The 70,726-nt window shown below is 41.1% G+C and overlaps 4 protein-coding genes across 10 annotated transcripts; 2 read left to right on the forward strand and 2 right to left on the reverse strand.

The window, feature by feature from the left end:
* Nucleotides 1–212: 212 nt before the first annotated feature.
* LOC113012169 (sodium/bile acid cotransporter-like) lies at nt 213–5,347 on the forward strand. Its single transcript, XM_026152206.1, has 6 exons — nt 213–436; nt 1,742–2,172; nt 2,281–2,485; nt 2,792–2,970; nt 4,769–4,968; nt 5,110–5,347. The coding sequence occupies exons 2-6, from the start codon at nt 1,787–1,789 to the stop codon at nt 5,169–5,171; spliced, it is 1,032 nt and encodes a 343-aa protein (XP_026007991.1). The 5' UTR covers nt 213–436; nt 1,742–1,786; the 3' UTR covers nt 5,172–5,347.
* A 77-nt stretch (nt 5,348–5,424) lies between these two features.
* On the reverse strand, nt 5,425–12,727 carry LOC113012167 (sushi domain-containing protein 6-like). Of its 4 annotated transcripts, none has more exons than XM_026152199.1 (11): nt 12,670–12,727; nt 11,443–11,584; nt 9,708–9,899; nt 9,252–9,443; nt 8,754–8,945; nt 8,389–8,583; nt 8,007–8,198; nt 7,540–7,734; nt 7,326–7,458; nt 6,829–7,223; nt 5,425–6,739 (listed from the first exon to the last, which is right to left on the reverse strand). In XM_026152199.1, exons 2-11 carry the CDS (start codon nt 11,558–11,560, stop codon nt 6,714–6,716), a joined length of 1,830 nt encoding a protein of 609 aa, XP_026007984.1. In that variant the 5' UTR covers nt 11,561–11,584; nt 12,670–12,727; the 3' UTR covers nt 5,425–6,713. The 4 variants fall into 4 exon arrangements, with proteins under 4 accessions (XP_026007984.1, XP_026007983.1, XP_026007986.1 ...); XM_026152198.1 differs by lacking the exon at nt 12,670–12,727 and adding an exon at nt 12,186–12,388; XM_026152201.1 differs by lacking the exons at nt 8,389–8,583; nt 12,670–12,727 and adding an exon at nt 12,186–12,389.
* On the forward strand, nt 12,520–42,834 carry fsip1 (fibrous sheath interacting protein 1). 4 transcript variants are annotated; one of them, XM_026152202.1, is made up of 10 exons: nt 12,520–12,743; nt 12,825–12,882; nt 12,959–13,128; nt 13,373–13,454; nt 13,545–13,634; nt 14,238–14,377; nt 14,616–14,735; nt 18,880–19,041; nt 32,675–32,827; nt 41,181–42,834. In XM_026152202.1, the coding sequence occupies exons 1-10, from the start codon at nt 12,582–12,584 to the stop codon at nt 41,283–41,285; spliced, it is 1,242 nt and encodes a 413-aa protein (XP_026007987.1). In that variant the 5' UTR covers nt 12,520–12,581; the 3' UTR covers nt 41,286–42,834. The 4 variants fall into 4 exon arrangements, with proteins under 4 accessions (XP_026007987.1, XP_026007988.1, XP_026007989.1 ...); XM_026152203.1 differs by having other exon boundaries at nt 14,655–14,735; XM_026152204.1 differs by lacking the exon at nt 41,181–42,834 and adding an exon at nt 34,393–34,496.
* Nucleotides 42,835–43,740: 906 nt separating this feature from the next.
* On the reverse strand, nt 43,741–52,206 carry thbs1a (thrombospondin 1a). Its single transcript, XM_026152261.1, has 22 exons — nt 52,038–52,206; nt 51,853–51,936; nt 51,028–51,587; nt 50,842–50,920; nt 50,668–50,757; nt 50,474–50,583; nt 50,021–50,140; nt 49,529–49,625; nt 49,246–49,419; nt 48,980–49,156; nt 48,725–48,898; nt 48,357–48,637; nt 48,040–48,258; nt 47,824–47,931; nt 47,255–47,414; nt 47,043–47,161; nt 46,511–46,745; nt 46,173–46,400; nt 45,814–46,085; nt 45,621–45,718; nt 45,380–45,519; nt 43,741–45,291 (listed from the first exon to the last, which is right to left on the reverse strand). The coding sequence occupies exons 2-22, from the start codon at nt 51,914–51,916 to the stop codon at nt 45,284–45,286; spliced, it is 3,513 nt and encodes a 1,170-aa protein (XP_026008046.1). The 5' UTR covers nt 51,917–51,936; nt 52,038–52,206; the 3' UTR covers nt 43,741–45,283.
* Between the last annotated feature and the right edge of the window lie 18,520 nt (nt 52,207–70,726).

The following is a 70,726-nucleotide window of genomic DNA, read 5'->3' on the forward strand; positions in this document are numbered from 1 at the left end:
TGACAACATTTGTGTTCTGTCTAAAAAGCACACTGATAACATGTGCTGACACAAAGACCGTTAACTTTGCCAAGTAACCTCAGTGTTCTGCCTCGTTGCACAATTTTAATTGCACGTCTGTTTAAATGAAAGCAAGGATGAATGAATAAAAGTGCCCCTTTGCCTTTATAAACAGATCGTTGCATTCCTTTCACATCATTGTGCCCCACAAAAGAGGATAACTTCACATAAAAGCCTGACTGAGGGGAAATCTTTGCATGAATCACAGATTTCTGGATTGCAGTGTCAGCCACCTACCATCATGTTTTTCCTGAGATCATGTGATAAATAAGGGAGGACAAGGTTGGGGACTGAGAAAAGCACTTGGACCACACAAGGCTAGCTGGACACAAGTGTGTGAGTGAGTAAACGCTGCTGCCAGTGGCCTGAAATTAAGGTAAGAAGGTGTTGTTTTTATTCACCTGTCATTTATTTGAAAAGGGAAAGACTGGCACCGATTCCAGTGTTTTAGTGTTGGACTGTGTTGTGTTGTGTATAAGACTTGTAAAAGTTTACTCTGCTTGGAACTGGAGTTTGTTTCGAATGAGAGCAACGTACACTGCTAAAAATCTTGAATTTTGCAGAACCTTCAATAAATAAAAAGGGATAAAGAGGCTTTCTTATCGTGTTATGCACATTCTGGCAACTCCAGTTAAAAAATTTAAGGAGTGCACTAAAAACACAATGCAAACAAATAAAAACAGGATCTAGAGTAAAGCTACCACTGCAACATGTGCTTTCTTTTTTCACAGAACTGAAAACTTCTAGTTTAACACCACACACTGTCCACATTTTTAAAAAAAATGGCTTGTTTTTCTCCCTGCAGAGAGCATGCCATGAATATTAAGTATCAGTTACTACTAGATACTAGACAACATAAGATACTTCACATGGCAGATGACAACAAAGAGGTTCCCCCAAAAGATCCTCTTTGTGCACACCAAGCAAACCTTTGGAGAGAAGCTCTAGTCTCAAGGATTTATCTTTGACAGTGCTTTAACCACTAAAGTTGTTAATGTTCGTAATCTAGCTGGAACTTGGAACTTGCAACCATGCACTTCAAACGGATTAGCACATTTCGACAGATTGGTGCAGAGAGCAGGCTTTTGTTATTTGCCCTAATAAAACCAATTTTTGATATACATCACCTAATTCTGAGTATAATACTTTTTCAAAATCTATGTGGGTGTAGATATACACGCATAGCATTGTTTACTACAATTCATCAAATGGTTACTAATCAGTATCAAGTGATAAAAGTTAGTTTTCCAAAAAATAAAAAAGAAGAAGAAGAAACAAAGTTTCAAACAGTTTTATGTAGCACTTTGACCTTCAGATCAATCTATTGACCTTGAAGGAGAGGTCAGAGATCAAATGTGACATGATACTTTAAATCTTTATATGGTACTTTCCATATGCTGACGATACACAGTTCACTTGTAAGAATCAAAATTTTTAAGTTATAAGACCTGCTGTCAATTTTTAACCAGTAAATCGTTCAGTTGACCTTGAAGACCTTGGTGGATGTAAGCCAAATTTTAATGCGTCCCTAACATGACCCCACTCTGCACCCCTACAAAGTTTTATCAGAATTCATTTAAAACTTCTTGAGCTATTGTGCTTACAGACATATTGTTGACCTTTAATTCTGAAATGTTAATGTCTTTAACTTGTTTGCATTTCCTCTTCTTTCATGTGACAGGTGAAAGCCAAATCTCAGTAAAATCGCAACACTGGTGCAAGTGCTATGATGAACCTGACAGAAGTTCATGGCGGGAGCCTTTTTAATGAAGCAAATGCATCTGACAATGTCACCCTGGCCACCCTGAACATACAGGGACCAATAAACAAGACCGTCAATATACTGACTGTCCTCAACCTTTTTATCACCATGATATCCCTGGGCTGCACGATGGAGATTTTCAAAATTAAGGCCTATCTCTTCAAGCCAAAAGGAGTAGCCATTGCCCTGCTGTCCCAGTTCTGCATCATGCCCATTACCGCTTTCAGTCTTGCCAAAATCCTGCAGATGGAGCCCATAAAGGCAGTGACTGTGCTTATCTGTGGGTGCTGTCCCGGGGGAACCTTATCAAACATTTTTTCTCTTGTTGTGAAAGGCGACATGAACCTCAGGTAAGCTGATGCTCCTGTTTGCAGTAATTGCACTGCTTTTAAAGTAAATAATGCAGTGAGATACTTACAGTGCGATGATTTTCCTTCTTCACTTTATTGCCCTCCCAGCATTGTGATGACCACTTGCTCCAACATTGCAGCCCTGGGTCTGATGCCTTTGCTGCTGTATATCTTCTCTCAAGGCTTCACTGGATTGGAAAATGCCGTGCCGTACGCCGGCATCCTCACCGCTCTTGCTTTCACCCTGGTGCCTTGTGCTTTTGGCATCGCTATTAATCACTTCAAACCAAACACCGCAGTGACGGTCAAAAAAGTGAGACTCCCACACTCAGACACATGCCATCGCATGACTAGATTTAAGCAGGTTTCACAGCAGATGTTCAGATTTATAAGAGCAGTTGTTCTTATAAATTGCTAAAAAATCGTTCACCTGTGGTTTTTACACTGTGGCATGAAATATCTTCAAGTTGTGTTTACCAGAACTGATTTATTGCACGCAGTTTGGGTAATTTGCGGCTTACGTTACCGGCAGAGTTTGTAAAACAAGAAGGCTTTAGTGTTTCACTCCTAATCAAAACCAGTTCTTGACTACTGTAATCTGTTTTCTCTTTTTCAACAGGTTGGTCTCAGTATTTTGATCATCTCCAGCATCATTATTTGCATCCTGTCCTTCTATATTGTCAGCAATGTAATATGGATGATCCTCATGCCCGATGCTCTTATTGCAGCTTCACTGATGCCCCTGATTGGCTTTACACTGGGATATGTCATGTCTGTCTTATGCAGACTCAGTCCACAGTAAGTGAATACACACTAAGTGTTCTCCTTGACTCTGAAACAAGCAGGTTGTGCCTAAACTTTATGCTTCATGTTAAATCTAAACAGAGGCTCTCTGCAGTATATTCTGTTTCTCATACTGCACTGCTCTTGAACAATAGTCAGTGTTCTTGCACTGTTTATGCAAGAGGAAATAAGGCAGTTGATGTGTAAACTCTTACTGGAACTACTGCTGTGATGCAGTTTCAAAGAGAAAGCAGAACGTTTTTTTAAATATTGTCTTTCATGAATTGCTACTGTAAGCAGGTTTTATTTTTGCAATTTAAAATAATATTTTTGGTGGGGAAATGGCACCACAAGTGTACGCCTGCTACTAAACTGAAAGGTTCTCATGATGTTTCGTCCTGCTTGATAGCAGCCAGCAAAAGATGGATACACAGTGGCCATAAATGGATGGACATGGCCAGCACCAATGCTTAGGAAGGCTGTGGCATTTAAATGATGCTCAGTTGACACCATGAGGCCCAAAGAGTGCCAAGAAAATGTCACTCACACCATTACACCATCACGAGCAGTCTGAAACATTGATACAAGGCAGGATGGAATTGTGATACTGCCATCCCACTGCCACAGCAGAAGTCAAGACTTATCAGACCAGGTGTTGCTTTACCAATCTTATATTGTTCAGTTCATGCACCTGTGCAAAATGTAGTCTCAGTGTCCTGTTCGTAGCAGGCTGGAGAAGCATCTGTTGTAGTTTTTTGTTGCTGTAGCCCATCTGCTTCAAGCTTCAATGTGTTGTGGGGCCGGAGGGTCACTGTTGTCTTCCTATCGGCTTGGAGCATCAACGAAGGCATTTTACTGCCTGGATATTTTCTCTGTTAGACCATTCTCTGTAAACCCTGCAGATGGGTGTATTGAAACCAGTAGATCAGCAGTTTTAGAAATACTCAGACCAGCCTAACTGGCACCAGCAACCACACCACATTTAATGCTCAGCTTGATCTTCAGCAGGTTCTTATGACCATGTCGACATTCAATGTCATTTGCATTGAACATGCGTACCTAATAATATGGCCTCCATGTATTAATAAAAGTATGTTATGTTTCTATTCTACACACGCACACACACGCACACATTACAATACATTTCCCAGATACACTACCTAATTTAACCATCCCCTTCTGTGAAAATAGTGCTGCTATGTGTCTTGAGTTTGTTTTAGAACTTAGATTTTATGCTATTTATTTATCCATAACTATTGTTGCAATTCATTGCTGCCTTTTTACTGCTCTATTTAAACAGATTCTTTTTAAACCATGTTGCTTATTGCACTGTAGAGGCTGGTGAGAAACAGTATTTCGTTTCAGGCTGGGTAACACCATACGAAATGACAATAAACTTGTTGAGTCTTCTTGAGTCTATTCAAAAGAAAAATGTGTATAGATGCAAAAAATGACTGTTTAGGGAATATTTAATTATATTTTTAGAAATCTTTAACTAACCAACAGCACATAGATAAATTAACATTAGCTTCACCTCATCTAAACATATCAATAAAAAACTACTTCACACAACTGCAAAAAACAATCATAACCACATTTTTTACACTTTGCCAAAACTACTTGTGTTCTAATTACTAACCAATTTCTGCCCAGATTTGTGTTCACTCACATAAATAATTAACATATAAACAATTTACATATGAATGAGATGTTCAGTAGAACATATATTTTACAGCAGAGGAGGATTCAGCTCTCAAATTTAAAATATGTAGTCTCAAAAGTTAATAAAGAAAACTGCTTCACCTATTTTTAGATGCAGCAGGACCATCTCCATGGAGACTGGATGTCAAAACATCCAGCTGTGCGTTACAATCCTAAAGGTGGCCTTTCCTCTTGAGGTTATTGGGGCCATGTTTCTCTTCCCTCTGTTATACATCACATTCCAGTGCGCTGAGGTCTTTCTCTTCGCTCTGGGCTTCAGATGTTATCAAAGAGTCAAGCCACCAGCTGACGGTAAGTGTGACAGCTGCCTGCATGTTTTTCTGCAGCAAAGCTCCAAGGGGTCAGAGCAGATGCACTCACTCCACACTGTGATGTTCTGATCTGTTGAAAATGAGGTCAAACTAAATATTGTGTTACCCCTTTAATACACAGATACAGAAAAAGAGGAAGACCAGGTTGTTGATCCTCAAGACAAAGAGGCGAAGCGACCATGAGAGCATCACTGATGATATTCCAGCGCTGGCGAAGGGTACAAGGAACAGATTCGTACATCAGAGAATAAAGCCACCCAATGCCCTTACTTTATAAATGTCATCTGCCCGTTCAAAGATCAGGGCTGCGACACTGAAGGACTCTGTGTGTGTGTGTGTGTGGTGGTGGTGGGGGGGTCTCTTCATTATTATATCTATCTATCTATCTATCTCTCTCTCAGATGCGACAATGAAAAAACTGTCCAACAGCCAACTGTAACACCTTAAATTATATTTAATTAAAATGACTGTGGGATATATACAGAGGAAACTTAAATCTTTTGGTTTTTACATATATTAAAATACCATTTTCACAAAAAAAATAAAATCCATTCATCAATCCCAAGGTAAACTCAATGGACCATCAAACAAAGTGAACACTTAACATTACACAATCTGTACACTTATTTTTTTGTGTTGATCTTCCCAACCACATTTACAGTGTCACATATAACGTGCCTGCAGTAGATTTCAAAGTGAAGCTGCAAAGTGAAAATACCTACTTTTTAAGGTTTCCATGAGCCGCAGAGGAAAAAAAACAACAAAAAAGCAAAAGAAGCCATGGCTGATCAACAGCATTTTGGGCACAAATAAATTAAAATACACCTTTTAACTTCCCATTTAGAACGAAAACAGGAATTCCCAAGCAGCCTGAATAAATTAATAACAAAATATTTACCTGTGTACAAGTAATGTGTCTGGCAAAGCCACATATAATGTCACTAAGCAGTGGAGGCATTTTACTGACATTCATTTTTTAAATTTCACAAATTATAGATACCTGTGCATAGAAGTGGAAAGCTAAGGCATTGGGGGGAGGGGTATGAGTATTAAGAGGAGAATATATTTGGAGGAATGAAGTATGTTGAATGTACACCCTGAATTCAGCAGTGTGAACTCTTGGGGAAGGAGGGGGGACAAAGAATTTTATAATATACAGTGAGACTCGAAAAATGTAAGTTATGATTAATCAGAAAATCTTTCAAGATGATGCTGTGAGCTTACATAACATGGACAGCAATTTATTTGACTAGCCTTTGTGTATCATTGCGACCATGTTTCATGACTGGTGTGACGAGTGGTTAAAGAAAAGAAAAGCAAATAAGACTAATTACTTTATAGCTCCTAAGATGAGTTTGCGGCTTTGCCCAGTCAACTGAAACACAATAGACAATTTACCCCAACAGAACTGAATATAAACTCCCTCAGAAGTGCCTGCTCCTTTCTGCTTTGTTCAACATTTTCAAACTGAGTTTTAGATATTAGACATACATACATAGTGTGTGAAATGTCATGAAACTGTAAGCATGTATGTACATGTGAATCCTTTCTGTCTTCTCCTTTGCAATGGCCAGATGAACTCTTCTGACTGACCCACAGCTTCCCTCGGGGCCTCTGTAGTTGAGTTTATCTATGTTGACAGCTGTGGTGAGAAACTCCTGCTCATCATTACAGGTTAGTCGCAAAGCTGGTTGTTTTGGGTAAGTCCAAAGGCTGCAGCATGTTTCAAGCCTCCTTCAGCAATGGAATATCTGTGAAGGAAAGACAAAAGTTTGATTATTACAAAATTTAAGAAGTGTTTTAAATAAATACAAAGACATCTAAATAAATTTAGCTTCACCATCAGAGTAATCCATCTCAGAGTCCAGAGACAGGCTATGGTGGTCGCTTCCTCTAGACGGCCTTCTTTGTGATGAAGAGGTGCCTGCTGCAGCACCTGCGTGCTCCAAAGCCCAGGTAGAGGAAGAAGGAGATGAAGAGGATGAAGACGGTGGGACGGGATGGACCACAGCCATCTCAGACTGCTGCTGCTGCTGCTTGAGGGAAGAAGGCCTAGAGGGGCCAGCCTCTGGCGCTGTAGCATGCTGACCCTCCGACAGCACTATCTGAACTCGAGATTCTGAACTGAGAGCAGAAGCTCCACTGCTGCTCACGGCTTCCTCATATGAAGGTAGAGTCACCTGTACTCCCTCCACCATGATTGACACAGGCTGTCCTGACACACCCTGATCGCGTCTAGGTGTAGAGGACAAGAACACAGTCACATTTTTATCTAGTTTCCATACTCTGCACCCTTTGTTCGTGGTCAAATTCAGGGGAATCTTTGGGCAGACTTACCGATGGAGAGACTTAAGTTTTGGCTGAAGAAGCACAAACAGCACAACCAGAAGCAGGATAAAAGCCACCGAACAAGCTGTGGATGCCACTATGGATAAAGTTGGCATCCCCAGTGGCAAAGTCGGACTGTGGTCTGTGGGACAGACAAGCAGTTATATGGTTATCTGTGCAGATTTTTTTAATTATTAGCTGAAATCCATTTTCTTATCGTCACCTTGCTTCATAATGCAGCTTAGCTTCATTTGGCTGTCCCACTCCCCATACTGACAGGTAAGATATTTATAGTCTCCCTTGAGAATGTATCCTTCATTGCAGAAATACTCAATCACAGTGCCATGAGAAAGTCTTTGGCATGGGAAGGGGTGGCAGGTGAAGCCTCCGTTCTCTGGCTGATATGGACGCTGGCATACTGTTAAGGGTAGAAATAATAAATGAGTGATAGGATGACAGAACAGCAAAATCAAACGGAATTCTGAAATAACTGTTATACTGAGATAAAATGGGCAAACCATCACTATAAACACTGAAAAGAGTTAAGACCTAGCAGGACAGAGAAACTTTATTCCCATTATTCATAAATGCCTTGTTGTTGAAGGTGGTGAACAAATGATCTTGACAACAATTCTTACCTTACACCTAGCATTAACATGTCACTGGTGTTGTATGTAACAAGAAAATTACCATCACTGTGTATGCAGCGAGGAGACTCAGAGGACCAGTGTCCCAGTGTGGTGCAGGTGACAGTTCTGGGTCCATCCAGGAGGTAACCGGGATTGCAGGTATACTGTAGTGCTGTGCCAACTGGGAAGAAGCTCCTACTGGTGTCTGTCAGATTGGCTGAGCCATGCTGCACCATCGAGGGTCTTCTACAACCTTAAAAAGGAGATGATAAGGAAAATATAGTTGATAGCTGTAAACAGCTCAACTCCAGCAATAACTACAGGCTTTGTTCATAAAACATTTTCTAAGCTATAAAAATAGATGAAAGAATAAAATAGTTATAACAGATAAGAAAAGCCTTTGGATACAGTATGAACTGATGTATCAGCGAATCCCATTTTACCTTGCTCAATGACGCAGCTGACTGGCATTACAGTGTCCCATTTCCCATACTGACAAGTGATGAATTTATAGTCTCCCTTCAGAATATAGCCATCATCACAGAAATACTGAATCACAGTGCCATGAGAAAATCTTTTGCATGGAGAGGGGTGGCACGTGTAGCTACCATTTTTTGGCTGATATGGAGGCTGGCATACTGTCCATGAAAAAGAAAGAAATACGATAAATGTATAGAAACAGTAAGATGTGTTATGTCTTATCTTATTTTATCTGGAATAATAAAAATAAAAAAAATCATTTTCTTTTAAGGATACAATGCACCTAAGAATTAGGCAAATTAAGAATTGCTAGGAGGTTTGTCTTTACCATCACTGCGTATGCAGCGAGGAGGTTCAGAGGACCAGTCTCCCAGTTTGGTGCAGGTGAGGCTGGTGGGTCCAGCTGGCAGGTAACCAGGATCACAGCCATAATGTAGTACTGTGCCCACAGGGAACAAGCTCCTGTTGCTGTCTGTCAGATTAGCTGAGCCATGCTGCACCATGGAAGGTCTTATACACCCTAAAGAAGGTGGTGGCGGCAGGGGTAATTTATGTTATTCATTACATTTTTATTATTAAATACAAACACAAAATGCTTTACAAGAAATTGTAACAGATAAAGAGAAAATAAATATATTTGAATAAACACAATTAATTTGAAATTATGTCTTTCGAAGACTTTTTTTAATTGCAGGGCAAAATGTGCATATGATAACCAGAACATCTCCACAAATCCAAATCTCCCTGGCATTAATTTGCTGCACGCTCATGTTTAGCCGATGTGTTAAACTTTGAAGAGATGGGATCAATCTAAGGACTGACCAACCTTGGCTTACACAGCTGATTTCCATGGGGCCGTCCCATTCTCCATCTTGACATGTCAGGTAGTTATAGTCTCCGCTGAGCATGAAGCCCTCATTACAGAAGAACTCAATCACAGTGCCATGGGCGAACAGTCGACAAGGGGATGGGTGGCAGGTGTAGCCCCCGTTATCCGGTTTAGAGAGGGGGAGGCATGCTAAAGAGAGGAGAAAAAAAAGAAGAACAAAACAACTTATCTTTAAAAGTACTTGTGCAGAAAAGTACTTGTGTAAAAAAATCTGGCTGAAAAAAATATTAGACAGCAAAGTGCAACATACATAAAACTTGAAAAGAACTGATGGTTTTTAAAAAAAGGGTTTAAATCATGAGATAAAGATGTTAGGTAAACTGCTCAAAACACATTAGCCACTCACTATTTTACAGATCATAAAGAAAGACAACAGTGGAGAGAATATCTTACCACCACTGCGTATACAGCGTGGAGGTTCAGAGGACCATCGTCCCACTGCGGTGCAGGTGAGGATGTTGGGTCCATCAGGGAGGTACCCGGGGTCACAGCTGTACTGCAATACTGTGCCCACAGGGAATGAGCCCCTGTTGGTTTCTGTGAGATTTACCCAGCTGTTCTGAACCATGTACGGCCTCACACATCCTGGGAAGAGAGGAAGAACTCAGAAGAATTTCTTTAAAACTGCTTTTTCAAGGCAACAAAGAGTTCAGATTGTTATTTCAGCTAATCTGAGGCGATCGTGACTCAAGTGTTGGCAGTTTGTCTTGTAATCGGAAGGTTGCCGGTTTGAGCCCCGGCTCGGACTGTCTCGGTCGTTGTGTCCTTGGGCAAGATACTTCACCTACCACCTACTGGTGATGGCCAGAGGGGCCGATGGCGCGATATGGCAGCCTGGCTTCTGTCAGTCTGCTCCAGGGCAGCTGTGGCTACAACTGTAGCTGCCTCCACCAGTGTGTGAATGTGAGAGTGAATGAATAGTGGAATTGTAAAGCACTTTGGGTGCCTTGAAAAGTGCTATATAAATGCAATCCATTATTATTATTATTATTATTATTATTATTATTATTATAATCTCAAATCTAAAAGTAAACTACTGTATGAGGTAAGGCCGCTTCCAGACACACTTTTTCACACCTTTTTGCAATCTTACAAATCTAATTCAAGATGATCACATGAAAACTATTTTCTCTGGATTAACAAAAGAAACAGCTGGACATATTACAAAAGAGGGAGCCAAATGTTACAAAACAAACTGAATTATTCCTGCATGACTCACTGGTAATCCTGAACACTATTAAAAAGTACCTCATAATGATAAAGACTTTTTAACAAATATAAAGGACCTTATAAATGTAGAGCAGAAAGGCTTTTGTTCCAAGAGACTGACTAATCTCAGCTTTCCAGAAAATCAACGTGTCATTACAATCACTCTACTATGGAAGATACCACAACAACAGAGGCAAATTAGGAAAGGTCAGTGGATCACCAAAATCTGTTTAAGCTTTTCAAGACATTCACAATTTAATTAACATATTTATTAATTAACAAGTATCAATATATGATATATGATAACATCAGTCTATACGATCCATTTTTATTTATAAACCTCACCATGAAACTGAAAGGTATAGAGACGTCATGGCTGCCTTTTAATTAGCCATGTACGGGCAGACGTTAGAGGTAATTAATTGATTGCATCCCTGGTGTTATCCAGGTGAAACTTGTGGTGATCCTCTTCAGTGTTGATACATATGAAACCAAATTATTATTTTATTTATTGCCATCATGGCTTGATAACACTTTCATCTGAGGTATAATTGATTTTCTCCTCTTTTTTTAAAAAGACAACAAAAAAAAACAACAACAAAAACACAGCTTTGTATCTTTTCCCTCCCGGTCTCAGACATGGCTGAACGGTAGCCATAGCCTCTTTGATTTAAGAAGCGTATACAGAGCCATTTAAGTATAATAATTATGTAGTTGAGCTATAAAGTTAATAGGTATGCTACACAGAGCTGCTTTATTAGGGCTACAACATAATACATCTGATGACATCTACTGTGTAGTAGATGGAGTAGGGCTACTGACTTCTAATATTCACCCATTCAATCTGTGTCTTGATAAACCTAATTTAATAAGTCTATTGTGAGAAAAAGATGTCAACATAGCAAATTCTGTCCCATACCTGACCCCTGCCCAGTGGACACTACAATCAGAAACAGCAGCAACAGGAAGGACCGTTTAGTGGCTGAGGTGTGGGCCCAAAAGGCTTTTGATATTGACTCTATCATTCCATTGCACATCTTCCCCTTCAGAGTCAATTCAACCTGGCAGAATCAGAAAATAACATTATTACAAAACTGTCGATACACAATGCTTTAAAGGTTATCCTCCACAGCCTCTATATACTGACACCTGCTTGGTGCAGGTACACTGCAGAGCTTGGGCAGCTGCCAGCGAAATGGGTGTGATTATGGGGAAGTGCTACAATGACAGCACTGTAAAGATATTGGTATTAGCATCTGGCAGAAGAGCATTAAACAGAGAGCAAAACCAAACACTCGCTTTCATGCGTTAAATATACACTATTTAAGAAGCAATTGCTTTATCTAAATACATACGACAGATAAAATATAACTACGGTGGTTCCGTCTCAGCGATTACACACCCATTTTCACTGTTTCGTTTTTAGCATTCGCAGCTCCCTTTAATAACGTTACAGGACACAAGGCCCGGACAAAAGATGTCATTTTTACACAAATAGTATAAAATGTTGATAAGTGGGTACCGCTTGTGCTATAGCCAATGAAAAAGTATTATCCGACAAAGTATATCATCTGATTTCATTGTTACTGTAGTTCAACATTTACCGTTTTAGCTTGCTAATGCTAAATAGACAGAAACTGCTCACTTTTAAACGTTACTCACCACTAAAACACGGCCTCGAAACCTCCAACGTCGCACCCTCACAGAGCAGACATGAATAAGCAATATTCCAGCTACGCCGAAAGAATTTAATTCTACAACAGAAACAACAAAATATATGATTTAACGCGCCGAGCGTTACCGCCCCAGCTAAGCGCCAGCTAGCTCCAAGCTTGACCCGCTACGCTAGCTAGCCGCATTGATTGAAGCGTCAGCTGAGCCGCCTAGATTTCGTTCAGTAGCCATAGTAACAAATGTCCATAGCTACCCCATCAGAGGTGATTGCGTCCTTAGTTACCAAACATTTAGCGGAAAAGTCTTTGACTGTAGTTAGTTATTTAATGGTTACAAATACATCCTTGTAACTTTAGCATTGAAGCGCTGCTAAAAACACACATTATGGAAATCACCAGAGGCACTTTAGATGACATTTCCCGACCTGCGTCGAGCGAGCAAAAAGCTAGCCGCGTGTCCAGCGTATCATTACCTCAAAGTGACAGAATTTGTCCTACAGCTCCATTTTCCCTTGTTGTTTTGCCCAGCGATGCTCCTGATGCTCAGGTAATTAACTAAACACGACATATTAGCATTGTATATGTCATTGGTGTGCATCTCGTAACTTTAGACTACAATTTCCTGTAGATTCCGAACAGCTCTGAAGAGTCTACAGGCCACTCATCAGTCACATGTCCTGGCAAAGGTAATAATTCCACACAGTGTGCTGTGTCGTTGACTTTTATTGACGGTCACTCACTTACAAAAATATTGGACTGCAGATCAGTCTCACGCTGATGCTTCCGAGGGACAGAATGAACATTTTAAACTGCAGAGAGCTATTGAAGAAATTAAAAGACTCGATGAGATACTGTCTGCAAAAATCTTCAAACTAAAAGAAGTCCGGCGACAAAGAAAGGAGTTTCAAGCAAAACTCTGGCAAGAGTTCAAGGTAGACACACCTTTGTATCCAATCTCCTTCCTTGATCAGTTTATTAGACTGTTTTAAAACTAAAATATTTTCATTCTTATCACCTCAAAGTCAGAAGTCGAAGTCAGCTTGATTTTTAAAAACAGCTCATACGCAGGAATTTGAAATTGCAATACTCCCACGGCCCTGAGTGTTAAATTAAAACAATCTAAAAGATAAAAAAAAATCACCTATATGTGATGTTATACTGTGTGTTGATCTGCAGCAGAATAAACCTGGAGGTCACTCTGGATGTGCTCAGGAAGCTTTGAACACAAGGTTGTTTTTGGCTTTGGAAGTACCCGAAGGTAATATTCAGAACAGCAACAAGTGTGTGGGGAACATGCAGTTCATATCATCACTGAGTCACTGATGAAGACTTTCTTATCGCCCTCTAGGAACAGATGAGGACAACAACGTTATACCTGTGTTCGACACTCAGATTCCTGAACATGAGCAGAATGGAAACAACCAGCACTCGGAGCCAAGTGAGCTTGTGGAAAGACTGCAACAGAAAATACGTTCTTGTTTGTGCTTCCAAAATTGTGCACACGATGGCGCCACAGGGTCAGGGAACTTTAGCATTTGATTCTTGCATCACTTCAGCCTGCTGCAGGCATTAATGTGCTAAAGGAAATATTTCCAAGAAATGAATGTATAGCAACTGGCCCTGTGTGACTCATAAACGTTTTTCTCTTCAGGATCATCTGCCTTTTTTATGATATTGATTCCCTAAGAAATAAATCTCTTCCCAAAACAGCAGTCAATTCAATGCTAATTGCTCCATTCAAAGATTCTTAGGCAGATTAGCTGCTTGTTATCATAGAGGCCTAAGATGTAGTTAGTAGATTGTCCTCCTGCCTGCTATGCCACCTTGTAAGAATATTTTTAGTCTACTTCTTTACAAACTACTTATATTTGTATATTTTACTCTGATCACTCTGATTTGAGCAGCTGCAAACTCATCATGTCAATAGGATCACAGAACCACATTTGTAAAATAACATTATCAGATTTAACTGGTTATTAGAGTCTTGACTTACTATTTCAATATTTATCTTCATAAATGCATTGCATACTTTCCTTGACAGGTAACCAGAGGCCAGACAGCTTGATCAGATCATTTGAAGAAGATTATGAAGACACTAGGGAAGACCAATTTGAACGCAGCCACTCTGGAGATTCCAAAGGCATGAATAAACAGAAGGACTTTGTCAAGAAAAACATTGAGGTATGTCAAAGTTCAGACTGGGCCAAATGGAGTACTTGGATATATCGCATGACTTAAAGTGAGTCTCTCCACTGTTGGTTTTTCCACTGAGGAAAATATTTGGTCTCTTGTTAAAAAAAACAACAACCCCCCCCCCCCCCCAATAATTTATACATAATAGGACACCACTAAAAAGAAAAGAAATGCCGGGCAAATAATGATTTTTAGTTTCTATCACAAATGTTGTGTTATGCAATAGCTTGTAAATGGCGGAGGAGATGAAGTGCTTTTGACCCAGGCAGAGAAAAGGCGTCTGGCTGAGCTCCTCCGAGAAATAGATGAAGAGGAAGACGACCCTGCCAGAGGCGCAGACAGCAAGGTAGGCTGACAAGAAGCCCTAACAGGCAACATATGCTGTAGAATGAGTCTCTCTTTTTCAAGTTTCTTTGTACTTACCCTTTGTGTCTCAGAGGCCTTGTGCAATAGCACAGTCGGAGGAGATGATCTCATCAGCTGCCTCCTCTACCAACACGTTGATCCTTTCTGCTTTCTACATATAATAAAACTTATAATTCTTATAATGACCTTTTAATACAATCCCTTCATTTTTTCAATAAATAGTTTCTTTTGTGATATTATACAGTCCTGTAAAAAGGAGCTTTCACAGGACTGTATGCAGCCCTGTACATACAGTACTATAATCCATGAGTTTGGAGAATCGTCTTTACCCATATGGAAAAGAAATAGTAAAAACTTATATGATTTACTCATGAAAGTGGCCACTTTCTCATTACTTTTATATATTGTTTTAGTAAGTATCCAAAACATACAAGTTTCATTATATAATTTTCCAAGGGATCTTATATCTGTTTTCACTCTTGTATGCTTTTCATACAAGTTTCACACAAGACAGATACAAACTTTATAAGATTTATATATATCTTTTCCACATGGGTAGCAGCAAGAATTTGAAGTATTTTTTTCTGTGTGACACTATCAGTCTGTCACATCATTGTGGAGGAATTTTGTTCCACTTTTCTTTAAACTGTTGCTTCAGTTCATTAAAGTTTCCATGCAGTTGTTTATTCTCAGCTCTTTTACAGCATTTTAGTTGGCTTGAGGTTCTGACTTTGACCGGGCCTTTGCAACACCTTGAATCTTTTTCTTTTTCAGCCATGCTGTTGTAGATTTGCTGCTGTGTTTGGGGTCATTGTCCTGTTGCATGATCCAGTTTGGGCCTAGTTTAATCTGTCGGACAGATGGCCTCATATTTGACTCTGTGGTTGACTCAATAACACCAAGGTGCCCATGTCCACAAAACAAGCCGAAATCAGCACTCCTCCACCACCATGCTTGACAGTGGGTATGAGGAGGTTTGCGCTGTTATGCTGTTTTTGGTTTGTGGCACCGTGCATTGAGGACAGACATTGCTCCAGAACTACTGGGGACTGTTCAGATGCAGTTTTGCAAACCTAAGCCGTGCTGTCATGTTTTTTTTTTTAGCGAACAGAGGCTTTCCTCGCAACCCTGGCAAACAACTCATGCTTTTTCTCAGAGTACTGGCGCAACCTTTAATGTTTCACATGCTAACTGAGTCCTGTAGAGTCTGAGATGTAGCTTTGGGGGTGGGGTGGGTTTGCTGTAATGTCCACTATAAAGATTGTGGCACTATGATAACACACACATGAATACTACCGACCAGCAAACAGTAAAAACCTCATTTTTTATAGAGGTACTCAGATTTGGTGATGATCAGTTAAGTGAATTTGATTAGCAGCACCTGGCTGTTACTTAGCCCTTAATTCCTATGAAAGCAGTAGTGGTGTACTGAGTTTGAAACATTCTTTTTCACATAACTGTAGGTGGAAATATATTATCGTTGTTAAAATTGTTAAATAACTCAGCCACACTTTGCCTCTCAGAAGAGCATATGGGTCAGATATCCATGTTTTAAAGACTGCTTGGCAGCCGACGGGCAGAAGATTCTGACTTCTGAAAGCGCTTCACATTATGAGCCAGATGTCAAGTGCCACATGTGGTTCACACGGAATGCTCCATGTTATCCATTAGTTTTATAATTATGTTTTCAAAACTATTCCCTCTGCCGTGTTTCAGCACAATTCAGAAGCCAGGATCCCTACAGCTGCACACACTGTGCTGATAGAGCTTAAAGCTAAGAGAATGGACCTTTTGTTTTCCTTTGAGGATTTATCTGAGACCCTGCCACCTGGATTTCTCTGTGAACCCACCCACTCCATTCTAACTTCAAATGATTTTGTTTTCACTTTTAATTTGCCTTAATAACTCTTTTGGCAGCTGTGCGACCAGTTTGAAGTCCGATGAGATGAAACCCTCTGGAATGCAAGAAAAAACACCCTGCTTACCTTTAACATGCGGTTCCATTTAGTTCAACACTGACAGCTCTGCATCCATGGCACAGCTTGCCAAGGTTTTGTAATGTCTCGGTGCTCTATTCGTGATGCTTCTCTTGACTTTTAAAACAGTACTGAAATCATTTTGGTGGCAGATACCAAACTGGGGGAAGCACAGATGCTCTGAGTCTTTTCATTGGCCGCAAGAAGACTTCCTGTTATTGCAAGACATGCTATTATGAATAGCAATAACGTAGCAAGCATATTATTTATGTCACCATGACTCTGGCAGCGAAGTGTTCTTAGTTCTGAGGACTTCACCAAGTTCTTGGTAGAGTCCTTTGGGACACATCAACCAAAATCTGCTGCTTACTGTTTGCCTCACACATTGATTTGGATGTTACTGACTCCTGTTCTCACAAGTTCTACAGTTTTGTGTAACCCGATAAATCAGGAGCAGTCAGTAATCGCTGAACGCGTTTATCCCTTAGGAAAGGCCTTGTGCGAGATCCTTTCACTATATAAGATAAGATAGAACTTTATTAATCCCTCGGGTGGGTTCCTCTGGGAAATTCTATATCTGGCTATAGGAAGCACCAAAGCTCTGTCAACACGCAGATTAACTCGGTCTTTATTTATCCATTTTCAGGTCTCTGTTCACATTCCTACACAGAAACTGGTCCAAACTGGAAGCTTCAGAGAGTTCAGTTTGCCCACCTTTACTTGGCAGAGGAAAAAGACGAAAAGCTCTCCATTGTGCCTCTTTTAGGCTCCTTCCATCTTGTATCGCAAATTTGACAGAACACATTAAAATATCTGTCATGATGTGAGTTTTACTCTGGTATTTTTTATTTTGTTAGAAACATCAGTGCTGTTTGTTGGCCACGGCTGGCTGTTTGTACGAATTTTTCCTTGACTTTGATAAATACCTACAGTATCACAATGCAGCTGAAATGGTAACTACTTTCACATGCGCATTTATGCACGTGGCGGGTCAATGAGGAAATCATTAACGAAGAATACATGGGGTAATAATGTCGCGTATTCTTGCACACATCCAACACAGGAAATTTTTGAGTTTTTGAGTGCTTTAATTGTTGAAACTGGTGAGCTTTGAGTTGCTTGGATGGATTTGGGCTTTTCCATACTGCTCCCTTTAAAGGCTTTGTAGATTCCCTCCTCCAGCATTATCTCTTTTTTTTTTGTGACCACAGATGAAGATTTATTTAATATCAATTAGAGGCTTCATGATCAGACAGAGCTGTGCCCACTGGTCTGGGTTCAGACCTTTAAATCTGACCTCTCTATCAAGTTATTAATGTGAGTTATATATCTGTCAGTGTTATATCTGTATATCAGTGCTGCTCAGTTTAGGGTAAAAGTAAAATTCTGGTCCAAGAGCTTGTTTTTCTTCTTTATCTGTGAATTCCTCTCTTCCATGGTGAGCAGCAGCAGGATTAAATCACTCTATGCTTGATGTTTTTATGCGATGTCTGTCAAAACCTCGCATTCTGTCATGCAATGGAACAAAATGCATGCATGTGAACCAAAAGGACATACGGACCCTGTCTGAAGTCTGGCAGCGAGATATTCTGCCATATCCAAGGAAATAATTGCAGCGACTGAAACAATAGAATGGATCGACATATGAAGCACTAATTTGTGTCATAAAAAAATTACGGGTCTCAGCTTTTACATTTTTGCGTTGTGATGTGTTCCACCTACTTAATAGACCCCAATGTTTGCTGTTTTCTTTTGCCAGTTTTCCTCCGAACCTAGTGTTCAGAGGTTACAGCTGCGTTCTTTGGAGAGTTACGATCCTCTTTGGCATGATAGTCTTATTGCGAGATCTTATCTCACCGCCGCACTGTGATGAGCTCATCATCCACACATTGTTTCCCACGTGAGCCCCACTGGGATAGACAGTTACTCTGAGGAAGATGCATTTGTCAGAGTTTGGCAATCGAGCCATCCAGACAAAAATACCAGGACCTAAAGTTGTATCGCTCTCATGTTTTTCCTTTTTTTTTGTACTTTAATATTACAAAGTTGCTAAATAACTAAGTTGGCAGATAATGTTCATCAGTCTCTCATTTAGGTTGCCACATAATAAAGCAGGCTAACACGCATTGGACCTTGTGTTTCTTTCAGGAGACCATGTGGGCCGTGTCTGTCCCCACAGTCCAGGGTTACACCCCGGAGCCCTCTGACCTGGAGCAGCTGATTGACATTGACTCCAAAATTGGCCTTCTCCTTCCTGTGGAAGAATTTCACTCTGTGCACAGCTCATACACCAACGTAACCATGTCACAGGTAAGCCAGTGTAGTAGAGTTGTAAGGGCAATTGGGTTTATACTCTATACTAGACCTCGGAGATCTCACCCCCGTTCACCAGTGGTGGGAGATATTATTGTGCAAGTGCAGAGGCTTTGTCTCATGTTTCCATCCAATTTTCCACATTTCCATGTAAGGAGCATATTACAATGCTTTTCATGCAGTATTAGCTGCTGGCAGATTTTAATGCAAAAAGTTTTCTTACAAACACTACCAGTCAAAAGTTTGGACACAGCTTCTCATTTAAAGGTTTTTCTTTATTTTTATGACTATTTACATTGTAGATTCTCAATGAAGGGATCAAAACTATGAATGCAAAAACTATGAACTATGAACTAACTCAAAGCATGTTTTATATTTTAGATTCTTCTTAATAGCCACCCTTTGCTTTGATTACTGCTTTGCACACTCTTGCTTCATATATTTGATGTCTTCAGTGAGTATCTACAATGTAGAGAGTAGTAAAAATAAAGAAAAACAATTAAATGAGAAGGTGTGTCCAGACTTTTGACTGGTAGTGTATGTTCTTCCCATGTGAGTAAGGGGGACTTGTATGTGCTAAATATGGTATTTATACAGTTAGAATCAAATGCTACCTGCTAACCTTTACCTCTTAAATGCTGTACATTTTCTAAGTTTTGACTCTGACCTGTACATCACTACAACATCAAATATTCCATTTTTACCGATATTTATAACTGTAAAAAGAATTTTCCAGGCCTCAGTCCTCTATCCTGGCCTAATCCTAGACGTGAGCTCAGTGAGTTATCTCAGGACTTTATATCACTGTGTTTTCAAAGCCAGATGGCATGTGTGTAACCTGTCGGTGGAAAATGATGTTTTTTTGAAGTCAATGTTGAGAACCCAGGGTGCCATTTTCTACTATCACTACTGGATCTAGTCTAGGAAAAACTGCAAACCTTGAATCTCGGTGCTGGAACAACATGCGAAGTACGTATGATATGATGTCCAGAATGTTTATGGCGTCGATCTAATTATTTCACTCTCACACTGTAAGTGTAGTCAATCATATGTGGAAATGGCAGTTTAACCAAGTGTAGCATTTAAAGTTGAGTTGGATGCAGTAATTATTCCACGTCGGTTCATCTATGCACAGCATCTGTCCGGATGATAAACGGATCTATAACCTGGCTGAGTAGAGTGCCAGATGCATACCATCAAAAAAGGTGAAGTCTTTGGCAAAGGTGACACACTGCCTCTTCAAACACCACTGTTTTAAATGGCTAAACTGATACTTAGGTTGAACCATATTATCATTACTCATTACTGTCACTACTCAGTAATCTGGTACTATAAGTAATACCATTCAAAATAAGACGATCCTCTCTTGTGCAAGATTCTCCCCACATGATGTGAACTGGACTTCTGGCCAGTAGTATGAAATCGTGATAATAGTAGACAGCTGGATGTGTCACTTTGTGCAGCCTACTTTCCCTCCCTTCCCACCCCTTTAATCATCTCGCCTGCTCAAAAGAGATCCTGGAAAAGTAACCCCCCCCCCCCCATCATCCATCCATCATCTGCTCTCCATTAGTGTTGAAATGGCTAATTCAGGCATTCCTTTTCAATTGATGTAAAATGTGAATTGAACAATGACACTCAGATTATGAAAAGCAAATAACCAGTTGAGCAAATGATAAACTTCAAAATGCAGCCCACAGGTGTGAAAAATCAAGTGTTTTCTAACCTCAGCTCGCTCCCGTCTTGCTGTTGTGGCGCAGATTAAAAAACAGCCATCCGCAACAATAAATCGCACCAGTGGCTGTAAATCCTTAAGGTGCTCATAAAAGGAAATACGCCTTTGTTTTCAACTTACCTTTCTTCTTAGGCAGCAGCTCCTGAGCTTCTAACCGAAACCATTCGTGTAGCGTGGACCTGCTTGTTTGCCGACTCATTCCAGAGCCGACTGTAATGCACACGACGTTGATATATTAGTTTCAACAATACCGAAAGTGTTTTTTCCCCATTCGTATTAAGTCATGACCTAGATTTCCATGTTTTCCACTGTCTCTTCTTTTCTGGCTGTGTCAGATTGTCACGTTTTACATAGAAGAGGGAGTCATTCTCTCTCGAGCATGCACTCCCTAATAAAGAATCCGAAGTCTTAAATCTGCGTGTTCCGAACTCTGCGGTGTTCTTTCCCAGTGAGTTGCGATTGATAATCCCTCTTTCATTCCTAGCCACCTTAATAGTAAATTCTCCCTGGCGACACAGCCTCTCTGTTGAGGCTATGAGGGCTGATGGAGTCTGGGAGGCCCGACACCAGCTGGGATGCTGCCACAGAGGAGAGTTGCTCCCCATTAGAATGTAATTTCAGACCTGGTGGAGGTAGAGGAGTGCCAACGTTGCTTTCCTCTTTCATTAGGCATTTCCTTTTCATATTAACACATCCAGCAATCTTTACTGCATACCGTATAAAGCCTACTGCGAGAGTAAACTACCTCATATATCGCAAATTATCTACTTGTACAATATTTGCACACGAGATTTTGATATCAATGCTTTGAGATTTGATATCACCGAACCTTTTCTGTGTCAGTCATTAGACTGTAATGACTGAATGGTACGCTATTAAGATATCCAAGCACATGTCCATGTATCGGTCCATAAAGCATAGGAAGATTGTTTTTTCAATGCACTGCATTCATCATTGCATTGCTACATGGTGAGTCATGGTGAGGCTTTAGTGGAAAAAGCAGTGTTTTCTTTGCCTCTGGTCATTTATGATGATAGGAAAAAGTTCAGGTAGCTACAAACCACTGAAGACCTGGAGTGAAAGGAAATAAAACACAACTTTAATCACTGTTTCCCTTGGACACTGTCAGTTTTGGGCTTATGACAGCACCGATCCCTTTGCATTCTTCACTCTGCTCCCCTTTTCTCAGGCTTCAGATGAAATAGCCTCGCTGTCATTAAAAACATCTGTTGGGTTGCAGAATTAATGTACAATACACCCTCCTACTGTAACACTGTGTGGTAATGCCTGCACCACCCACAGCTCGAAGCCAGCAGAGACGATTCTGTCATGAGAAGTAGCTGCTATTGGGTGTTCGGTGACATGGGTGTGTATGAGTTCTTTACATCAGAATTACATATGTCATCCTTTCAAATCTGGCTTTTTTTTAAATGTCTGGTTGCAATAAAAATTAACATTTTATGCTGTCATGGTTTTCAGTCTTGGTTTTCAATCAGTGTCACAGTTTATGTGCTCTGAAAGCCCCAAAAGCTTCTTCTGTATTTGAAGTGCAAGTCCAGCTGTGTTTTTGTTGTGCACCGGTCAGCTATATTTTGATGTAAGAGCATGAGGTCACTTAGTCACACTGTGTGGTTGCTGATGAGTGCCCATAATTCTAACTGCAACAAATGTTAAGTGGGAGACCAGAGTGCTGGGCAGAAAACGCCCTTTTGACTAACAGTTTGCAAACGTATCTTATTCAGTTCATTCATATAATTAAAGCTGTGGTAAAGATTCGTTTATATATAAATATAAATATATATACTGCTCAAAAATAGATAGAGAAACACTTTTCAGAGTATAGACTCACGTTTGTTCAACTTCTGAGATATTGATGTGGTCAGTTAATAAACAAGGCATTGTTGTTAATTAGTTTAAGCTGCTTTTGTGTTAATGAAACGCCCCAAAACAGGGATTGTTTTACAGACCACTGAATTTTTTTACTTCCTCATCTTTTCTGATTGTTTTTTCACTAGTTGTGTTTTGGGCTAGGGTCAGTGTCACTACTGGTAGCATGAGGTGATGTCTGGATCCTACAGAGGTTACACAGGTAGCTTAGCTCCTGCAGAATGTCACATCAGTATGTGCCATTGGCAGAAAGTTTGCTGTGTCTTCCAGCACCGTCTCAAGAGCATGGACGAGATTAAAGACAGTCACTTTAGGAGAGCTGGACAGGGCTGTAGAAGGTCTTTAATCCATCAGGAGGACCGGTATCTGATCCTTTGTGCAAGGAGGAAAAGGATGAGTACTGCCAGTACTGAGTACTGCTTCTAATGGGGCCCGTGCTCGCTGATCAGTACTGTAAAGCCTGATTGGAATATGAAGTAGAATACCACGTTTGGGATTTTTATAGATGAGAGCAGGTTCACCCTGACCACATGTGACAGATGTGAAAGAGTCTGGAAAAGTCATGGAGAACGTTACGCTGCCTGTAACATCGTTTAGTACGGCCGATTTGGTGGTGAGTTAGTGATCGTCTGGGATATCCATGCAGGGATGCACAGATCTCTACAGGCTAGGCAACGGCACCCGGAATTATTCTTTTTAATGTTTTTTTTCAGCTCTTCGCTCACCCCACAGGGTGCTGAGGATGTGTGTGGATTTTTCCCCCTGTTCTAATGCCAGACTGCCATTAAAACAGGATGAAATCCTTTAACTGCCATCTCCAGCACTCCCACCTGTCTTTTTGTTAGTGTCTATAAATTATATACCATAGCAGGTCTCAGTGCCATGTTGGAAACCTTTCCTTTTGCTCCTGCTGCTATTCTTCTGTCACAAATGGCCTGGTAAATGGCCTGTATTTATATAGCGCTTTACTAGTCCCTAAGGACCCCAAAGCGCTTTACATATCCAGTCATCCACCCATTCACACACACATTCACACACTGGTGATGGCAGCTACATTGTAGCCACAGCCGTCCTGGGGCGCACTGACAGAGGCGAGGCTGCCGGACACTGGCGCCACCGGGCCCTCTGACCACCACCAGTAGGCAACGGGTGAAGTGTCTCGCCCAAGGACACAACGACCGAGACTGTCCAAGCAGGGTCTCAAACCGGCAACCTTCCGATTACAAGGCGAACTCCCAACTCTTGAGCCACAATCACCCCTGAGACTCCACCTGCACGCACTCTCTTCTTCACCTCTCTTTTGCACCCTCTGTTGCTTTGAATGGTTGATCCCAGATATTTAATCTCATCCACCTTCACTACCTTTACTGCTTGAATCTTCGCTGGTGCACCCCTCATTCACACGCATATCATTCCTCTTCTCTCCAGAGCATACCTTCACCTCCCCAGGCTCTCTTCCTACCTGCTCCCTACCCTAGCAATTTCATATGTAAATAATGAAAATGGGGAGCGTCTTTTCATAGCTAAATAGAGTGGAAATCAATAATAAAAATAAACATACTTTCACACTGCTTTTTAAATCCAAAAAAAGAAGACATATGCACATTTCCGCCTATCTGTCGACTCATAGTTTGAATCTTCACAGAGATTTAAGCATCATGTAGTACACTTTTAAAACAAAAACATAACTATTAGGTGAAAAATATTGTGTAAAATAATAATAAAAAATATGTTTCTTGTTAATAGTGATGACAGTTGGAAAACAAAAAGGACGATGTATCCTCAGAAGTCAGGAAGAAACGGTCCTCCCTGGAATACGATGTCATGTCCCCGCTGAAATATGGAAGATATGCTAACTCGCAACAGAAAACAATGTGACAGTGTTTCCTTTTTAATCATTAACAGCAGTTGAACTTAGGTTACCAGTGTGATGAATACCTTTCTTTCCTTTTTTTTGAATAGGTTTATGAAACATCTAATACGAGTTTTGGCTGGACAGCTGGTCAGAGCTGAGGTGTCAGTGTTGTCGTGTGGCACGCCGGGTGTTTTTCACAAGGTTAACTTGGCTAAAAAGCACAGACTCCACACCCTTCCCCACCCTATAATTCCCGCGAGACCCAGTTTATTGTCTTCTTATAAACGCCTCTCCCGCTGGTGTTCTCCACACCAGCAGTTGTGTTAAGTGGTGTAGAGAGGTTTTTCCTTGTCATGGTTCAGATCTGACTGTTCCACTCATTATGGCCCTCGATGGTGGGTAACTTAGTCGCACAGACATCTGTTAACAATTAGCAAAGCTTTAAATATCTGCTGATCTCCTGTCTTTATGATCCAAATCACAACCTGCTATCCTTTGCATTTTAATACGCGGGGTAGAGCTAACCGTATTTTACGGAATAATTCCACATTTTGGAAAAAATATACTTAAATTGATATCATAAACTTCACAGGGTTGTATTGCCTTGTCAATTCTCACAGTCTTTCATTTTTATTATTGATATAAAAAAAGTCCACTCAATGTGTAATGTTAGCAGCTGAACTATAGGCCAGATATTGCCTGACAGTGCACAGCATTGATGGACAAGAAGTGCAAAAAGATGCTTGGATGCGTTTCTTCTCCAGATGCTTCTGATAAATATTGAAAGTGGCCTGCTTCTTAAGCTCTGTGTTCACATCGATCTCAACTGTGTCATTATTTGGAAGAGAGTTAAACTACCTTTTGTTAGCAAAGTGGGGCTGAGTGGAGACACTTTTATGAGCAGTGTCTCTTAATAGTAGAATCAGACTGTGAAGCATTTTCAATGGTTTAAAGGGATTGTGAATGCAAATGTTTCTTTAGTGACCTGAGGCAGTGAAATTTTCACACAGGTTATTGTTCTCTGATTATTCTCTGGATAATGCTGAGTTGTTGTGAACACACAGGTGGCGTGTGTGTGTGTTTTCTTTAAACCCGTTTCACATTTAACATCCTTTTTGGACTGCCAGGAGGTTATGATCTATGCAGCAGTGATTGCTACGGACCACCCTCAATACTAAAAGAGAAAGCAACTATAAAATCCAGATGACCCACAAGTGAATCTTCTAATACTTTAGGAATGCTCACCAATCACCGAGTTATCTACAGGGATCCAAAGTACTGATGGGAAAACATGACCTCAGGAGGGGAAAAATGACAGCTTGGATACAAACAAATTTTGTATCTGGGACATTTTTAAGATTGTGATATACAAACCCTGACACTGTTTCTTAGGGTGCAGATTTGTGGCATAACTTTACAGAGGAGGGAGGAGTGGTTTCAAGAGGTAAAAATACGCCTCTGTGCGTGGCGAGTGGTGCAAAAACATGCACATTTGTTTGCATTACCTTGCTTCCCTGAGTGTCAGCTCCTAATGGGTATTATATACAGGCTGTGTATACCATACAGCTGTGTTGCAGAATCTCTGATTGAGAAATTGACACATGACTGCAGGTCATAGCTGGGTAAGAACGAGAAAGAAACAGGGAAAAGTGAAAACGCTCTTCTATAGCTACTGAACAGCTTGCTCCTGAGCTCTCACAGGGAGTGCTCGTGGCAAGGCATGCGGACAGGCCTTGGCAGGTAGCCTGGGTCCACGTGGCACAGCTTGAGCTCCTTCTATGCTTCAGATTTTAAAAAAAAAAAGATTCAGTGTGAGTGAAAACAGAGAAACGCAGAGGAAAGAGAAGTGTGCTGTCCTGAACAACACCAGACATCTTTGCGTGAGTCAGCACGGCTGGCCTTCTTTTATCATCACAGCACGGCCCCTGTGCAGTGCATAGCCACAGGGCATTAACAAGTCAAACACAAGGGGGAGAATATTTTCCAATCAACAGGAATCAGTTTCTACAGCGTTACCAGGAGTCAAACTGAGCGGTCAGTAATCAACCTTCCAACAGAATCCCAAGTCATAGTGGAAAATATATTGGAGTTTTGTATGGGGCTTCTGTCAAACTGTGTTTTATTATAATGAAAAGTGTTTCTTGGATTTGGATGCGAATAACATTCTTTCAGAGTACTGAAGTCAACCACTAAGCACAGTCTGAAAAAAGCCCCGCAGCATATTGTAGATTTGAAACAAATAACTCAAGTTTTAAGGCTGGAAAGGACACCGATTATTGCAGGGCTATTGCAATTAACTGCAATCGATTGTTTAATAAACTGGTAGCTCAAAGTATAACAAAAGCAGGCTGTTTCCATTATATATGCAGCCTGTTTTCTTTAATGACCGAGTGACTTAATGTGACCAACAGGCACTTTTAATATAACAAAGACCCAGAGAATCAAGCCCAGTGAACCACTGCATGCTTGAACAAACTGCTGTTAGAAACGCTGGCCTGTGTTCACATCACATAATTGTTTTCCAAAGAAAAAACGTATTTTTCTTCTGTTTGCGTAACTCTTTGCAGTATATGTAGAAAAATATCCAGAAGTCGTCATTTTCCTGTGAACTTTGCTCGAGAGACCACACATCGTACCAATTAGTTTATTTGGCATGTGTGGTAGCTTTTATGATTTTACTTTTGACACTTCCTTGGATTTCCTGCCTCGGAGCATGTGTCACTGTTTAGCTTGTCTTGAAAGTGTGAACAAGGTCATCAAGCTGTCGCATTGGTTTTGGTCAGGCTTAAGACTCTCCTCCTTAATATCTATAACGTACTACGAAGGAAGCTGAAGTAACCGCTGGGCTGGTATGTGCTATTACTACGTAATAACATATACTCGTCACTGTAGGCTGCAGCAGAGCACTGATGCGTGATGACGACCGAAATATTTGTTTTGTTTTCATGAGATGCATCTGAGAATGAGACCGGTCTGCCAATCTTACTGGCTCCCTTTGCTATTAAAGCTAATATGATTGATGTTATTTAATAAAATGCTGCTTTAATGGGAACATCAGTATGTAGCACATTCAGTATTTCTGAGTGTTGGGCATCCAAGATTTTTTTTGAATTAATTTGAAGCGAAGCTTTTGGCACAAAAAGCCCCCCGCTATTTTTCTTGTTTTGTCACTTTGGACAACAGCGGATCATCCATCAAACGCTGCAGCTGGTTCACACTCAAACACCGTGACAACGTCTGGATGGAATGTAATGCTTCTAATAGAGATCATAAAGCTGATCACGGGATATTAAAAATCAATTAGTGAACGTGAAAAGCACGCCTGGTTTGAGTTATCTGAAAGTCATACAAGCAGCATAACCGTAATAACCGTGGTTACGCTTCTTATTTTATACTCTGGCAAGAAAAAAAGTATGTGAACTGTTAGGTAAAACAAGGGCAGCTTCTCAGTCGACACGATATCATGCATGAATGACTGTTTTTCTTTTCTTTTTAATAACATTTATTTTGAATTCAAGATGTTTCAGTTTGTGACACCAGAGCAAAGTTCGAAGCAGTCAATTCACATTTCAGCGATTGGCAGACCTACTTTTCTGTATAAAGCTAATTATGTTTGACATGTTTTTCATGCTCAAACGAGACATATCCAGGTTTTTGAGGCCTCCCAGCAATTCTGTGACCCAGATAGGTGATGTGATTATTGGAGATCTAGTACATCCTGTCAAGTAGTTACTCCAAAAAGGACAATTACCACATTTCTTTGTGTTGTTCAGATAAACACTACCTCACTCGCTCTTCCCTGTTCTTTTTGGAAGTCACTCTCAGTCACATACTGAGTTAAAGCTATCAAGCATTTAAGAAGAAGACGCACAAATGCGGCACAAAACAGTAGAGCAATAGCTGGAGTATGCTAAGGTCAATGCACAAATCCTTCATTCTCTTCCAAGAGGTGATTACTACCGTTTAACTGGCACAAGAGCAAATGGTAATTTACTGTTAATGCTTGCCAATGTCCTGCAAAATGAACTAAACTTGTTGTGCTCATTTATCATAAGTGCCTAATCTATTATATTTTTAGAAACATTGCTGGAAAAGTAAGGCAATTAATAGACTGTAATCCACTGACTCTTTGATGGAACACACATGAACCACATGTCAGCTTATTGCACACATTTTTCACATGTTCCTCATCAAAGCAACAATATACAGAGGTCAGTAAAGGTACTGTAAGGAATTTTTTGAGGTTGTTTAATAGAAAAAAGGTATCAAATACTCAGAAATATCCATTCATTAGTGTGTGATTACATTTTCCAACTAAGAGCGGACGAGATGGTCATTGCCTCTGCGCCTAATCGTGTTTTATGTATGTGGTTACATATATTGTACGCTTTGTAATCAAAATCACAAATGGCTCTTTTAAAATATATCTGTCCATTTAACATTTGTACACGTAAGATATTGTCATCTCTTTCTCATTATGTCTTTCTCCTCCACCAGTGCTCTACTCCCTCGTTTCCATCTCATCCTCGTCCTCCTCACATTCAGCGTCATCTTCTGAACTGAAATCAGGGCTGTGACACACAGAGTCGGGGATAAACATGCTTATTTATTCCTGATATTGTTGCAGTTAATTATTGTCAGCTGTTCGCCTCCAGACAGCTAAACAACAGCAGCTGGTTATAAGCTAATATCGTGCCAACTAATGTTAGGCTCAAGTATCCTAAAAATCCCACTTCCCACTTCGCACATCATATGAAAGTTTAAAGAAGTTACCTAACGCCAACTAACAGCAGGTAACAGTTGCAAAAAAGTTTAGGATATCTTCAACAACTCATCTCATTATTGCTGCCATTGGACAGAAGTGAGCTTGAATATTTACAGTCTCTTCCAGAGGAAATACAGGTGGACACCCAGCATATTGACAGCTGAGGTACACGGCTCAGTGATGGGTTGTACTCACTACAAATAAATGGTGGACAGAGTTGTTTGTCCTATAGTGGTCACTATAGTTAGGTTCATGCACTTAGGGGGAAACAGGATGGGAAAGAAAACAGAATTCAGTTGACTGCAATCTGCAACCTACTGACATCTAGTGGTGAGATTTTACACACTGGAACTTTAAAGTTTCCAGCAATATAAAAACTATTTTACTTGGCACTTCATTTTTTAGAATTACAACTGATGCTGTATGTCCAGATGGACCATGCGCGACCAACTCACGCTCATATTAATCAATATAATGAACCCTTACTGTAATTTCAGCATATGTATTATGAACAGAACATACAGTTAACACGAGGGGGAAATAAGCTACAGGTCCTAGAGCTGTTTTGATATCAAGGAACTGGAGTTTTTATTAACACTTAGTATTATTAATAATCACAGTGTGAAACAAACTACGTAAACATCCTAAATTATCTTCTATCATCTGTTTTCTGTTAGCTGTTACCATGAGAGAAGATCCTTGACCAATGGACAGATTAGAAGAGTTTAAAAGATAATCTTTTGTGTGGAGATGCCCATCCTATCTGTCAGAAGGTGAGAGGTAAAGTACACCCTAGACAGGTAACCAGCTCATCACAGGGACAACACAAGACAATGAGACACTCGTCATTCACGTCACATTCACACCTATAGCCATTTTAGATTACCAGCTGCCTTAAACATGTCTTTGGACTGCGGGAGAACAAGCAAGCTTCTCTCATAAAGGACACAGCAGATCAGGAGGTTCCACAAAACAGAACCTTCGTGCTGTGCCTTGAATACAAAGTAAGTATTTTATAGGGTCTTAATTTAGTCAGAGGGTGTTGGTTAAGTTTGAAAATCTGTAGCAAGTCACTTGAACTGGCCAGTAATGGCTTATTTTATTGTTAAACTTTCGCAGACAGTTTTGAAGTTTGCAGCCTGTATGGCAGCTGTGCCCTGCATGTTTGCAGTCCTATAGTAAAAAGTAGGACAGCTGTCGTTTCCAAATTAAATAAACTGTTTCTCCCAAAGATTTGGGCTTTTTTAGCAACATGCATTTAGTGGTGTGATGATGAGGGTAAAGCTAGACTTTAATTTTTATTTTTCCTGGTTGGAATGCTGTATCTCTCACTCTGGTGCGTGACAGGAGTCTGATCCCATCGTGGTCCTCGCTTTTGTAGTCTAGGATGACTGAGTCTGAACCGAAGGGCTCTAGTGACAACCACTTAAAAGAGACTTCAGATAGAAGCTGTCATTATTTCCTTATAAGGACACAGAGGGCACGGCTAGGTGAGGCCACACACACTTTGGAACATTCAGGAGATATTCGCTTTTGCCAAGTCTTGAGTATTAAGGTGCAGTCATATCACTAATTTCCAAAAAATCTGTGTAAATGCAATGCACAATATTAGCTGAATAGGCATGTCTGTTTGGCTTATTGACAAGGGAAGAGGCATTAATTCAGCTTTAGCGAGCACCCCCTCCTACCCCGGCTTAAACTAAGATTACATCCCACCATAAATGTGTCATAACAGATTTAGTAGCTCAGTGTTTAAGTTCATAATTTCTTCTGGGCCTCCCTGTCTTCACCAACCTACTATTTCGGTGTATGCGAGTCCCTATTGAGATGTCAACAATTTTATGAAATGTCCATCAATTTCAACGTTATTAGATCATACACACGCCCGCCTGCCATCCGGACTAACCGAGAGATTTTAACCACACGGCGCTGGACGAACACTGCAAAACAGTCGTGCGGTTGGCAACGTCCACACAGACCCAACAATTTTTGTTTTAAACCTAGCTGCATGCTTTTATGGAGAAGCTGTTTATTTTTAGAGGTTAAAACGCGACTCTAGCGGAGGTCACGTACCGGACAGTGTCTACAGCATTTTTCATGTTTGCATTATTACTTATGAAGGCGTAAGATAAGATAAGATAAGATAAGATAAGATAAGATAAGATAGAACTTTATTAATCCCTCGGGTGGGTTCCTCTGGGAAATTCGACTTCCAAAAAAAGCACAGCAACGACCGAAGTTACAGTTACAGAATTGTTATATATACACACACACACACACACACACACACACACACACACACACACACACACACACACACACACACACACACACACACATATATAAATACAGAGACAATATAAATAAAATATACGAAGGGGATAAATAGAATAAATAGGAATAAAAAATAAAAATACAAGTGAATTGCACATTTCAAGTATTGAGTCTATTGCACTGTTGACTATTTACAAAAAGTATTGCACAAAAAGGTATTGCACAGTGAGGTGAAGAGGCACTACAGCTTAGTTGTTCCCTCCTTTGTCCTCCTGTCTCCCCTCCCTCTCCCCTCCAGAGAGGAGTTAAACAGTTTGATGGCGTGTGGGACAAAGGAGTTTTTAAGTCTGTTAGTTCTTGTCTTTGGGAGAAGCAACCTGTCACTGAACAGACTCTTCTGGTTGTTAATGGCCGTGTGCAGAGGATGCCCAGCATTGTTCATAATGTCCAGCAGTTTCTTTAGTGTCCTTTTCTCTGCCACTGTCACCAGAGTGTCCAGCTTCATGCCGACCACAGAGCTAGCCTTCCTGATCAGTTTCTCCAGTGGGCAGGGTCTCTTTTCTTTTTCTTTTTTTAAGTGCCAACTGTTTTTCAAATACTGATGCTGATGTAGGATGACAGACTTATGATTTACAAAGAATCTGACATATATTCAGTGGCTTTAAAGAGGCTCTCTTTCGGTCTCTGTGCACGATACAAAGAGAATGGCGCACGCTTTGGTCGGGAAAGACAGACCTCCCACTTATCAGCTATCTGTTGATAATCCTCCAAGCGTGACTCCTATTTCCTCCTGACCCATTTTCAGGGTTTGTTTTGGATGAGAGTGGGGTTCATGTGTCAGTGCACGTGGATGCCACAAACGGGTGATTTATGTTTGACCCCTGTTTGGACTTTTTCAGGTCTTTGTAATGAGTTCCGGGTTTTACTCCTCGTCTGTAGGAGTATGGAAAGCTTTCACAGGAATTAATTGTGGTGAACTGCTATGTGCTTTTATCACCATTTAAATGCTTCCAAGTGACAGCCAGAAGCCACGAGCACAACTCTAGGAGAGCACCCACGGGAGATGAGGTGTTTCTTCCCCCCGTGAGAACCTCTCGTGTCTGTTGTGTATCAGGGCCTTGGCTCGGAGGTTAGTTGGAAGTGCGATGGGGACCCGCAGCCAGGAGAGAAGGTCCTGCAGGATATAAAGGAGAGGAGAGGGCAGGAGAGGCGGCTCCAAGAGATCCAACGGCAGCTGGAGCTCCTGGGTCAAAGCCAAGAGATGACTGTGAGTTCAAAGCAGCTACACACTCACGAGAAAACACATGCTCATGCGCACCCAAATACTTGCATACACACAATATGACTGTGTTGTGTGCATTATAATGCTCCACAGCGCTCATCTGTAGACACGTGTGTAACAAATTATTACAAGCATACAGCTCATTCTCTGTCATTCTTAGAGTGAGAAGATGAAATCACATGCAACATTCGTGTCTCTGCAGACCCATAATTTTTCCTCTTTTTCCCTCATTTCACTTCTCTCTCTTTTCAGTTTACAGTCTCATGTCTGGTTTATACCGATGAGCTAAAGTTCGCCCTCTGCTTCTCTTGATGCATGGTTTTGATCAGAAGGCCAGGATGGTCATTTTCTCCACTGATAGCCTTTTTGTCCTCCTCCACGTTTAATTGCTTTCTCGCGATCTTTGCCAAGATTCAGTGTCTTCGCTCCACAGTGTTCCCTAGAAACCATTGAGCACCGTCTGATCTTAGGAGTCTGCAGAGTTACAACCAGAGGACTGTCACTAAAGGCACAATGCAAGAATGTTCCAAGAACAAAGGTGGACGGGCCTGATTTCTGCTCTCTCTGGCTCTTATGACTTTAAATTTTCTGTTAGATAAAAGGAAAACATCAGGGTTAATACATTTATTTGTTAGACTTTGTTGGTGTTAAAAGGGAAGCTCCTGCTGCTGTTTATGGAATTCTTTTCATCAGTTCTCACACTGATGAATCACAGCGTGATGTATATTCAGTATGCCTAATTCAAACATAAAAGATGGGCATTTCTCTGACAAATAGTGAGGTAATAAAACCACCGAGCGGCAGCCACACCCTTACATCACACGGCATCACGCCATGCAACTGAGGCCTATTCCTGGCCTAATTAAGGAGAGACAAGTGGAATTTTGTTGCTAATTAAGCCGAGCTCCATTCGAGGAAAACCGTTCTTTCATCGTGATTCCAAAACATCAAACCCACCAGTCCCTTAACTACTGGTGCTGCAACACACTCTTTGCGTTTGACCATGTGTCACTGCATTTTTATATAGTGTGACTAAATGAGTGAACCCAGCGAGTGACTTCAATGTAAACAGCAGCCTCACGGTGTATATATTTTTAGTGCCACGGGCCTTGTTTTGTGGCTAGAAAAAGATTTATTTGTACAGATTTTGTCTGGGAGGGCATACTTAACCAGTCTCACACAGCTGCAGTATACTCATAAAGTTGATTTGTATAACATACATAACTCAGAGACTCTCACAAGACTTTTGGGCCTCCACGTTGGGTGACAGCCGTCCCCAGAGGGATAATGTTATGCATATATCCCAAGATCCCATTCTTGTGAAGACAGAATGCCGTGAATGCCTTCGGGACAAATATTCACTTGAGCACTGTAATGATTTCAATAGATCTGTGTGTAAGCCATAGAACCAAAGGCTGTATTTCCAGTTACACCGACTGTCTGCTAGCTATGCAGTGTTTCTGTGTAGTTTTCTATTGGATTAAAAGTGTGATAAGAAGAAATTTATCCATCCATACATCCATCTGTTTTCTTCTGCTTATCCAATTCAGGGTTGTGGGTGAGACTGGAGTCTAAACCAGCAGCCATACATCCTGGACAGGTGGCCAATTTCTCACAGGGCCAGCACAGAAACAGACAACCATTTACATTTATAGCAAAGGAATCACCAGTTAACCTAAACCCTCTAACCTCAACTAACCTCTTCCTCTAACCTGGGGAGAGCCCACACAGACACGGGGAGAGCATGCAATCCAAACAGAAAGGCTTTGACCTTCTTGCTGTGAGGCAACCACTACGCTTCTTACCTTGTTGGTGCAAAAATATTATTTTATGCCTGTCGAACTGTGTTATCTTTGGCATTTTTCATAGACTCGACTAAGGAAAGGAGAACAAATAATATGCTTTTGCAACAGGTTGCTAGTAACAAAGTGCCTAAAGATACAAATGGGTTTCTCTGTTATGTGTAAACACAACAGTGGTTCATCCCTTGGGTCGAGTGCCGTTTTTATGCTTGAGTGATTCATATGTCAGTGTTAAGTGGCTTAAAAAACATGTATGTAAAAAAAGTAAAATGGTACAAGGACTGGACTGAAAATGAGAGAAGAAGAGAAAAACTTCAGAGAGTCTGGTGAACCACTGCTTAAGAGCACTTTTAAAAAAAATTCCTTGTCATGGTCCTGGGCCATGTGGGCCCAGTATTCTTAGTTTCTTGTATTTTTGTATTTCGTTCCTTATTTAGGCCATGTTTCCTGAGTTGTCCTGTTATGTTGTTCCTTATTTGACTTCCCCTTGTGACTTTTATCCCCTGTGTGCCCCTCTATGTATCTGTGAGCCCTCATCTCCCCTCCTTGTGTTTCATTCCATGTTTCCCCAGCACACTATGCCCGTGCTCTCTCTCTCCTCCTGTTTGCACCTCTGTGTACTTCCTGTTTTACTTTGACAGTCTCCCGTCAGTGTTGTTTACTCCTGCCTTGTCTTGTTATGTTTATATGTGTCAGCTGTGTTCCCATGTGTGGCCACTTCCCCTGATCATCCCTCTTGTGTATTTAGTCTCTGTGTTTCATGTAGTCTGTGTCGCGTCGTCTGTGTTTCCGTATCTCCAGCCATAGCTTTTCCTTAGTTTATGTCCAGTTTAGGTTTCTGTTTAACTATTACTCTTATGCTGCCCTCACTCTGTTTTGTTCCTTTCATCAGCCAGAATAAAAGGCTCGCTTTTGTTTAACTCCACTCCTGCATCCTCGCTTGTGTTCGCTCCTGGGTCCACCACACACATTTCCGCACGGTCTGCCTCCGCAGACCGTGACATTCCTGTTATTGAGTTTGACCAAATTCAAGTGTGTGATTAAAGGAGAAGTTAGGAAGGTGAAGTATTAGGTTTTTCGTAGCTATTTATTTAAACATGCTTGAAATACGGTAAAACAAAGATATCTTAAAATAGCAGATTTGACGAGGTTAACAAGCCTATTTTTCTGAAGAAACTGTGTGATGCTCGACAGTTGATCTGGTGCTCGTTTTCCTGCAGCCTGTTTTGGCTGCCTTCCTAAATCTACAACAAAAGGAAGGACAATCTCAGCATTTACTGTAAAACAGGATAGTTCCAGCCCAACGGTCTTGTTTTAATCAGGCCAACACTATCAGTCATACTTCCTCACTTACAGCAGTTTGTTATTACCTCATTATTTCTAGCATTTATCGGAACAGCAGTCTAGGTTAAAAAAAATTTATAAATTGACTTATCTGGATCTGAATCTCAAAATCAATTATCTGTCTCTATGCATGCTTCACCACTTTCCTCGCTTCACTGCATCCACAGCTGATGGCTGTTAGCTGCTAGCTTATCTCCCTCATCGGCTCTGCTTTGTCACCGTATGATCTTTGGAAAGGGCTCAATTTGAGAAAAGTCTCTTCCCCACTGGTCTCAGGTTTTTCAGTGTCACTATGATCTCTCCTATCTCCTGTACATGCTCTATAACTCAACTTCAAATATACAAATTCAAATTTAGGAGGTGACACCGCTTTTGGATATATTTGCGGAAACAGCTCCTAAGCTTCAAGCCTCGGGACAGACCATGGCAGACGCTGTTTGAAATATGGATGCAATATAGGTTTAATGACACGGGGCACGTCTGAGCCTGCCTAGCCTCCTAAATATTGAAGTTATGATTGGTGATTAAGTAATTTTGAACTTTTACAACATGTGTCATTTGGGAGGATATGTAATATGTTAGCAAGCTCAGAAACTGAAAGATACTTTTAGCAGCAGCTCTCATGTGCACAGAGATGTTTGTCCCACATTAAACATAGGAACATTGTCTAGCTAGCGTTAGCCGTCTCAGGCAGTCAGCACTCCTGACCGCTGCACTTTAACCTGTGATTCAAACTATGGAAGTATACAGTAAAGAAAAGCCAGAGTCTTTTTTTCCCAATTACACAGTGTCATTGTTAAGTATGCAATCCAAAGCTCTCAACTTTAAATCTGTCAGATTTGAACCTTTTGCTGCTGCAACCTCTTCTGCTTCTGTTCAGGCTCTGCAAAGGAGACTAGGATGAACAAAACAATTGACACATGGCTCTTAGAGTTAAAACCAAAGACTATTTTATGTTGATATAGCTGTTAGAGTTGAAGCAGAGGCTCTTTGGGTATTTAGGAGAGTTACTATGCATTTAAAAAAAATGTTAAAATATATATTATCTGCTATTTGACATGACATATAATGTTGGTGCTATGCTACTGTATAGCAGAATGGGAGTGCAATAATTAAGTTATTGCACTCCCATTCATTCTAAGTTCTTCTTTCTCCCGGAGGAGTAACGTCTGGGTCTGTGGACTATAGAGCTCAGGTATGCAACTGAAGTCGGTGACCCTGAAAGCTGAGCGGCCCACACTTGTGCTCAAACCTGGTCTTGCATCCTGTGTGTACGAAGCGCAGGATGAGCTGTGGTAGAGGTGGTAGTCCTCTGCAGAATGTAGCTGGAGGGCTCCACATCTCTGTCTTTGCCAGATTTATCTCCCTGTGGAAAGCTGATCATGCTCTGAGAGTGGCGGAGAGTTCTGATCTTTCAGGTCAAGAAGTTCACTCGCCTTGCCATTGTTTGCTGGTGGAAGAACTGGATTCACTTTAAAATAAAAACTATTTAATGACCCCGGTGACAATAAAACAGAAACTGTCAAAGGCCTGTAACTTGACAAACTCAAGATTTTCCACTTCCACCTTGGATTTCACATGTTTATTACAGAGAATCATGGTTGGGATTGCCAGCTTAAGGCTTTGCAGCATACACAGCTCTTCTCTTCACTGTAGATTGCATATGTGAGATGCTTGTATGTACGCGACCCAAAGCCACCCAGAAACAAAGTTTTTATCTATTCCTGCTTACTCATTCACTTCCCTTCAGAATTGCTCTGATAGTGAATTCTGCGTTCATGAGCTGTCATGTAAGCCCAGCATTGTTGTTCCTGTCTCACTGATAACCCAGTGGAACAAGGAGATGCTCCCTGGAAGCACCTTAATCAATTTTATCAAACATTTTCTTTGGAAAGCTTTCCTGTAATCCCAGCAGTTTTCTGTGCTGTTTACCAAAATTCATGTGTTCCCTGCTGCTAGGAAACCGAAACCTTCCACCAAGAAGAAATGAAGGACCTTTTTTTTTTTTTGCCAGTCCCATTTGGTTCATTAGTCGTCAGAATTGTTGTCTGAAGACCAACAAGGATACCCAATGGATTTATTTTGCCAAATGGATCATTGTGGCATTGCCGTATTGGTCCATTTGATCGACCTTTGTTTTTATTATTTATTTTATTTTATTTTCAGATGTTACAGACGGGACAGACATGAGTGAGGGATAGGAAAGGGAGAGAGAAAGATGAAGGAAAAGAAAAACAGAAGGGGAGAGGGACAGTGAGAAGGGGGGGGAGAATCTCCTGGATCAGCTGTTGAGAGAAAAAGAAGAGAAACAAGCAAAAAAAACCAAAGCAACATATTAAACACAACACCATCACATTAATCGAGCTAAGTGTAAACAGCAGTAAATACTAAATATTCAATGTTGTTGTGCAGCACGCAGGACCGACAGCGCACAATGTGCTTTGAATTAGCAGCCAAGAAAGGTGTAATTTAAGTCTACGAACAGTGAACACCCGTGTGAAGGACCTTAAATGGCTGTGTAGCAGCACGAAAGCACATATCAGTCACCCACAGACACCCCTGGCCTCCTCAAGTACCGAGGTCATCGGAGGTCAACCACTTTTAAAGAGTTGTAGCATTTTGTCAAAGCAGTAGAAAGAACATTCTTTCTTCCTTCTTTCCTTTCCTCTCCTCTCTGTTGGAAAGTCTAACCTGTTCCCATCTCCAAGACGGCTGGTATCAGTTAGAGGCATTTCAGACCATTAAGACTCCAGCCAGTGGGGCACTTTTTATTGCCCCATTCATGTACACAGAAAATAATGACAAGCCTCTAATTGACTTGTAATTTTTTTCTTCTGCCATTTGTCTCAAGTTGCAGGAATTACTCACTTACGTTCAGAAAAATGTACGTCTCCTTTCCTTAACAAACTTTTTCTGTGGCCGAGGTGTCAGTTGTTACATAAGAATATATATAAAGAATAGCTAAGCGGCTGTAGAATGGATAGACATTTATTTAAACTCTATGTTTTTGTGCACACTCTATATTTATTTACGTTTTTTGTTTGTTTGTTTTTTTCGAACTTGCTCTTTTATTGTTTCATTTGCGCCATGTAGAAGCAGAGGTCAAGTCCACAGCTACATGAATGTTGAAGGGTCAAGATAATGAACCGCTCCAGGGGGGCACTGTGGGGCGTTTGTGTCTGTGGTGCCTGTGTGCTCCTGTCTATTGGTAAATGATGACATGTCTGGATAATTGTGAGGGTAAAGATGAATAACACCACCCAACCTGCAATGACCTAAAGGGTATGATTACATTCTGGAGGACTTTGAACATGGACGGGATTGTGTGGTAATGTCTTGTCAGCCCACTGACAATGGGGTGGAGCGTTTCAGTGGGTGGTCAGGTCAGCATATGACCGGTGAATGGTACTAGCTAAAGGGGGTAGATGAGACACGGGAATTACTCTGTGCGGTGTGAGGAAGAGGTGAAAAGAATTGCATTGCTTAATATCTTCTTAGGTCACTGTTGTTGCTTTTGGTTTCTAAAATCTATTGTTTTGGACGTCAGTCAGGCATTATGACCACCTGTATAATGTTGTGCTTGTCCCCCTTTTGCTGCCAAAACAGCCCTGACCTGTCGAGGCATGGACTGCACTAGACCCCTGAAGGTGTGCTGTGGTATCTGGCACCAAGATGTTAGCACTTTAAGTCCTGTAAGTTGCAAGGTGGGGTCTCCATTGATTGCGCTTCTTATACCAGCCCATCACACGGATGCTCAATTGGATTGAGATTTGGGGAATTTGGAGGCCAAATCAACACCATAGACTCATTGTTGTGCACCCTGTGGCAGGGTGTATGATCCTGCTGAAAGAGGCCACAGCTATCAGGGTTTCCATGAAAGTGTGTACATGGTCTGCTTAGGTAGGTAGTCCGTGTTAAAGTAACATCTAGATGGACTTTGTCCAAAGCATTGGGGGTTTTGGCAGTCGTAATGTGTCTGGGACTCTTTCTATCAGAGCCTGTATTACATTTTTGGCAATGTGAGCACCTTATGCCTTCATCAGTGAGCCTTGGCCACCCATGACACTACGGTTCCTTCCTCGGACCACCCTACAAAGAGCTGCAGTTTTGGAGATGCCGTCTAACCATCACAATTTAGTCCATGTTAAAGTCATTCAAATCCTCACACTTGCCCATTTTTCTGCTTCTAGCACACTAACTTTGAGGACAACATGTTCACTTACTCCCTAAAATGTCAGTGTTGTATTGTTTTGCTGATCAAAAGTAGGAGGGGGAAAGATCAGTTAATACTAACTAAAGACTGTGATTGAGATTAGGGACAGAATATCTGGATCGCATCCTTACTTCAAGGCCAGGGACATTCATTTCACTTAGGGCTGACAGCTAAAAACACAAGCGCAGAGAGAATGATGACAGCGATTTCTGTTCAACTCAGAGATTTAACGTTGTCTCTTCTTGACACTTTCTTGGCACGGTGCTCGTGTCACGGAAGGTAATGAGTCGATAATATTGGAACAAATTGACTGTTGAGTTGCAGCTGTTTAAACAAAGTGCAGAGTCCTTACACCGTGAACTTGCGCTTGTCTATGAGCACACGTGCGTAGGTAAATTAGTTACGGTCGCCAGGAATTCAGACTTTGCATATAGCGCCAAATGACGCGTCATTCCCAGGAATAGATTTTGATGTTTATTTAACTTTCAAGCCCTTTTCCTCATAACCTAGTTTTCTTTCATCCTTGAACTCACTCGCTGTCCCAGGCTGCCTGTGAGGAGTCTGGCTTATGCGTAGAAAAACAAAACTAGCATCCAAGTGGAAGTGTTTTTCCCACACACCTTCCAACAAAGCAGAGCGGTGCAGTACATTATTATGAAGTGCCACTGTTGTGTGAGGTCATGTATTAATACAGCACTTTGTCTGGACTTGTCAGAAACTAAGCTTTAGACCCAGTAAAATTTGTTTGGAAGAAATGCAGGAATGATGTCAGCAGTTGGTCACTTTTTATAATATTCGGCAGACGTGACCTGGAAACAGTTACATATCTACACATCCGCACCGTAGGCCTGCATGTGGAACGAATCTGCAAATACACACATATTGTTGTGTCTGTTTAATTGATTTTGAAACTCTAAATTCACACAAGCATCACTGAAATCTTACATCAGTTGGTGGGTTTTGTTTTGTTTTTTTGCAGAATGAGTCTCCGGACCTGACGGACGAACAGTTACTTTGCCTGATGGATGGATGTGAGCTGGCAAAAAGTTGGAGCCAGGACCTTGAAATGAATGACTCAACATAAAGACCTGAAAAAATGATTTGACTGCTACCAGACGGGATCATTTCTGGGACTTATTAATGATTTTATGTGGTTAGACTTTGGCATTAGATCTCTGATGATAGAACAGTCTCTTCATTTATAGACTTACAAAATTAAAGCTACCTAGGGGAAGTCGTGTGCGCCTGTTTGTGATATTAAGACATCCCTGGCCTGTGAGGATGAGGACGCTGGGCTTCTGGGGTGTCTTGAAATGACACTTCTAAGGTTTGGGCTTGTTGCAGCAGAACACATGGATGCTTGATGGGATTAAGTGCAGGGAGTTTGAAGATCGGGTCAATGCCTTGGGCTCTTGGTCATATTCCTTGATGTGTTCTCGAGCATTGTTTTGCATTGTTGCAGGGTGCACTGTCCTGCTGGCGCAAGGTGGTGCCGACCATCAGTGCAAGTTTCCACGAAAAGTGGGATACCTTTCATGGAAAATCCAGAGATTTTAAATGTTGTCTTGTAATGAAGTCTTCAATGATATCCACATCTCCTGTCCATTGTTTTAATATTGCAGCTGATCAGTGTATAGCAGCATAAACTGATGGATATTTTATATTCAATGTGTTAAAAGTGGAAAAATTATAGTCATCAAATTTGGTTACTTTAGGATGGGAACTGTTTTGTTTTTTTTGTTTGGGTTTTTTTAATCCTAATTGGTCTGCATGTTTTGAACATGTAGCTCGATTATAACACTGCTTCTATTTGTGTTTATATGTCTGCATGAGGAAACAGAGCAGCAGGGCCATGCTTTCTATTAACCAAAGTATCATAGATCAGAACAGAAAATTGCTGTCATTAAATCTAATAACCGGGTGCTGTAGCCGCAGAATGTTCTAATGCACACATAAACATCAGCTTATAGCAGCGTGTCTGTGGGGGTGAACTCTGAGCGCTGCCGTGCATTAAAGCTTTTTCCGACAAAATATAGAACGTCTGTGTTAGTAATGTGTGGTCAGACATCCAGCGTTGCTGCTAATGAGAAGGGAGGATGTGTGCTCTACGGTGGTGATAGTCGGCTGTAGCTCAGCTCCAAGCATTCCGCTCATTCCTGGCTCTGTAGGTGATCTCCTCCAGAGCGGATGGGTTAGCGAGATCCTCTGAAATGGGACCCTGTGTGACCTCTTTCGAGCTCAGTTGTCATTTACATAAGTGGTTCACCCTGACAAAAGATTGGCAGCTTTAAGAATGATGAGTTTTGGTTTGTTTGAGAGACCTCTGGAAGCCCTTGACGTTGTTCCTTTTTTGCTCCGTGCATGCAAAATCTTAGGAGCTAATCCACACCCGGTTCAACCTCAGCCCAGAGGCCCTGCCTTTTTACTCCCCTTGCACTGGACACCTATAGGCCTGTTCATCTCACTCTTCACCTTACCCCCGCATTCTGACCTCGTCTAAACGGCAGGAATTATCTCACATTCCTCTACACTGGAATCAGCCAGGTGAACCTCCAAGGACACTTTCCAAACACGGTGAACTCTGCGTCACTGTTTTCTTTTCTAACTGATGGGACTAGATTAAAACTGTCTATTTTAAACTTTTATTTGTCATACATGTGCAACTCATGTCATTAATCACAGCATATGTAGCGTATTTGTCTCCTGTACACAAATAATGTGTGCGTAACTGAAACAGTATATTTTCAGAAGAGTAAGATAAACTGCTCATTTAGGGTAATGGAAAAACACTGAGCTCATTATGGCAAGAATGAGGTCAGTGCTAATGTAAAGAGACCTGCGGCACACTGAGAAAGTCTGGGTTTTCTGGCGGGACCCTCACTGGCGCACATTCCAGCTCTTTCTGACCCCAAGAAAGATTTAAATTAGCAGTCATATTTCAGTTTGCAGTTATATACTGCTGCGGTGTCTTACAGCACAGCAGCTAGCAAGCTATAGAGCTGGTCTGTGGATATTTAGATGTTTTTTATGAAAAGTATGGAATTTCATAGCAAGTTCTTAATGGCAAAAGTGGCACACAGCCATAACTTAGCTCCATATTCCTTAAAGTTAGCACCTTTATTACTCTGCAGGGCTAAATTCCTTATGTCTACCTGTCCAGTGGTAGTGAAGCAATGCGATGTGTGGCCATATCTGTGTCGATGTGCTGCTTAACAAGGTTATATTTCATGTTGAGTTTTGCTGCTGTTGACTCCCAAGGATACTCCCTTTCTCAGAGGATTCACAAGACCCAACTAATGGATTCCAGTTGTTTGACACAGCGTGACTTGGCTCTCTTTGCTTTTCTAAGAAGACCTTAGTTGAATTAGATATGAATGTCAAAAATCACAGCGACAGACGCTTGGGTTATCAAGTATTTAACTGTTTGTTTTCCCAAAAAGACACCAAGAACCTTTGGAACTTTTTTCTAGAGAGTTTAATGTTCACTTTACATAGTAAAATAACAAGTAGGAGTAAAAAACAGCACTTTGGGTAAAAACTATGGGACAAATGTTTATAGAAAAGCTTCACTAATATTAAAAAAAAGACATACAAAAACCAAAATGACAAAGACATCCTCGTGTCAGTGTGCAAATAAGTTTATACAGACAGAAACGCTTCCATATGAGGCTACGCTTCTAGATAAATTATTTAAATAGCATACATCTACACAAAATGAAATACCCTCAACATAAAACAAACAGAATAATTTATCAAGACGCCACAAATACATATCGCAAAACACAGTCAAGGCAACATTTCTTTAATCCTTTACGTTCCCGTTTGGGCTTCTTTTGCTACAAAAATATCTTATATACAGCATATAAATGATAGTAAAAGTCTTGCTTTAAAGAAAAAAAGAGAAAAAATAGAAGCCAACCAATTTATACTCTGTTGATAAGACAAGGGATTCTCGTGTATTGCTGGTCTCAGCACAAAAAGAACTAATGAGGTAATATTTGTACATAAAGGGTTTCCTTTTTGTTTTCCATTGTCAGAAATTGTACACACAAGCTCAGGCACACCAGCCACGCACACTGCAGAAGTGGAATATTTAGAGATGGTGTTGTTGATGTTTTTTGTTTTGTGGTTTTGGTCCGAGGTTAATAACTCTTAATCTTTAGAGGATCCCGATTTCACGGGTTGCTGCTGACATTTAAAGGTGGAAAAATGAGCAACAATTAAAGCTATAAACAGTTACACTTACAATAATCTTAGGAAACAGACTGGCCCCTCACATATTAGTTATCCACGTTATATTTGCTCATAATTACTGTTCCAAAGCAGCGTGCCTGCCTTGGGGCCCTGTGCTGTCCTTAATATTGTGCTCTCCTTGTTTCTTCTAGTGCTCTTTTCCTGAGAAAACGAATATTTCGGGCCAGCCCTGCGCCTTGGATACACGCACGTGCCTTTAAAAAGGGGGCTGTCACAGGGAATTAAAATCAAATTTCGACTCGGTTATCTCAATAATTGCGCTCATCAGGTGGAACAAATGCACAAACACACATAGCATTCACTCTCTTTGATAGTAACAGTCAGTCCATACTGTCCATTGTCCCTCAAGAGTTCCTTCAAAGGGTAATCTCACCCTCCAAACTTAACAAAGTTCTCCTACTGTTTTCTTCATACTGAAACAAGTATATCTGAGTCCACAGCAGATGCATATTAATACACAAAAATATCTTTTCTTAAAAAAACAAAAACGAACAGAAACACTCTTCCCTTTGGTCCCTCATCCACAGAGGAATACCGACAACAGTTCAGGTGTGCAAAGCAAGAAAATGTGGCCCTCTTTCAACGCAGATCAGAGCAAACAGAGTGAGAGAGCCAATCGTCTTCTGAGCAGAGCCGTGCTCAAAATTTGAGTTTGGTGCTGTGGTGCAGAATTTACTTTCATTTGGCTTAGACTCCTGAGGTCACCTCACGTTAGCTCGCTTGCTCTTCATACTTCCAACGCGTATTTCTCAAAGGAAGGGAGTTAAATAAGTCGATCCAGGTCTCGTTTCACACTGATACATTCTTCTAAAAGCCTCTGTGCTCCGATTATGTATCTGAAAGGAGTCGCAGATAGAAAGATGTTAGGAATAAAGTTTCAGGTAAGTGGTTTCAAATGCATCTAACCTTCAAATGTGTACTTACCTCTGCATTCGTATTTGAGGTCTGAGAAGTAAACCATCTCCTGAGAGAAGACATACAAGCCTAGCCGCCCACCGGCGTAGGTTTTGTCGTAGATGTTTCCGGAGTCAGCCATGATTCTCTTGCCTTCATACATGACCACTCTACAAAATAAAATACAGTCAGTGGAGCAGTGGAGAAGTTTTAAACTATGCAACTGAATGAAAGAGCTTTTTTTCTTCTTCTTCTGGGGTTTTGGTCTCACCTGATAAGTCCAGTCTTGGGTCTGTGGGTCAGATGCCATCTGTAGGCAGTGAAGTCTTTCCAGCCAATATTCTTGCGGTCGTGCCACAAAGTGCGCACCTAAAAGTTACAATTAGCAAAAGTTACAATGAGAAAAGTCTCAAACGTTTTCCTCAATTACGCCTCAAACTCTGAGTCAGTTCAGCTGTGCTCACCTGTCCTGGGGTGTCTCCGGTGTGCCACAGGGCGTTCCTCAGGTGCTCACCGGGCCCTGTGGTGGAGTTGACCACTTTGATTGACAAGCCGGAGTAGCCCTGAGCTCTTGTGGGTGTGTTGGACCAGTACGTCTGGGTGATCTGTTTCCACATCACTGTGTAGAAGCGCGAGCTGGATTGGTAGCCAAACACGAAACCAGCGTAGTCATCGTCTCTGTCCGTGTTGATGAAGAATGTTCCACTGAAGTCCACCGCGCTGAACTCATCATAACCTGAATTTTAAAAAAAGATGGGTTAGTATCAATTTGCTACCAGTTTGTGTTCATTGCAGAAAAAACGTCTGTCCGTATATTACATACCGACAGCAATGCCAGGGTCGCAGTTGACAGTCTGGACCAGCTCCTTGCCCTGATGCCGGACAACCCAGTTGGGGTCGATCTGGGAGGTACCTTTGGGGTCCAGAGGAACCATCTGGAATCTGCGGAAGTCGGTTTCACTGATGGCAAAGTTTTCCGGGCATACATCATAGATGTCCAAAACATTATCTTGATCAAAATCATCTTTGCACACATCACCACGTCCATCACCTGAGAGGAAAGTAAATACATTGGAAATCAAAAAAAATGCTCTACAACAAAGATTTAGAAAATCAAGGCACCAGCGTTTTACAGGACTGTTAACCGAGAGATGGACTTACCATCAGAGTCCAGCTGATCAGGGTTAAAGGCCAGTCTGCAGTTGTCTTTGTCATCTGGAATGCCGTCATTGTCATCATCGTGGTCGCAGGCGTCACCCTTGCCATCCTTGTCGTGGTCTGCCTGGTTCGCATTCGGAATGTAGGGGCAGTTATCCAAGTTGTTCTGGTGACCGTCCTCGTCAATGTCCTGGTTGCTGTCGCACTTGTCTCCCACGCGATCCGAGTCAGAGTCGATCTGCAAAAGAGCAAAATTCCTTTTAATGAGACCCTCGCACTCGCTTCACATAATTCCCTCCTCTGTTTTTCATCGGCCTCAGTATGAGAGGTGCTGCCCTGGTTGCAATTTTAAAAAGGAGACCCTTGTTTTCAGGTATGCAAGCAATGTCCCTCCAGACAAAGGAAGAGAAAAGAGAAGAGGGAGCACTGTGCTCGTTCTCTTTAGAGCTGTCACATTCCTCTCTTGATTAAAGCAGATGTGATTTAACCTTGTAAGTCCCCACAGCAGTGAAGTAGAAGTGAAAGATGATGTTACCTGATCAGGATTGTGCTCCAGAGGGCAGTTATCGCAGTGATCTCCAACGCCGTCCCTGTCGGTATCTCTCTGGTCCACGTTGTAGACATATGGGCAGTTGTCATTCTCATTCAGGATGCCTGTTGAGCAATTTTGATTTAATTTTTAGCCTTCAGAAACTGAATGCTTTTTTTGTTTCAAGATTAAAGCAAGAATATGGAGAAATAACTTACCATCACCATCAATGTCAACAGCGCAGGCATCACCCTCTCCGTTGTTGTCAGTGTCTGTTTGGTCAGTGTTGGCTACATATACACAGTTGTCACAGTTATCACCAACTTCATCCCTGTCTGCATCATCCTGGGAGGGGTTGTACACTCTTGGGCAGTTGTCCTAAATTAATGGAGAGATCACAGCTTAATTACTAAAATGGGTCACGACTCAGAGAAGTCATATTTATAGGAATAAAACTTTGCTCTTCCAGACTTTTTTCTTGCTTAAGCTGGAATGTGATATTCCACTGGTGATTTTTTTTTTTACCACTGCATATTTCTTGCCCAACTTTCCGAATCCACACTAAGAATTACGGGCAACAAGCCACGTTGTCCTCAATTCTGTTTTTTTTTTGCAGAAATTATATTACGCTACTCCTCTGCTTACTTACTTTCCACTTTGATTCTATGGTGAAAGCACATAAACACTTTGCATTTCTACCGCCCAGAGGAAGGATGGCTACAGCTGATTACTATGTCTGGTCTCCGAGGAAAGCGTGGCTAAAAAAGAAACTGCCGTGATTACTCACCCTATCATCGGGGATCCCATCATTGTCATCATCGTGGTCACATTCATCACCCAGGCCGTCTTTGTCATGATCTTCTTGGCCGGAGTTGGGAAGGTTGGGGCAGTTATCCTGTAAAGAGACAAAAGGAGAGGTTCAGGAGGCAATCATCACAATAATAGAGCGCACATGGATAATAACGGCCTTTGTGTATTTTTGTCCATGTGGGGTCTGGCGTACCTTCTTGCAGTGATAAGTGGCATTTTCCACACACGGCAGGTCAGTGTTGGGCCATCCATCCAGGTCGCTGTCCTCTCCGCAAATGCGTCCATTCCCGGCATATCCTGGCTTGCACTCACAGCGGAACATAGACTCGGAGAAGACACCCAAGTAGATGCAGTTTGCATTTTTATGGCAGTTGTGGCTTCCGTCCTTGCAAGGGTTGCGAGGAACGCAAACCTAAGGAAAATTACAGATGATTAAAAAACATGCAAGCTGCTAGTGAACCAGGCAACAACAACAACAGAAACAAAACAGATTTAAGTAATAATCCAAACCTGTTTTTTAGCAGTTGCCTCTGCCACACCTCTTCCAAACGGCTGAGGACCAGAGAAACGCGGGGGACAGGGAAGACAGTTGTAACCCGGCTCCGTGTTTTCGCAACGGTGGACTCCGTTATGAATATGGCAAGCATCGGGGACCTCTTTGCATTCGTCGATGTCTTTGCAGGTGATGCCGTTCCCTGTGTAGCCGGATGGACACCTGCCACACTTGAATGAGCCGTCTCGGAAGCTGGTGCACTTTGTGCCTGGGAAGCAGGGGCTGGAGAGACAGCCATCTGCAAAGACAAAGATTTCCTAACTTAAGAATGAGGCTATAAATTGTGCTGCAAGTTTACATTAGGCTAATAGGCTCAGATGCTCACCAATAGGACACTCCTGTTTGTTGCAAATTTGAGATTCAGAAGCATCGCCGATACAGTCCTTTCCGCCATATTTGGGGGCAGGGTCGGAACAGAGACGTTTACGGGTCTGAACGCCTCCTCCGCAGGTAACAGAGCAGATGTCCCAAGGTGACCAAGGTCCCCAGCCTCCATTGACTAAGGCGTACAAAAGAAATTAGTTTTTTTGTGCCCTGTATAATTATGCACTTTAGAATTCAATGGTGGCATTTGACTTACTAGGACAGGGCGACTTCCTGCAGACTTTGGTGTGACGTCCCTCTCCCTCGCAGTCCTTGCCGCCCATCTGGGGCGTGGGGGAGTTACAAAGGCGAATTTGAGTCATGACCCCCTCACCGCAGGTCACAGAGCAGGAAGACCAGGGTGACCAGTGGCTCCAGGCTCCATCCTGCTTGACTGTGAATGGACGTGTACGCCATTAATTCATCATGTTCTGGGAAAACGTACTGTAACAACGTCAGCGTTAAGAATGTTTGGCGACTTACAGCGTTTGTCACATTCTTGTGGGTAGCAGTCACGGGTCTGCACAGAGGTGCCCTCACACTTGCTGTTGATGCGGTCGCAGGAGCGGCCGCGCTGCTGGATGCCACGGCCGCAAGTCACAGAACACTGGGTCCACTCAGACCAGGCGGACCAGCCGTCTTCTGCGTAGTCGCTTGCTGTAAAGGGAGAGGAGGCATAAATGATTGGGCATGGGGGCTTGTTTCTTTGCTGGAAAGTCATCGAGGAAGAAAATCTGATTAAAGTCAGAAAAAATTAAAAACCTACGTGTTCCACAGCGAGGGCAGCACTCTCCGTCGGGCACGGTGGCATTAGCGCATGGGATCAGAGGGCAGGTGATTTTGCGACACACGGTCACAGATTTCTGGACAAAGGAAAACATTAATTAGTACAAGTATAATGAGTTAGCAGGAAGGGGAGAAAAAAACGAGGCTTTGCTGGTGCTATTCCAAGCCTAATTGATATATTTCACGACGGAGTGAACTTATCAGCGACATGACACTACTACTGTGTTGCTACAAGACATAATCCTCACTGAACACCCAACTCATTACACAACACGAGCACAATGCTGCCCCATGCTGCTCTCTTGATGCTTTCAGACAAAGTGTTGATAGCCTTCAGGCAGGAGCACGGTGATTATAAAGGCAGGTGATAATGTAAACCGGATTATGACTTTACTGCAGCGGGGACAGAGGAAGCTCGGCTATGGCTTTCCCCCGACCAATCCTGCATTCCAGCAGGTGTGATGATGCCTACCTGGCATGTGCACTCGGTGCAGCTATCGACGGTCCATTCATCTCTGTCCTGGTACTTGATGCCGTTGTGGATGCAAACTCCTTTGTGCAAATCCATATAAATTCTTCTGGATTCGCTTTCCTGGAGGGAAGGAGGTACAGAAAGGGGGTTAATTACTAAGGATGGAAAACTTTCACTTTGCCAAGGTTCCAGTACAAATGAATCACTGACCGATGCCGTGATTAAGACATCGCTTGAATTTAGCGAAGCAGTGCAAATGCCGCTGACAGCCAAACATATTTGTGTATTCACATGGGTCTCATTAAGGACTTGGCTGGGGACAAGCCATTACAGCGACAAGTGGTTACGCACTGGGAATGCATTAAGTGGAAGCAGAGGAGGAGAGGGAGCGGAGAGGGAAAAGAGGGAGTGAATTATGACAAAGAGAAGATCCTAATTGCCTTTTGCACTTACCAGTCTTTGGAGGTTATTTGACAGCTGTCTAACAACCTTATTGAGTCCATTGAGCTCGCTAAACATGTTGGCAATGTCTTCACAGGAGAAGCCGCAGACGGACTGCAGATCTGGATGTCGGAAGGAGGAGTTCATTGAATTATCTCCACTTTTAAATGTACAAGATTTGATTTATTACAGAAGACAGGTGTTACCTTTGGCTTTGTGACCAGTGTAATCGGTCCTAATCGCAGGGCTTGAGCCATTGACTGGGATATCCAAGGTCATGACATCAGTTATAGCAGCTTCAGGAGAGAAGAGGGGAGAAGTCTAAGTCTAATCGTATGCACACTATACTGATGTTTTATTTATGCAGTTTTAAGACTTACCTCCAGTTTGGCATCCTTTATTTCTCAGTATAGCATCCAGAGTTGTACCAAAGACAAAGCGCACATTCTGGAGTACTCCCTGAAATAAGAAATCATAAATATTTAAAGACACAATATAGTGCATTAAATGGTATTTTGGTTTATCATTACTGTTACTGGGTTCTTCCAAAATAAAGCACATCTTACGTAAAATTTGTCCTTTAGAGCTCCCTTCCCGATCCTGAGTCTGGCTGTGTCTGCCACCTCCTGGGAGAGCACTTTCTGGATTGGCACTTCCAAGTCTGAGTGTTTGAACCCTTCACAGCCGACGAAAAGTTGCGCCTGGTCATCCTGAACGAACAGGGTGATGTTCTTCCATTGCCCGGTGGCCAAATCGACCTCATCGATAGATGCGACCTGCTGCTGGTCAACGGTGGAGTACACCAAATCCAGCGTGTTCGCCTTCCCGTTGGAAATAATCTCGAAGATGGGCCCGGATCCGTCGGTTTTTTCAACAGTTAAAAGGCTGCCTCTGGTTTTTTTGAACTGCTTCAGGTTGACCAGGAGAAGGAAGCCTCGCTCTGTTTGGATGGAGTCGAGGAGGTCCCTGAAGGAGCTGTCGGGGACGGGGGGGATCAGGCTCGCGTTCAGGACCTTGTACGCTAGGCTGTTTGGGTCTTGGCCTTTGACCGTACTCACGCCATGGTGTCTCTTATTTACCCGGGCCAAATCAAATAAGTCATACACACTGTTATCATCCCGACTCTCTGCGGTCAAAGAAAAGAAAAGCAGCATTTACTTTTTTTTTCTCCTCGTTGTGTCTCATAACAGCTCACAGAAAACAAAGAAAACCACAAAAGAAACAGGCTATAACACGATAACGTTACGTGTAAAAACAACAACCAAAAAACACGTAAATGCATCAATTTTATCTTTAATGAATTAGCTGAAAACCACTTTCAATTTCCCTGCAGTTTTAATATGAAACAAAAGGTTTAAAAACTTAACAACAGGCAGTTTTTCCATTCTCACCTGCCAGCCGTGCGCCCTCACAACTCCAAAGCATCAAGAGCAAAGAGATGCCACACAGCATCATCTCGAAACCTCAAGTGAACCCTATCGCAACCAAAGAATAACAAACAGTTACTGAACACATCCGGACAAGATCCTGTGCATTAATAAAATATCAAATAATCGTCTAAAAATGATTTACAAACCTTAAAAAAGAAAAAATACCGCTGGAAGCTGGATAAAGAGGAAGAAAAAAAGTCCTTTATTTATCCTGTTCTCCTCGTTCAGCTCTAACAGAAGCTCAGCAGATAGTAAAATCTCTTTGAGCTCCCGTTTATTTTGATGCTTCCACTTATTCTACTGACCTATCCAGTGGATATAAGCGCTATTTAACCAGTTTAAGCACATTCCTGAATCCACTCTGGACCAATCGGAAGAGAGAGGGACGGACTTATTTTGTTACCTCACAGCCAGTCAGAGGAATATCCGACACACACACACACACACGGAGGAGGGAAAAATGCATTCCTGAGCAGCATTTCCATCATCGGACAAGTATTTCATCCACGCGCTCAAGCCAAGACTTGGCCGCTTCCGGTCGAATAAAAGTAATTATCAAATATTCTTAATTTCATTTAAATACCATTTCGGGCGGGAAAAGTATATATTAATTTGACTGAATATGATTCAAAGGGCAATAATCTTTCTAGACTGGTAATACAAAACCAGCTATGAATGGATTTAAAAGCCATATAAAACATTAAATTATATTTCATACCCTGCACTCACCTATTAATGCGAGCCTATACTTATTCCTCACGCGCAGGGCATCATTACTGGTAAAAAAAAAAAAAAAAAAAGTCTCCCTGCTTATTCTTTTGTTATTACTCTGGTGGCCACCAGGGGACTCATTGAGTAACGAACACGGTGTACTGGTCTGGGGGAGTGAGAGATACGTTGGAAGAATCTTGTCTAAATTTCTTTGTACCAGTGATGTGTGGAAAACAAAATATTTAAAGGGGTGTCCAGGAAAAAGCTTGGTTTTACTTTTGGAAAGAGTTTATTACTAAATATACAATAAATTTGTGATCTACGCACAAAAAGTGGAAAATGTAAATGCTGAGGATACCGAGGACAGAATATTTTCTCTAGGAGAAAATAGAAGCAAATATTTACTGTGGTTTAAAGGGATGTGCAACTATCTGTTAACGTTACATGAAGAAAATCCCTAAAACACATTTTATTTTGTTTTAAATGCTGTATTTTATGACATGTGTCATTAGTATTATGTTTGTTTGGACAGATTTTAATCTATAGAAGTGGCTGAACGCCTTTGTCCATTATTTAGGTGCATTTACCAGTGCATTCATATAAAATATGATGTATGCGTTTGTACACCATTTTGCATTTAATCTCTGGCTCTCTTCCACATCGTGTCTTCTGTCCTGCCTCCCTCTCCTCACCTCCAGCCGGTCACCATAGATGTCTGCCAGTCCCTGAGTCTGGTTCTGCAGCAGGTTTCTTCCTGTTTAAAGGGAGTTTTTCCTTCCTACTGTCACCAAGTGCTTGCTCATAGAGCATGTGTGATTGTTAGGGTTTCTTTCTAATATTGTAGGGTCAACAATGTGATTAATACTAATAGAAAAAAATAAAGTGAAATCATGAAAATAGTGTTTGTTAAGACAACATCTCTGTCCACCATGTTAAAGGTTAAAGCTCTGTGCCTGTGGCCTCATGTTCTGTGTCTCCCTTGTCTTTCCCACGCCACCACCAAGTAAAGACAGTCCTCTTCACAGAGACTTGTTCAAAGTTTGCTGCATTTGGCGTTTTTCACTAAAAATGACTGTCTGCTAACTCTTGCAGACTCTTGCCGACAGGAAAGTTGAGGAGAGAGAGCGAGAGTATGGCAGAGATTAAAGGCTTCTGGAAAAACGAGGGAGCTGAGGCGTCTTGCATGCTGCGAAGACTTTGATTCTAAAATAGAGCAGATGACTAGAAATAGGTTATGGAGTTCTAATTGAGATGAGACGCATCTGGATACCTGTTCTGTGGCCAGTGTGTACATACCGCAGGAATGCAACAGTTTTATAACCCCCTGGCATTTCTGTGACATACAGGATTTACAGCGTGTACTACTCACCTTAGTGAAACATAAGTCTGCAGGAGGTGATGAGGCAGCAGTGGATTTTAAAAGGTCAAACTGTTATTGAAGTGGAAAAAGGCTTCGGGGATGTGAAATGGGATTAAGGTGGGACAAGAGACTCTGGTTTCATGGAAAAGAATTTGGGAGATATCGTATGTAGGTGTGACTGGACACATTTCACTGTGAGCTCATAGCGCGGGGCAAGTACCGATGAATACCCAGTAAGCTGAGCCAAAACGGAAACGGTCCATAGATAGCAAGTGTTTACTCCGAGTGTATTCCCAAGCCAGTTTCTATAAACTGGGGGTGCTAAGAAGCAGTGTCCGTGGGTGGGTGTTCGTTTGTGTTTAATCTGCTCTTTTTCCACATGGATAAAACTACCTCATTTTGTTGAGTTTATCTCTGCCTTACTGGATAAATATATCTGTTTTTGTGCACCAAATCAAGCTGAGTTCCAAATAACTTCTGCATTTATTGTTTAAAACACTAGGAAGTTTTTATTTTATTTTACAGATATGAGTTTATATTTAACACTGAGAAAACCACCTAACACACTCCAGGTTTGTTTATAATAAAGTTAGCATGAGCAGCAGCAGTTACCCTGTCATGTGTGAATTTCATAGATATACCACGGAAGGACAAATCATTTCCCTTAGCACTAGTGCTCTGATCATGTCATGCTCAGATTGCCACAAATATAAGTGTCAAATGTTGATCATGGAGGCCGATGATCAGTTCAGATCAGATCAATTCATCATGATCAATGATCAAGCACTGTTTCCATAACGTGCATGAATCAAAGTTTCAAAAAGACATGAGGCAGAGAGACCCATGTAACAGAAAATTCTTACTCTGTAGTTACTGTAGGCCTTGCACTGGCAACAGTCAGTCCAACAGTCAAACAAATCAAAACTAATGACGCAGAAAAGCAGAATACAAAGGTAGGAAGAGCACTATGGCAATGCAGTCAATCTTGTAAAACTACAGCGAGAGCTGCGCTTTATATATACAAAGGAGAAGTGATGACACACGCGCTGCACAGTAACACACCTTGTGAAGAGTAACAAAATTAAAGAAAAAGTAACAGAAATTATAAAACAAAGATAAGATATGCTTTATTGCAAAAGGTGGTTTTAGTTGGAAAGCACAAGCAGAAAGTTAAATAACAGTATTCACATCCAAAATGATATAAAGGATCCAATAGTAGCTCAACTCAAAATGAGGTCAACTAAAAGATTAGCAAAAAACACTATAGTTACATGAACATAACTGGCCTTCCCTGGCAATTAACACAAAAGGGCATATCTAGACATAGGGCAGCCTGCCAGATACAAGATAGTAGTGTTACACAAACAATAATACATAAACCCTGATTCCCTACCAGGACTACAGTCAACAAATTCCAGATAGTCCCCATATCCCAGTGTGATGTCCCCTGCTTTCAGTCCATTGTCTTGTATAAAAGGCCTTCTCAGCTAGCTTACCTGGCTGAGCTTTGGAGCTTGGGGGAAAACTGCAAGTATTATTATAAAAGTACAAAAACCACAGCACTGTTCTGGTTTACACATCCAAAAGGTATGCATGTTAAGTTAACGAGTGATTCTAAAACTAGATTGTGGCGGTGCAGTTGTGTCTGTCACCCAGCTGCAATAGGTTTGATTCATGGTTTAGAAAGTGAATGAATACTTGTTATTAACCTCTGTCTCTCTTCCACAGCATGTCTTTATCCTGTCTTCCTTCTCTCACCCCAACCGGTCGCAGCAGATGGCCCCGCCCCTCCCTGAGCCTGGTTCTGCTGGAGGTTTCTTCCTGTTAAAAGGGAGTTTTTCCTTCCCACTGTCGCCAAAGTGCTTGTTCATAGGGGGTCATATGATTGTTGGGTTTTTCTCTATATGTATTATTGTAGGGTCTTACATTATAAAGCACCTTGAAGCAACTGTTGTTGTGATTTGGCGCTGTATAAATAAAACTGAATTGAATTGAATGGAATTGCTAAATGAACCTTTGGGTGTGTGATGGCTGCATGCAACCCCACAATTGAAATACTTGGGTAATATTCATTTTATCGTTTTCTCTCATTGTGCTCTAAAGCTTCTGTGATCACAAGTTAGCCAATTTAATATTTTGAGTTTACCTGTAATGTATGACTAAGCTATAGTCCAAATGCTGGCATAGACTCTTTTTTGCCTTGTTTGTTATTTTATAAGGGTATATGTTATGTTAATTAGATTTCTGTTCTTTTTGAGTTACCTGGCTGCCGCTCCAGTCCTTCCTAGTTTGGGTGAAAGAGCAGGCTGAGGGTGAAGCTGGTTTAAATGCAGAAGCCAATAAAATGGACTGAACCATCTGTTGTGATAATGTCGGGGCGAATGGGGTTCTTCTTGAATGATGGTTATTGGTTATCTCTGTACTTTTCACCTTTGGCATATAGTCAGTTTGTTGAGTTGAGTTTTGTTAAGTTAACCTCTTTTATGGGCTCACTTGGTTCTTAAAAAAGTTTGTTTTTGAATTTTTGTAATCATTTTGTGACTTTGGGGTATAATAAAAGATTAAATTTGTGCCTGTGTGTTCCTGGCTGCTAGGTCCATGATAGTGTGTTACAGAGGTGCCACTACAATAGAGACAGGCGCAAATCCCATTTTAGTTACTACAAAAAAATAACAAATAAGCGCTGAGACGTTCACTTCTAATTTGAATGCTTGTAAGCCTTGAATGTTAAATCTGAACTATTTTGTAGTTGGATACAAACTCTCCTCCATTGTTTATTAACTCCAAGCCGCTCTGGGGTTTTTCCATCCACTGTGTGTTTACAACCGCATTGGCAACAGCGTGCTTAACATCTGACAACGGGCAGCTTACGGGACCGATATTAAGCAATGTATGACGTAGCACATCGCTGGTATTGTATTGACAGGTTGAGGCTTTCACTAGAAACTCTGTATGACTAATTCATCAAGTGTCAAATACCAGCTTTAGCCTGGGCATAGTCTGTGTTCCCTGCAGCTATTTTTTTAAACACAGAATAAAATCTATTATTTAAATGAGAAAAAAAAGATGTTTATGAAAGACTCATTTATTAGCAGGATGATGTATCAGTCATCATCTTATCTGTCACAAGACATGCCCAGGGTGGTGCAAGCTTATGAAAATCGCTCAACACCCCCCGTCCAATCTGGATAAATAAAATATAAAGTGTTAGTAAGAAGGAAATGTGCCAACTAGTCAGAAAATGTAGTTCGTGATAAAAAGTGTGATTAATCTTCACAGTACTAACACTCATCCTGAACTCTTGCCTCGTCAGGTGTATATTGAATTTTGCGTGACACATGCTTTAACAAGGAATCTTATCTAACAGTGGTTAAAGGCTCTTCCAAGGAAATCTGGGAATCAATAGTATCTTTATGAAAAGAACAGAATGCATGTTGCCAAACTAAACTATTTGTTTTAATTCTTTCAGCTGTTTTGTCTTTGGAACAAGACAGGAGACGAAAATGACTTGGATGCGCTGGCTGTTGTAAATCATTGATCATAATCCATGCTTGGCCTTGGAGGGATGAAAGAAGGAAATGTGGATATTACCGGTGGCTTTCGAGCTTGGCAAAAATGATATTCTGGGAAACAGAAATTTATAAGAACCTGTTCTGTCTGTTGTGTAGAAAATATTACATGTTTAAGCATTTCTGCATCAATTGCAACACACCACTGATCACTAGTTTTGTTAATATGCTTAACACCAAAACTGCAAAGAACCTTTGGCAGATTTAGATGCCACTTTTTTGTGGCATTGAGCTACATTGTCCTTGGATGTATGCACGGAAGAAAATAATTAATTGGTTTCAGTGACTCTGCATGATTCCGGCAAGTGATGTCAGAGTCTGATTATGTTGGACAGGCACTCTGACAACCTCTTAATGTTTACAGATGGACATTGACTCAGTCACGCTGCTCATGGCACGCTAGTTGTCCAAGCGGCCCTTTCAGTGAGTGATGATGGTGAATGTTTGCTGCTGTGCCATGACTGTTCTGCTGCGGTGCTGAATGCAAACCTTTGACTGATGAGCTGACAGATCATCAGCCCCTTAGCTGCAAGAACTGTACCCAGGAATGTTAAAGATGTTTTGGAAGAAGAACAAGAGAGTGTTTGGTTTGTGAGAGACCCCGAGGCCCGTCAGGCTGGAGTTCCTGATGGCCACACAAATGGATAATGACTTTTTGGAAAGTGTATCGAAATGGTTTGACCAGAAGTTATACTTCCTAATAACAAGTCCAGCTTAAAGCAAAACAAAGAGAATGCTCTTTGCATGATTTTATCCAGCTAATTTTAGACCTTTAAGACATTTGGTTGTAAATAAGAGTGGAAAAATACAGCAACTGCATTCCCAAATATCATGTATAAAGGTGTTGGGAAAGTTGTGGAAGTGTTCTACAAAATGGGTTACAACACATCCTACAGTATCATACACAACACTTTGGTCACCATTGCCTCACTCCTTCCTGCTACCTTGCACCCCAGACGGTCCTGTTACACCAGTCAGTTGCAACATCTGGAAAAAAGTCAACTCGGAAGACCCAAACAGCAAGTCAGTCCAAATAGGCTTCCAAATTCTCAACTAAACAGCATTAAACTCCAAAATAGAGATTGAATGAATAGTTTCTCATGGCATTAAGTCAATACAATCTTGACAGACTAATTAAATCATGCTGTACAGATAAAGTAAATTATCACCCACCATATATTTTCACCAAGTTTAGCCAAAATACTCGCTGGCCTTTACACTGCACTTGCATGTGCAGCCAGATTGGCGGTGGTTAGTTTTTTGACTTTGAATGTTTTAAGTCTTAAAAAGGGAAAAAGGGTGTTTTTAAATGCAGTTCATTCCTTTTAACATTTATATCGTGGGATGTTGTGTCTGCTTATATCTGCCTTGTTGTTACTGTCCCAGACTGCGATGACCCTGAAAATTAAACGAACCATGGGCGGATGGGTTAACTGATAAGCACTCAACTTTGCTTTGACAATGAAGAATTTCCTTTCTGTCCACTTGATAAGCAGTAGCATTATTGACCCACCCAGACTGAAAATACATGCAGTATAATTGCTTGTCCTTTTGTATACTTGGATTGTGTCAGTGCAAGAAAGATTTAGCATTTTGCATTTTTAAATTTTTTTCCAGCACTTAACTCAAAAATTGTGGGCTGTAAAACCAAAATAATATGACGCCAATAAAGTAAATATGTTTGTAAAAGTAATGCATTATTGGGTAAAAAAGACCAGTTCTCATTTATAAGGGTTAAAATATCACTTCCAAATTCAATATACTAGCAGAAAGTTCAAGAAAACAAAGTTACACATGCATGCATCCCTGGATCACGTGTCTGTTTGTGGAATTGCTTTACACAGACCTGTTGCAGACCAATGTGGAGACTTAATCACGTGTGTGCTTTGAGATAAGAGGGTGTGGAAACCAAGTTGTATGCACACTTGGAAAGCATGGGTCATGTGTGGGATAAACATTCTTTATTATGTAGGTGAGACTATCAGAGAGGATTGAGCCAAGAGGGAGAAGCTAGGCATCAATCCCTTTACCCACCAGTGCACAGGGACATTCATTATCCTTCAGCAAGTCATGGCACCTGGCCGACCTACTTTGAAGACAACAACAAATCCACTACAGCACGGTGTTCTAGATGCTGTAACCTTCTTGATACTGATCAAAATAAATAAACTGAAAGTGTAATGCTGCTCCTCCCAAATTTCCAGGGTGCATTGTCCATGTATGTTAGCATGTTGCTAGCATGCTATGCTAGCAAGTACGCTGATTTAAATTAAATTTTTTTGTTGCTGTTTTTTAATGATGTAAAAGCCTGGGGTGTCAGGCAAAAGTCATCCTATTCCTTACATTCTTACACATGTTTTTGCTGAGAAGAACCAGGTGCAGTTTTCATATTTTCAAAACGCTTCCTTGCACAGATTCTCCTTAAGCTATAGATCATCAGTTCGTGCTCCATTTGTTCAGGAATCTCTGGCTCAGACTCAACATGATAAGTTTATCTCTCACATGACTTAACATCTATATGCAAATCTTTGACACCTCATGTATGTTTGGGGGTTTTTGGGGATACGTTGGAAAAATATTACCCTTCCATATTTGCATGCTGTCCTTATGCAGAGATTTGCATGTGAAGACTGATGGCACGCACTCTTACAATTCTGCCCACTTTCCTTTGAGAGTTTTCTTTTTCTCCATTTGGTGCCACTTTTAGGGTCTGTAAATGTACCATGGAGTATTTACTGCTGATTCAAAACGGTTGGCTAAGTAAGGTAAGTGTCCACCGTGTTCTGGGGCGTATGCCATCTGAGGCCATTCCACCGCTCTTCTCCTGGAAACGGATGAACGGTTTCTGTCAGGTCCACAGTGAAGAAACTAATTAATAACAGCAGCTTCTGTTTATTATGTTCTTTGTGCTTGATAGAGACAAGGGCCCTTTTAAATTTATGACTGCTTGTGATGATTCTTCCAGTCAGCAGAAACTGCGTCTGCCAAACAGGCAAAGTACCACTGAGACACCTTTACACCCAAAAAAAACCATTTGCAAAAGTATACAGATCCGTGCTATCTTTTTTTTCCCCTTGATTCGGTTACCGTGCTTACCATCTCATTCCATTTACTTTCCAATCTTTCCATCATTCACCAACGTGGACAATCTGTCAGTTGTTCCTGTATTTTAGCTAAACTTGGCAAACTCACCAGTGTCTCTGACTTCACTGAAGCCACTGTCGGTGTCTGGGAATGCTGCCGAAGAATGTACCCAAATACAGCTATCGTCTTGGATTTTTTTATTTTTTTGTTTTCAACACTAACTGAATCTGTTACCACGAGGCCTGCGAGCGCCTCTTTACAGCTTGGAGAGCACTTAAAGGAAGAATAGCGGACTACTGTTTGGAGTCCCTGCATCTTGAAAAGCCATCAATGCAATTCCTCACTGGTGTTATTCCTTCAGCCACTTTTGCAAAGGGTCTCTGAGAACTGGAAGTTCCCACCAGTAGGCATCAAGTATGTGCAACAGTGACTTACAACAAGGGGTTCTGGTATTGTAAGCCCAATGTGATTTAACTTGTTTTACTGAACAACAGTGATGAAAAAGGAATCCTTTGCAAGCAAACGATTAAATATATGATTCAAACGGAGGCCCTCATACACCTCCATTACAATGAAACATATAGCATTATTATGAAGTCAATAACAGGTGATTTATTGTAATGCCAGGTTTAAGAGGTCACATACAATAACTTGTCTAAACTTGAGCTGTATTCAGCAGCAGCAGCCTGGGGTCTGAGCTTACTTTTGTGTTGCCCTGGTTGCTCTGGAGGGCGCTAAAACAAACCGTGACTGATTGTTTTCCCCACGGTTCAACATCAGTGAACCGCCACAACAGCGTCTGAAATACGGCCGTGCGATAAGTACAGAGCTGAACATGGCTGCTGGGTAATCAGTCCTGTTAAGATGAAAATAACACATAGAATGATGAGCCTCTTCATGTTTTCTGCCCTGGCTTCACTTTCAGACATGTGGAGAATATAATACATGTATTTTCCTTCTTTGAAGTCATTTCCATTCCCGACTCGCACTAGCAAAAAATTATTTCTAATGTTTGTTATTTTCCATTTTTTGGGATTAATGGAAGTTAGTGGGGATTTCACACCACTAACAGGAATAGCAGGTGCTACCTTTGACCAGGACTTTGTGTTACATATCCCAATTAAACTTCATGGTACATTGCTATTGTCTGACTAACACTGAGCCAATGTCCTTAAAAGCGCATTACTACTATGTTATTGTGCTTTATCGAGCCAAACCGATGACTTGTGTACTGGCTAAATTCTGGGTAACACGCATGTTGTGAAAAAAGATTAATTCCAAAAAGTTTTAGCAGGTCTCAGAGGGAGCGTGCATCACTTCCAGTCACTCGCAATGTGGGACACGCCAGAACACGCAGATGTTCACTCGAAGACCCGGGGCTTAAATTTATGTGTCTCATGTACATCACATCAGGCCGACTGGAACGCTGTCAGCACAGATTCATTGTTGCCAAAACTTTCTCCCATAATCACAACTACATTTATTTATTAAGAGTATTGGCTGATTAAAAAAACACAACAACAACATCAAGAGTAATTTTATGTGTGTACAGGTTTAAAGGTGAGCAATTCTTGCTCAATGTGTGTGCCACATGTGAGGTTTATTTCACAAAATATCGGTCAGTAAATATTTGTTTTTTAGATTCGATTTTATTTGCGTGGTGAGGGTTTTTATTTCATTTTTTTCAAACATCTATAAAAGAGAAGAAATTATTCGCCAAACAAAGATTCCAACATTTTCCACACGTTTTTAGGACTTCCCCACCTCCCCAACTCACAAAAAGAGGTGATTTCTCTGAAAAGGGCATAAAATATCGGGACGTCACCCTTGGAGAGTAACGGGAACCCCATCCCGCCCCCTTCCTTTTGTACATTTTCTTTCCATGCCCCACATCGGTGGTTCCCTCCACTGGTGGAGTTGTAACTCTTGCTGTCATGTCTGAGCATTCACGGTAAAAGCTGAACTATGCTCAAGTTATGTCTCAGGGGACCAAATGGAGAGGCTGCATTTTTTGGCCGGCACTTCTGAAGAGAGGTGAGGGTGGATGTCAGGTTGGACAAAACGGTTTCCCCCAATGAAAAAAAAGGAGGTTTATTCACCGAGTTAGGAGGAATGTAGTGTTGTTTCAGCTGCAAATAATTACTTTGCATACCACACCACGAGTAAAATACAGATCATTGAATGTTAGAGCTTCTTTACGGTGTGCAACCAAGTATTTCAAGCGTGAAATGGAAATACGCACATGTTCCTTATGACACTATCAGCAACAATATCATGTTGCACTTCTGCAGTTCATATAGGCAATCAGATAATGTCTGATCAGCTGCCAGAAACAAATGTCAGGGACTTTATTTTGCCTTGTGATTTGTTCTGCATACGAGGAACACTCGCAACCATGTCGCCACACAGCTGCAGGCAACATTTTCCACTTTGGGAGCGTTGGCAAGTTGGACAGTATAAACGGGAATCTGCTTGAAAGTCGGTGAACAGATCTAAAGAGTTGCATTTACGCTATTAGATCTTGAAGCAAGATGACAGTGGACATAGATGTGTAACACATTAGGAATCGGTGTGATCCTCTCTGGGGAGAGGTAACAGATAAAGCTACTAAACAAAAACACATGTTCAGATGCATTCCTGCATCTGCTCCATTGCTTCCAGCTGGTTCTAAAAAGAGGTTTCTTTCATTTATTTGTGTTTCTTAAGCTGCAGTATACACCAGCTTACATAAGGTATAAGGTTTTAATTTGCTAGATAAAAAAATCATGAATAATGTGTTTTTGTGTCAGCAAGTTTTACTCTGTTGCACAGGTTATTAGTGCAGCTTCACTGACCAAATCCAATTCTGAAAGCTAACTCGGGATTTCTTTCACTAACTATTCCAGATATATGAGAGGAAGAAAAACTTCCATCTAGAGCTTTAAGACATGCCGAGGGATGAGTAATGTTCCAAAGCAACAGAAAGGTCAAAATCTCTTTCAACAAACTTGAAATGCTCATGAAGACGAACTGGCAGTTCAATTAGAGAGAGTGCACCAAGAAGCACCCCTGCACTGAAGTCCTTTTGTTTTCCCTGACAACTTTCCTCAGACACTGCTGATTGGATGACAAGCGCGCCAGGAAATATCTAACCCCCTCCATTCCACCTCCTGTCATTTATTGAGGATGTTTCCTCTAACATTTTGGTTTAATTTTGATATTTACACTAAGATCTTTCCAATGTGCACACCAGCATCAAAATTGCGACTCCAGGATAAGAGATATGCAGTACCAAGCTCCGTGTGTCACAACAAGTCGATTAAACTGACAATCCAATCATGCAATGTGTGTTTGGAGATGGTGGGGTCTATGAGCGTTGGCCCTTTTAGGATATTTTGTCATCTGCTGAAAAGAGATTTAGCACAAGCCAACCGAGGCCGCTGATGGATGAGACTTTAAATATGAAACGACGTACAGCAGAGCAGTTTCTCCAAAGGAGCCAGACGCAAGCTTGCCGGTATTCATGTCTAGCTCCCCCCCCCATCTCTTCCCTACAGCATTTTGTGTGACACTCCATTGGAGGTCTTGCGAAGTTGTGCAAGAGCCTTTGGTAATGTGCTGTGTCAGGAAAAGTGGAGAAACAGAAGCTTAGAGTTTTGCTTCCCTCGGGTTGCACGTGCCAAATACTTGTGACTGACACTTTCCGGTGGTGCTCCCATTGGGAGACATAATACAGTGGTGTGCTGCCTGCTGGGCCAAACCAGTGTGCAGCAGCATCTACTGGAGCCTCCTGCAGTGATATATGTTTTCCAGACTTCACTAGGAGGCAGAAACAGGGCCAAGAAAAGCTGCTAGCACGCCTAAGATTCACTGTAGGAAAAAAAGCTGTTATTTGTGTTCCATGATTTTTTTTGAAATAACTATCTGTCGTATCCAGGTGTAAAAAGCATGAAAAATCTTGTCTTTTAAAGACTGTAATTATGTTTTAAAATGTTAAATCCCTCAGTGAGTGTCACACACACAACTGACACAAAACAGGACTGAGATTCTGTCCTGATGAAAATGATGTAAATGTAATAAGTGGAAACAGGCAAAATGATGCCGTGCAACTGCTGAAAATAACTGCAAGTTAATTAGTCAGCCAAGTCAAAAGGCCTCTCCTCTGGGGCCTGAATCACAACATCTCTGACCAAGTTAATGCAGATATCAATGGGTAGACATATTATGACAAATTAGCCCCTTAAGAAGAGTAATTCTAATAATGAAAACAAAAGGAGTTTTCCATAAGTCACTCGTGATATTCCTACTCGGAATATTTTACTTCATTTTGCTATCTTGGATGATGTTTCAGCAAAATAAACAGACAATTTGAGTGAAACACACTCAGCGACCACTTTATTCAGTACACCTTTGGTTGGATCCTCGAGCTTTCAGATCCTGCTTAATTCGTCTTGGCATAGATTCAACAAAGTTCTGGAAATGTTCCTCCGATTTTTGGGTCATATTGACATGAAAGCATCACATAGTTGCACATACACATCCCATATTTGTCTGCTGCACATACTGTAAGGTAAAGACAATACACAACTGAGCAAGCAGCTGGCAACAGTGGGAAGGAAAAACTTACTTTTAACAGGAAGAGCCTTCTTCCAGATCCCCAGCAGAAGAAAGCTTACTGCTGAATAATCAAGGGGTCGTCTGGGTCACTTAATGGCCCCCCACCATATTTGACTACAGTGCTCAGGAAGGACCCTCTTTCTACTAATGGCTAGGGACCAGCCACATACGTAGTACACCAAAGGCGAGGAGAAGATAATAGTTATAGGCGTTCGCTTGTCATGGAGGGACATTTAAATTTGCACCTCAGAAACTCGTGGCTATGTTTTATCATCAGAAAAGGGGTTCCCTTTACCAAAGAAGCGAAAACATAAAGGAAAAAACTACATTTTAATAAATTTCCATCCTTTTCCTCCTTGCATAAAGCTTTAACTGAAGTCGGGGCTCTAATACAGTGGTACTGGTCTGTGAGTCGTTTGGTATACCGGGGCACAAGAGTTGAGGTTTGGGTGTGAAATTGATGGTTTTCAGGGGTTTTATCGTTATTTTTTAAATTGTTTTTATCATTAACTCGGTTTCCCTGGGTGTATTTATCCGCGACACCTTAAAGGCCGGGCTGTGAAAATATTGTCGGATATAAACCGGTCCGTGGCTCAAAAAAGGTTGGGGACCGCTGCTCTAATACACAAAAACATGCATAAACATCCTTATTTATCCTGGATATTGTCTCAGTTACTAACTGTCAGCAATTATCTTTAATGTCTTTATTTTATCTATCCTAATTTTTGTGTTTTCTTCTCATATTATTTATGATATTTGTTTATTTCATTTAATTTATTGATATTCTTTTTCTGATTACTGATTTCTGGGCTGGACAGAGCATTTGTGCTTTTGTACGTTCCATAACGAGTTGTTGCTGTGTGACTTCTTGCATGATTAGACTTTGCTCGTCTGTTTGAGAATGGTTATTTTCTGCTGGGCTTCTATGCAAATATTAATGCTTATATAACTTCTTTGTGGCTGCAAATTCCAACATGTAAAAAAGGTTTTACTATATATGAGAAGAATGTAAACCCAATTTCCAAAACTCTATCACACAGAATTATATAACAGCCCTCTATGCCAAAGCAAAGTGCCCAAACAAACAGACATTTAAAATCCCCTCATTCGTTTCTGCTCTCAGAATGGCACCAACAGTATAGAGGCTGAGAGTGCAATCAGTCATAGTGCCGAGCACAAAGACAAGCCGTGACAGCTGAGTGTTTTAAATGGAGGGCAGTTTTTATAGAGCTCCCTCTCCCTCAGCTGAAGGATTTATTTGAATCCCCTTTTCCTCCTGAGGGGCTCTCATGTTTCCCAGCCAGCGCCACAGCCTCAGTACAGGAGTCCTGCTACTGTACACCTTAGAAAAACAAAGCTCAGCGAGTGTAAGGTGTGACGTGGCATTTTGAGTGAAAAGACTATCAAATACACAGTATTGATAATCAGAAAGTCAGTGCATGTAGCTTTTCATTTTGATAAGTGGTTTTATTAACAGCAACATATCATAAGCATCAGTTATACAATTTCATATTGTGATAGTTATCAGAAATAAGCGTAGTATTTTTATTACATACTTGTCCACTGATTAATCACCACAGTTAGTGTCTGAGTAACACAGTACATATCCTCCCAGACTTGGATACCTTCTTGAGAAAATCCTCACTGAGTCAGTTCTGAGTAAAGTTTCAATTGTAAGAGAGAGTATGTGCACAGGAACACTCATCTTTCTCACTTCCTTGTTAATTGCTCATGCAATATGCATTTAGTCTCAGGTAGTGTCCGTCAAAGCAGTTGTTTGACAGATGTGTTGGGTTGTTGTGGTCTACCACAGAGGCTGGAAATGTTACTTTTCTAAAGAAGAGCATGGAGCTAGTGCACATCCTCTATTAATCAGAAGGTTGATGGTTTGATCCCTGGCTGCTCCAGCCTGCATGCTAAAGTCTCCTTGGTTGCTAATGAAGTCTAAATATGTATAATAGAGTAGAGCTCTATAAGAACCAGTCCATTTACTGAGAATCAAAAGATAAAAAATAGAATAACCCATAAGTTCTGTTTTACACAACACTGTGCGAGGCCTGCTCTCGACCCCAGTCCTTGACTCACTTTTGTCTTTGTTTTCCAGGATCATTAAGCCACGCGGGCTAATTTGGCTGCCTATTTTCCACTTTACAATACCAATGTGCGTATTCATTTCTCGATCTAATCTGTAGTTATATAAAAGTTCGAGCAAAGAGGATGAGTCAGTCACTCCTGACTGCTTGAGTTTAAATCTTATAGCACTTGAGAAATTTTGTCTTACTGTTAAGCAAGAGTTTGAGGCCAATGCCCGACAATAAAAGTAAAGGCTTTGCCATAATCTATGCCAGACTTGTCTTGGAGGAGATCCATGTCCACGTAATAAAGGATCATCTGCATAAATGGAAATGCAGAGCTTGGAAAGATTCTTTACTGCACAGCAATCAGCTGCTAAGACTACATTTCACAGAGGTTTGAATTTAAAGAAAACTGCTGGTTTGAAGAGTTTTGTCGGACAAACAGAGAGATGTGTGGAAGCTGGCAGGTAGAAAGGTTACCTGGAATCTGCAAGTGCTTACGCATTGTTCAACTTAGTAACAACTGAGCGTCGCGCAAAATTGTATAGCAACGGAAATGTCACTCAACTGTGGTCTGCTTTTGGTTCTTTTCTCCATTTTGGTCTTTCTGCAAAACACAGCTGTATGTATGTTCCCTGTTCTTGGAGAGCCAAAAGGAACGTTGCCTATTTTTCAGGACAGATGCCTGATACAGCTATCACACTGCAGATGCATAAATGACTTTCGCATCCCTTATCAGTACCTGGATCACTTTAACATCTCTTATTATGACTTTACAGACAATCACTGCTCTTTTTTCATCCACCCTGCAACACATCTAACAGATGTGTGATGTTTGAATGAGCTCAAGTGAAAGGTATATAGGAGTTTGACATCACCTACTTTGGCAGGAAAACTTAGATAAAACAGGATCAATACAAGCACTTTGAGAATACTCTTTGAAACGGATGGCTTTGTAGGTTTGTGAAGGAAACGACTCGGAGCCAGTAGAAATGGAAAATATCACCTTAAAACTCATCGGGTCGACGTCTCACGATTAGACAGCTGCGTTGTTCACTTTCCATCATAATATTGTTTCAGAGATTGTGGTCCGGACTGAGTGATATTTTTATGCAACTGTAGAAATACAGGGATGGGATTTTATGTGGCTGTAGTTGTTTAGTTTTCCAAAGTGGAAATTACTGGAGTTTTGGACATTCCTGTTTAGATGATGGTTTGACAAGCTCCGGCTTCAGCGCCACTAGGATAGCAATCACAAAAAGTACAAACAGTCCAGGAAATTTTATAATGTGCTGACAGAAAAAATGGGCAGACTGTAACATCAACATGAAAGTGCGTCTTTGCTGGAAGGATGTGATTGGGAATGTTTGGCAACCTTTTCTGCTTATTGTCAAAAACCTCCTTTAAGCAAGGAGATGTTCTCAAACCCAAAATCTTATTGTGGAACAAAAATAGTGCAAATAATAATGTTCTTCAACTTCCTGAAATCATCGTCTCTCAATCAGAGATGGGCAGTAACTGTAATCTGATTACTTTTTTCAAGTAATGAGTAAAGTAAGGGATTACGATTGCAAAAAAAGTAATTCGATTACTGTTACTTTCCCGTAAGCACGCTGGGTTACTGCACTACTAAACCGTGATTTTGTTTGTGAGTGTGTCTCATGACAATGACGTACAAGCGTGCAACGTCGCCAGTAGCAACAGACATGTGTAGCTCAACACTGGATAATATAGAGAGCGGGAGACAGAACGACCATGCAGTGTTAAAGCATGGAAGTACTGACATTACTTTGAGTTTGATTCTTTAAAAAGTGACAAAAAAAATTAGCGCTGTCCACTCTCTGTGGGAAGAAAACGTCTTTCTACAGCAAAAATGTATACCTCAAATCTGAGCAAGCACCTCGCACGCTGCCACGGGAATATAAAATTCACAGAGAAACCCCCGGATCCCCATGACCGCTGCGGCAAACCTCGACCCGCCCAACTCCTGCTATACAGGTTTTTGCTGTGTTTTACTTGAATTTATTTGAAAGAGTGAGTGTAAACACAAAAATTATGTTAATTTATATGTAGAAAATAGGTTTAAATGTTAAACAAATGTCTTCCAGTCAGAAACTGTTGCATACAATTTAATTTTTGCTTGATGCAATGTGTATAAAGTTAAAAGATTTAAAACTAATAAAACAAGTTTTTAAAAGAGACTTTTTCATTTGATTACATTGATTGATTCTATTGATTCTATATGATGAATTACACAGAAAAATTAGAATTGGGCTTAAAGGTCTGTTGCTTTATTACGTATTCAGATTGTGTATCATGTTTTTAAAAAGTAACAAAGTAATAAAGTAACTAATTACTTTTGAAAATAAGTAAACAGTAAAGTAATGGGATTGCTTTCTTGGAGAAGTAATCAGTAATCACTAATTACTATTTTCAAGTGACTGCTGTCAACTCAGTTCACCGTGCCAACCACAAAGTTAAAGCCACAAGTGGACGTGATCAAAAATGTTGCCACCTTCTCGAAGCCTGCGTCTCTAACTTCACCTCTGCCCCAATTTTTTTGAGACATGTTGGCGCCAAAAAAATTAAAATTCACCACATGAAACATTTATTTTTTTTAAATGGTACATACTTATCAGTTACACACAGTAACTGATAAGTATCCTAGCAGTATCCTAGCATTTTTAGATCTGGTTTCTAGGTTTCTAATGATCACTAAACTCTGTCTTTGCTTCCATTTGACACTGTCATTTTTTAGCAGGTTTATAAATGATATTGCTTGGCAATAACAATAGGAAGTGACTAAGTTTGATCCACTCTTCCATTACCCACAACCAAAACATTTACTTTCATATACGGTTTCAGTTCATGTCCCCAATCTGCTATCCAGGCTCTTGATGTGTGTCATAAGTTGCCATAAGTCGTTGATTTTTTGAAAAACGTAACTCGCTTCTCTTCTTTTGCTTGTCTTTTTCCATTGTTCCATTGACGTGCAGTTCCTCGCAGTCCATGACAGCAAAAAAGAGTGCTATTTCAGTCATAACAAACAATTTTCAGTGACAAGAAGAACATAGAGTCCTGCAAGAGACTGGTTTGGCTGCGGTCTTAATATAACCGAGTCATTCTTTGATTACATGAATGGACAAAAATCCACAGAAGAACTTTGGAAAGCTTTCTGTGATGTTTGAAATAAGAGAATGCAAAATATCTTGAAAAACTATGCAACGGAGCCTGTGTTGGTTTAAAGGCCATGGTGGTTGGTAAACTTTGATGAGAGAAATTTTTATTTGGGTGCTGCAGATAGACCCTATAAGGAGCGAGGAAACTGTTGCTGTGCATCTTTCTACATTTACAAGCCCTTTAATGGGCCAAAAACAAGCAGTTTCCAAGCTGGAAATTCCCTCCCTTATGGGAGGACTCTAGCTGGAATTCAAATTGCA

This window comes from Astatotilapia calliptera, chromosome 19 (assembly GCF_900246225.1).
Source record: "Astatotilapia calliptera chromosome 19, fAstCal1.2, whole genome shotgun sequence".
Classification (NCBI taxonomy): Eukaryota; Metazoa; Chordata; class Actinopteri; order Cichliformes; family Cichlidae; genus Astatotilapia; species Astatotilapia calliptera.

What these genes read in the sequence shown, in the direction of transcription:
- LOC113012169 (XM_026152206.1), top strand. Translation starts at nt 1,787, where the DNA reads ATGATGAACCTGACAGAAGTTCATGGCGGGAGCCTTTTTAATGAAGCA. An exon ending in AAAGGCGACATGAACCTCAG is followed by an intron (nt 2,173 to 2,280) that starts GTAAGCTGATGC and finishes TTGCCCTCCCAG; the next exon opens with CATTGTGATGACCACTTGCT. An exon ending in TTATGCAGACTCAGTCCACA is followed by an intron (nt 2,971 to 4,768) that starts GTAAGTGAATAC and finishes ACCTATTTTTAG; the next exon opens with ATGCAGCAGGACCATCTCCA.
- LOC113012167 (XM_026152199.1), bottom strand. Translation starts at nt 11,560, where the DNA reads ATGTGCAATGGAATGATAGAGTCAATATCAAAAGCCTTTTGGGCCCAC. An exon ending in ACGCTGTATACGCAGTGGTG is followed by an intron (nt 9,444 to 9,707) that starts GTAAGATATTCT and finishes TCCTCTCTTTAG; the next exon opens with CATGCCTCCCCCTCTCTAAA. An exon ending in TGAGATGGATTACTCTGATG is followed by an intron (nt 6,740 to 6,828) that starts GTGAAGCTAAAT and finishes TTTCCTTCACAG; the next exon opens with ATATTCCATTGCTGAAGGAG.
- fsip1 (XM_026152202.1), top strand. Translation starts at nt 12,582, where the DNA reads ATGGAAATCACCAGAGGCACTTTAGATGACATTTCCCGACCTGCGTCG. An exon ending in TTGTCAAGAAAAACATTGAG is followed by an intron (nt 14,378 to 14,615) that starts GTATGTCAAAGT and finishes GTTATGCAATAG; the next exon opens with CTTGTAAATGGCGGAGGAGA. An exon ending in GTCAAAGCCAAGAGATGACT is followed by an intron (nt 32,828 to 41,180) that starts GTGAGTTCAAAG and finishes GTTTTTTTGCAG; the next exon opens with AATGAGTCTCCGGACCTGAC.
- thbs1a (XM_026152261.1), bottom strand. Translation starts at nt 51,916, where the DNA reads ATGATGCTGTGTGGCATCTCTTTGCTCTTGATGCTTTGGAGTTGTGAG. An exon ending in ATGGGATCCCCGATGATAGG is followed by an intron (nt 47,415 to 47,823) that starts GTGAGTAATCAC and finishes CCATTAATTTAG; the next exon opens with GACAACTGCCCAAGAGTGTA. An exon ending in TGGAGCACAATCCTGATCAG is followed by an intron (nt 46,746 to 47,042) that starts GTAACATCATCT and finishes GCTCTTTTGCAG; the next exon opens with ATCGACTCTGACTCGGATCG.